This window comes from Metopolophium dirhodum, chromosome 1 (assembly GCF_019925205.1).
Source record: "Metopolophium dirhodum isolate CAU chromosome 1, ASM1992520v1, whole genome shotgun sequence".
NCBI classification, from domain to species: domain Eukaryota; kingdom Metazoa; phylum Arthropoda; class Insecta; order Hemiptera; family Aphididae; genus Metopolophium; species Metopolophium dirhodum.
Window position 1 is genome coordinate 99641352 of NC_083560.1, and position 72089 is coordinate 99713440.

The following is a 72089-nucleotide window of genomic DNA, read 5'->3' on the forward strand; positions in this document are numbered from 1 at the left end:
ACTTTTTGAGATAATGAGTGTCTTACGCTTAATGAATCACCCTGTATATCCTCAAACAGTTTTTGCTATTATGTTGTAATTCAAAAATTATTAATCATAGAAAATTGAAACATTTCATTTATTCTTATTATATTATTACCCTAGCGCTACATTACGCCACAACCATATACCTAAAATTATTGATTACGCAGTCACGCAACCGGTGGTACACACAAATTGGTATTTTTAAAAGCAACTTTTTTATTTTGGAACACTGAGTAACAAACGAACTGATTTTACAGTTATGTATGTTTTTTGTGTCATCAAACTATTTTTAAAGTAAAAAATATGAAACGATTTTCAACCACAGCATTTTTTTAGATGGTATATTGCGGGGTCGAAAGTAAAAATTCCTATAGTGACATTCAATATCGTCGGGAAATATAAAAATTTATTAAGGAAAACCTCAATGTCAAAAAATCAGTTTTTGACCAATTCTTATTAGTTTTTTTGGTGCAACTCAAAAACGAATAACTGTAGATACCTGCCATTTTTGGCAAATTTATTTTACCATTTTCTAAATATGATACAATTTTCAAAATATGTTTATAGGCATGAGAAATATTCGATATTTTTTCAATTATTGTCGATATGAATAATTTTTTGAAAATCTTGAAAATGTAATACAGCGGTCCTAAACCTAGAAATAAGTTGTTATTTGTGTTATTGGAAAAAAAATGTCGAGCGGAAATTCATAATAATTTTTATGAGCATCTGAAGATAGAATTTTGACAAAATCTCGAAAATCTTTGTACCTAGTTAGAAATTCATAAAAAATGTTCATTTTATATCTAAGATTGTAAAATCTCTTACAAAATTCTATGCCGTGATTTTCTATCTTTGTCTAACACACGCGCGTCATAGGGCTTTAGAAGTGTTATTTGCCAAACGTAAACCATTACATTTTTGATATTTTGTTTTAATAATTCAAAAACAAATTCTTTTAGATAATTTAAATTACTATTATTTATTTCTTTTATTATGTTATCATTTTCTATTTACGGTATAATTTTCAAAATATTTTTGAGCTAAATTTTACAGACATTTGACATTTTATTTTTTTAATTTAAAATATTATCTGAAAATGTAATACAAAGTTAGTTTTTCTTATAGCCATTAAAAAATATTAAAGAAACATAACTTGCAAGAATTTTTTTACAAGATTTGGTTGAAGATCAAATTTTGATAAAATTTGCCTAAATCACGAAACTGGCAAAACTAACCATAATATACAGTTAGTAAATTATAAATACAAGTTTTAAGTTTTATTTATTTATTATTTTTACATTAATATTTTTTTTGATTGTATACTACAAATACCTACCTATATAATAAAATACATATACTTACGTATTATTGATGTTTAAGAAATATATTTGTTATTATATTCAATGCATTTATTATATCCGTTAATTAAATCCATATAAATGCAATTATCTCTAAAGTGGAAAGTTATAAGAGTAAGAAATGTAATATATCATTATAAAATTACTTATTTGAATCAATAAAAATAAAAATATATTAATTATGAATGAATTAAGTCTTGAAAGTCTCAAAATGGTTTAAGTCAGTAGAATTATGACTGATTTCAATGTCACTAAAATAAAAAAAAAAAACATTTTTTTGACGGTTTATATTTTATATTAAACAACAGTATAGTCTAATGTAATATTCTACACCCATAAATCATAAAAAATCATAATTATATTAAAATCGCAATTAACAATGAATTTAAAATCTTTGGATAATCGTACTTAAAACGTTGATTTTTGACTTTACCCCTTTTGACCGCACGCACGGAAGATATACATTATATTGTATTATGGTGTATCCATTTGGAAAAAAACTCTGTACACCGTAGTTTTTTTTCCAAATATTTATAATTGAAATGATGACAAAAAAAAAACTATGCCACGAGTGGATTTTTTTTTCTAACTTAAAATATAAATATTTTTAGAATTTTGAAAGAAAAATTTTCAGTACCGAAATGATCTTGAACCGGAAACAAAACTATTTGGAACCGGAACTGTTATTTTATTTTTGGAGAACCGGTACCGTAACCGATAGTGATAAATTCAAAAGGTTCCAGTCCCTGAATTTATTAAACTGATTATTATAATCACAAATAGGATTTTAAAGAATTAGATAGTTATTTTGTATTATAATAAATATAATTTAAAGGATCTATGAATATACATATAATATTATATTATAACAGTTTATTTAACAAACCCAATATTATTTTCTAAACATAATCAAATTTGTTTTTTAAAAATCTTGAATATTCATAAAAACTATTTCGTTACCTACATAAATTATATTCTAACTGATGATGATAACAAACACAAATATATTTCAATTTACTACACACATAGGCTTTTACTGCTTATAGTACCTAGTATATTATAATATTATTAAAGTTACCTCACTAACTCACTTACAGGGTAATTGGTATATAAAAGTGTGGGGGGGTTTGTGTGTTACAACCCCCGCAGGTTTGTTTTTGCTATAGAAAACTGTCAAAGCCTAAAAGTAACAGTTAAATTAAGTGTGGGGTGTGCCCCCTGAAATCAGATGTATTTTAGGCCCTGCATGTAGGTATATATATATATTATATAGTGTGTGTTTATAATGTGATTTGGTATAGAAGTTGACATGTAGGTATGGGCTAGACTGCTAGAGCCTATTAGCTATAGGGTAAGCACGGGGTTACGAAACGAAAGGACGGAAATTTTGCATTTTGCTAGATATTATCTAGCGCTGACCCTGGCTATTGATATTATAAAACTAGTAAAAGGTTTCTTATACTTCTGGGGGACAACTACAAGGCTTTTTTTGTTGTGTTTAAAAAGGCCAATGTCAAATTTAACGTTGTACTTTCTTCAAAGCTTCAGTTAAATCATTAAAATATATAACAGTCACTGTCATAATACTATAAATACAATAATAATTGTAATAATAAGTAACATATTTAATTAATAAATGTAATTAAAAATATAGTTAGTTATAGACTACAGTTCATGTAATCCAAATAAAAAACCAATAAAATAAACAAAATTCACTTAAAATATTAAATAATATATTTTTATTATACCTACGCCATCGGGTCTGTTAGCGATTTATTTACGCTGCATTGGATGGTCTCGTTGATTTCACAGTTCGAATTATTCGTTCGTTTAACGAAATAGTATCCTTGAGCGTTTATAAACGTTCAATTATAATATTATAATTCGAAGTATTATAACTAGGACTGGATTTCTATATAGTTTTTTTTAATTATATAAATGTTAAGCGTAATTTTGAATCGTGGCCTACGACTATATTATGACAAACATTGCTTATACGACATACGTGGATATGGTGAAATAATGTTTTATTTTAAATTGCATTTAATTCGTATGTTTGCGTTTATATTGCATAGGTAAATAAATATGTTTCGAATAAAATACTATACGTATTCTAATGTATAATAAGACTTTATTTTATAGTCTTTAGGGCATTGCATTCTAGTTCATGTACCTATATACTTATAATAATATCGTAAAGTCAAAGGTGAGCGAGTTAATAAAAAAATATTTACTCGAGTTGTAAGGTTAAACTGTAACACGGGGGACCTAGAATCAAAATTTCATAGTCAAGAAAAAATATGTTTTACAATAATTAATATGTCCAATCAGCCATATTATTGTATACAATTTTTTTAGTATTCATTTTTTACAACAGCTGGTACTGGAAATATCTATTATAATGCCAATGTGCCATATTGTGTCAGTACGGTTTAATAATATTATAGTTATATACGTTTATGTATTATGCTGCCATTTGGCCAATATAGAAATCCGTATGCCGTTTGGCTGCTGTAGGTCACGATTTGAAAAAAGGAAGAGTGTTGCCTTAGAACACATTAACTGCGAGGGTATTGTAACCGCGAGGCCACAAGAAGGAACTAGGAAAAACACGACGGCCGGCCGAGTAAAAAATAGTGTCAGCGAGTAATAGGTAAACGGTAGTGGCGATTTGACAGTTGCTCATTTGACTCGTTGTTTAAATCGCTAAATCCTCTTGGGCTCTAGGTTTAGTTAATTAGGTGCACTCTGTATCAATTGAATATCTACTAAACTCGTATCGGGCGTACAACGTATTACGTAATAAGTATAATAACCGACCACAGCTGGGTAAAATATATTTTAATAGAGTAGACGTGACCGAGGCGGCGGCTCATGGATTCTGACCCGAGCGATGAATGCATAATATATAGTTCTGCAATGATGTGTATTTCATTACCTACCTACCTATTTTAGATTCTGAGCGGACCGATAAATGCATTGATTTTACAACGATATGGTGTGTGTGTGTGCGTGTGTTTATTTTGTCCAAGTGTACACGATATTTTGTAGTAGAAAAAATGAATCGATTTTCTTCTTTAGGGGCGCTTTCCGGTAGAAAATTATACCTAATTGATATTATCGAGTGGTCAAAAATGTCAAGTAATTTTTAATATAATCGATCAATACGAAAAAAAAATTAAGGAGAAACGGAAAAACTTTTACACAAAACATTTAATTTTCTCATTCTATAAATGTCGATAAACAAAGCTGGATAAAAAAGCTAGAAAATGTAATACCTAGGTACCAGGTACCTCATAAGTTGTTATTAAAGCTATTTAAAAATACATTGGCACGTTTTAGATTCTGAGTGGAGCGATGACGAAATGTATTGATTTTACAATGACGCGTGTTTTTTTATTTATGTGTCTGTCATCACTTTTTGGGACAGTAAAAATGCTTCGATTTTCTTCAACAGGATCGTTTCTGGTAGGACTGAGTCTAAACGATTATTTGTATTTTGTTACCCATCATTCAACAAATATTAACCGTAGAAACTTGAAAAATTCCACTATTACTAAATTATCACTTTCTATACACGAATAAATTTTAAAAATATTTTAATTAATTTTAAACTTTTTATATATTACGAACTTTTACCACCGTTTTACAACAGTACTAATTGACTTATAAGTTATAGTTAATATAACGGCTGTTAATATTACTTGAAATTTTAGTATTACTAAATAGTAACTACTCTATTTAATGTATGAGAGTTGTTTTTGATAAGAAAAAATTACTTCAACCCGTAAACCGACCATATTATTAGGTAATAGAAAAATAAATTACACTCAACATTAGGTATCCAATAAGGCAAGTGCACATATATCTACAACTAGTGATGCGAGTTTGTATAATAAAATGTATGTCGTATTATACATTTATTTTTTTTATTTATTATTAATTAAAACGGGTAGAACCCAATTACAATTTTTTATAATTTAATAACAATTTTGTAGACTTAAATCTATTAAGAAATACAGTAAATAGTATATGTATAATAAAAATATAATATTAAAAACAATAAAAACAATATAAAAATATAATATTGTATTAATATAATATTGATAACATGTTATCATATACGCTATATAGAATTATTTAATACAATAGTGTAAAATGTGTGTAAAAAAATTAATTTTAAAGACACTTTAATTTTAAAAAAAATTTAAAAAATCAGGTAAGTGGATGTCGCTCTGCTGTACAGTAGGTTAAAAGTGGGTCAATGTTTAATGGATTGTATTTAACTTGAATTCAATGATATAATATCATTGTATAAGAAAAACGATTCTGAGCGGGATTATTAATTATTATAGCCTGTTAGTTGAATTAATATTATAATATTATTATTATTTTTTATTCGTTGCTCTGGCGATAAACAAAGCGTTAAAAATTAAAATCACATTTTTAGCCGGTTTTCGTAATTTGTCGGTAGTTTTTCCTGTGGCATTAAATAACTATTGTGAAAATCGAAAAATGACCTCTCTAAAGTACCATCTTGATCCAATTTGCTAAATGATAAGGTACTATATGTTGAAATCGAAGCACTCCTTCTGCTAGAAATTTTGTATACACGATAAAAATAATAAACACCATTGTAAAACCACTAGCTTCCTCGTTCCGCTCAGAATCTAAAATTATAAAAAATTATAATTATTATAACATTATTTTTAAAATTCTTACTAATTAGGTACATACTCAATTACTAATTGCTCATTGACTATTACTTTTTATTTTATTTTTTTAATTCCTCCAATTCTGTATTATCATTAAATTTTCAGACTGGAAATCAAGTCTAAATGTTGTATACGTAATTTAAAATGTGCGTTTCTTATAATAAAGGAATTTTACTATGAAATTGATATGTGTATATAATACAAAAATATATTAGGTATACCATATTAAATGTACACATTATTTTACGAAGTTTAACAAACATATTATAATACAAAATTCCGTATTTTGACAACACTATCCACAGCTAAGCATCAGAGCGACTTCTCCGGTAATTGCATTTTAATTTCTATACTTACACATTGTATACAGTAAACATGTAAGTACAATCTTTGACGGCAAAACGTTGGTGTAGAGATAATGCACGTTGCTGTAACAATAACGCCAGTTCGATTGTTAGCCAACAGGACCAGTTATACGTACGCATATAGAGCCCAATTTATCGCGAACAAACAATAATAACACACACAACAGTGTGCGTAACAACTGTGTGTAATAACCTGATTTTGGTTGTACGACGATAATATGATATTATTTCGATAAGATTTTGCCCTGGAGGCACACGTCTCGGACGCCGGGGTCACGCAATCCTGGTACAATATTATGCCGATCTATATACGTACTTGGCCCCACCCATCCAACACCCCTCGACCATGGCCGGCGAGCACCACGCTAGACGCACTACTGGTATACCAGTAGGTATATAAACCCGACTGCCAGCCGTTAAAACTTTACATTCAGTCAAAACGTACAGTGACTTCAACGCACTCAACGACCAAAAAAAAACCTTATTTATTCGCCATGGCATTCCAAGTGAGTACAAACATTATTGTTATTTAAAAAAAATATATTTTAGATTCTGAGTGGAGCGATGCATGTATTGATTTTACAATTTTGTGATTTTTAAATTTTTTTTTTTTGAGTCTGTCATTACCTTTTTAAAATCATGTTTTCTTGTAGGAAAATGAATCTAGTTGGTTCTTTGCGGGGGTCAAAAGAGTTCAAAAGCGTTTTAAAATATTTTTCAAAAACAAACAAAAAATTAAGGAAAAACTAAAATTTTGTTTTTTATTGTAACTCTAAAAAAATAACCGAATAATAGATGAAATTTTCATTGAAAGTTTATATTGAAAATTATTTTCATCATAACATTTTCGAAATATTGCGACTATTTTTGAGAAATTTATAGTTTTATTGGTATTTTTTAAATTATTATCGATACAAATTAGTTCATATTGTAACCAAAAAATTTAAAAAATATATAAACATGAGTTATTTTTTACAGACATTTTAATGTGGATTAAATAACATATTAAAACCAAGAATAACGATTTTAGTTATTTTATCGTAATTTAAAAATATTATTCGTGGGTACTTGAGACTTTTTGAATATACATTATTATTTATTATATTGTATACAGTACTGACTATACTATAATATACTATAATATACTCAATACCATTTTCAAATGCAATTTTTTTTGGCAAATATTAATTTAACTTACTGTAGTACTAATGCCTAATAGTAAAATAAATTACTTTAATCACAATAATATCATACAATTCACGACGGGTTTAAACCACATTATAATATAGTTTTGATCTATTGGTTCCATTCATAGTAATAATATATATGCTATCGCCCCATCGTCCGCCTGCAGGCATGGTTTTTATTAATGACAAATCCACAAGGATGGTTTCTCACAATCCGTTTTGTACTTCTGAGATGTTAACGTACACTGGAGGGTTACGATCGTACAAATATATAAATCATTTATTATTGCCCACCTTAAAAAATGACAGCTATCTAAATAACCTACTTCGATTGTAGTCGCGTCGGCCATATCGGGCGTTCGGCTGCACTTTATAATAGTTACGACCCGATCAGCGACACGTGTAGGCTCCGAGAAAGTAAATAATTTTATATGAAATTCGTATAATTACGGAGTAGGTCGGAAGTCATCGGATTGATTAATCGTAACGTATAGAAACCAATTATACAGGGTGGACCACCCTATTTTTCTCACTTACCTAACCAGTAACCAATACAAGAAAATCTCGATGGGCCCCAAGTAAATTCATATAAATTATGAACACAGACTAATTTGTTTCATCATTGGTACTATCTATACTAGCATTTAAAATATAATATTAATCTCTAAGGGACTCGTGTTTGATTATTGTAGTTTATAAATTATATATTTATATTAAAACATAATTATTATATTGTCCAATTTTGCATTTCAGACCGTCGCCGTCTTCGCCTGCGTGCTCGCCGCCGCACTCGCCGCCCCCGCATACCCGGCACCTGCTGCTTACCCAGCACCCGCCGCCGCCTACCCAGCACCCGCTGCATACCCAGCACCCGCTTACTCCGCACCCAAGTCCTACGCCCCGGAACCTGCATACGCCCCAGCCCCGTACAACTTCGAATACAGCGTGCACGACGATGCCACATACGACATCAAGAGCCAGTCCGAATACAGCGACGGTAACGGTTACGTCAAAGGATCCTACAGCCTGGTCGAGCCCGATGGTACCAAGAGAATCGTCGAATACACCGCTGACGACTACAACGGTTTCGTCGCCGAAGTGAAGAAAGAAGGCACACCGTCTTACAGCTCCGCACCGGCCTACAAGCCAGCGTACAAGGCCCCAGCTTACCCAGCGGCCCCAGCCTACCCATCGGCCCCAGCCTACCCATCGGCCCCGGCTTACCCATCAGCCGCCCCAGCCTACAAGCCAGCATACTCTGCCCCAGCTTACTCCGCACCGGCTTACTCCGCACCAGCTTACTCTGCACCAGCCCCAGCTTACTCCGCACCAGCTTACTCTGCACCAGCCCCAGCTTACTCCGCACCAGCTTACTCTGCACCAGCACCAGCTTACGGATACTCCACCCCCGCCCCGGCTTACGGACACGCCGCCCCAGCCTACAAGCAATCGTACGCTGCCCCAGCATACAAACAATACTAATTTATAATGAATTCTAGGAACAAATAATTTATTGTATTTTTATGTAAATAAAATTTCAAATTGTCAACTATCAAAATATGTTTAAAAACTGTTTTTACTAAATCCCCCTGATCATACCGCACTGTCCGATGTCTTAGACACCTATAAAATATACCTTTATTTGGACCCAGCGAAACCAAAATTGCACTCGCCGAGAAGCGTTGGCCGTATACAGATCGCTGACACGGCGTTGATTATGGTTGGTATATCGCATTAAGATTGGGGACGTTTATTTTATTAGGTACCTTTATCTTCTGCTATTTAACAGATTAACGCGGGTGCCCATATACCGAGAAGCAGAACGGAAGGTCTTCAGGTATCAATCAATGAAAATTTAAGAATGAAATCCAAAATCAAATGCATCGCCCTTTAAACCACCCCTTATATTTTCATAATAAATGTCTGTGTACATATAGGTGTATATTTACACCTTGTGTAGAGATATAGAATTGATACGATAGGAATGCGTAAAAGAAATGCGTAGTTGTAGGTACTTGAAAGTTTAAATAAAACAACTCTACATTCATCGATTGCATTAATTGATTGTATAAGTACCATACAGTATGCCTAGAGGCTATTTGTTCGCCTTTGACTCACCGCGAGTTTTTAGACTATACACTAGTACGCTCTACAGCCAGACAGCCTCGGACTGTGGTTTGATACATTATTATTTATTATATAATATAATACAAGTACAGGTAGGTATATCATATATAGGAGTGTCATATATAATATTAAAAATATATATTGTTTCACAAAGTAGTGAGTATATCTCTATAGTATATATTCACGTGTTCTATTTTTTAAATCTAATAGCAATTATTTACGATGATACTAGACAAAATTAAAATTCAACGGCTATCGCACATCACTAAACAATTATATGTTTAATACCTATTATTAAAGTGACATTGACATACATAGGTATTGTAAATATTTCACCATAGTGAACAGTATTTTAATATTGACTATCATGGCCTGCGTCCCACTAAGTTGTCAATAAATACTTCCCAGTTAAAACAATAAAATGTATTTAAAAGACTTTGAGTAAGTATATAGCCCATAGATAACCGTAGGATTATATAGGTATATATTAAGACTATTCATATAGCTACAAAATGCAACGTTTTATTATTTGCTTGGATAGATATAGAAACAAGTATTTTTGATCTGTATGTTATTAATTATTACACCCTTAATGTTGAACTAAAAGCTTAATTATAATTTGTGGTACAAAAATAATGATGAAATTGCAGTTTAGGTACACGCGGCCTTGCCACTTAACATGTCTATTGTCTATTACCTACTTCGGACGCACATATACAATTATTGTGGATTCACATTCAACTTTTTTTTAATTTTCACTAACTATAACTTATGAGAAACGTTGTATTATATTTAAAATGTTGAAATTTTTGAGTGAAAGTAACATTTTTTATCGACAATAATTTTAAAAAACTAAAGTTGAAAATTGCTTATGCTTATAAATTGGTCAAAAAGAGTCAACATAATTTTAAAATTGTATGGTATATATGTATAGAAAAAGTAAATATCAACATTTAGTAAAAATGTCATGTATCGATGGTTATTGTTTTTTGACTTACACACAAATTACTGACAAATTAGGCACGTACCTATTATTATTAACGATGGTAAATACACATGGGACTGTCGGACTTTTTTAATGAACTGAATCATAAAAACATTGTGATTATGCAATTATATTTGATTTATAAAATTATTGATTAACTATACCTATTATTTGTTATAGATATTACATTATACAATAATATTATATAGCTTGTTGTATTTTAAATTCTGAGCGGAGCGAGGAAGCTAGTGGTTTTACAATGGTATTTATTTTTTTTATCGTGTATATAAAATTTCTAGCAGAAGGAGTGCTTCGATTTCAACATATAGTATCTTATCTTTTATCAAATTGGTCTAAGATGGTACCTTGAGGTCATTTTCCAATTTTCTCAATAGTTATTTAATGTCACGGGAAAAACCACCAACAAATTACGGAAAACCGCTAAAAACAAGATTAATATTTTACAAAATTAAATATAATTGTAATTTTTTGAAATAATGATTTGATGTCATTTTAATATAGGTAAGTGAATCTATTAATACAATAATATAGCCAAAAATGTATGTTTTATTTTCGTTTCATAATTTTTGCTTTTTCTGATATTAATGTATTATGTTTAATACTCTTATATGAATTAGTTTGTATTTTTATATTCAAGGCATAAGAAAACAAAAATATATTAGGATGCGCTTAAGTTAATTTTAAGTTAAGTTTTAAATGAAACGATTCACAGCTCTTAGTTGATTGTCCCGATGATATTGATTACGAAACCCGTACTTATTTTCTGATTAAATTTAAATCAAATTAGGTTTTAGTAAAAGTGTAGCCTACGGGTTAAATTTCCATCCGGGAAATTTTTTTTTTATCTGTTTCTATATTATAGGTATATATTTACTTCAGATCGTTACCATTATTATTATTATTAATATTTATTAGATCACCTTGTTTTATTAAAAACTACCTTCTTATTCTCCAAAATTTTCCGAAATCTCTAAAAAAAAATCTCTGAGATTTTAATTAATATCATTTGTTTAGTTTTTGAGTACCTATATAAGCTACAAACATACATTTGGTTTTAAGATATAGTTTTTCTAATTGAGGCCACGTAAAGGAAAACTTAAGTGCATCGTGTATGCTTGTACTGATGCACTTGATTAGCTCAAGTAACCAAAAGCAAACATTTTTATTCAAATAAAAATAAATACTAATTTCTACTATTAAACTAATATAATCTGCAACCAATGGAAACCATTTATAAACAAATAAAATTTTTAATTTCTACCGTGAACATAAAGATAAATTGTTACCTATCTATCAGATAACAATAATCTATAATCTATCAGAAAAGATGCTGATCTCAAAAATCGAAGCATGCTTACTATCCATAACATCGCTGAAAGAAAAAAAAACACACATCATTGGAAAACCAATACATTCTTTCGCTCCACTCAGAATCTAAAATATGAATTTAAATTACATTTTTATATAGGAGTATTCGGATGAAATGGGTTATTAATTATTTTGTTATTGGTGGAATAACTACAGGTGACACCATACAAATTTACAAACCTGCAGTAACCAATATGGTTGATGGAGACTTTGTCAAGATGAAGAGTAGGAATTTTTGGTAGAGTTGTGGTCGATACTCGATAGGCCTTTCATTTATAACTAATCCAGCAACATAATATTGACTTAACCCTTTTACTGATCATTTTTTGCTGTTTTTTTTTGTTTTTTTAATATTTGGTTTGACATTAAACCATATTGTGAAGTTAAAACAAAAAAAATTTTATCGACTTGATTTTTAGGTTTTAAACATATACGACTAGGGTTTCTAACATGGCACCTAAGCGTAAGAACCGTGTACTGTAATAATTATTGTAATAACTAATAAGCTAATTTAAAAATTATTTTTTTTATCTTTTATTAAATATGAACAATAACAACCAAAATTGTCCTTCTAAAGAACTGTATGCTATATTACTGAAATCGCTTAAAATAAGTCAATATATTTTCAAAATGTTATGTTGTATGTATAGAAATTGAAAATATAAACATTCAGTGAAATTTTCATGTATCTACAGTTATTTATTTTTGAATTACAACAAACTAACAAAATCGCTATATGAGAAATCGAGTAAATATCCAATGTTGTAAAAATATGAACTTCAAACGCTCATAAAAATGTAATCTGACTTTCTTGCAGACATTTTTTTTTAAAATAAAGTTCGACAAACTATCCTAACAATCCTTAGCCATAAAAGTTAAACATTTTATACATTTTTAACTACAAAATAATTAATAAATTATAAATGTAATAACTATTGCCAAAATGCGATTTTCTCAAATTCTCGTTTTTCCTTAATTTTTCTTTTGTTTTTCACGGCGCTTTTGAAAATTACTAGGAAATTTTTACTTTTGATATATTCAAAAATATTTTTCTATTTATATTTAAGTTTTGAAGATGTAATACAAGATTCCCCTTAAGTATTCCTACATTTAAGATAAAAAAAAAACTTTAATGATAAATGTTGTCAAATTTTGAACTTTAAATGCTTATAAAAAATATTGTGCCTATATGTATTTTTAATATTTTTCAACTGCTATTGTAACAATATATCAGAAGCCTTGCATTACATTTTCACCCTTTTTTACACAACAAATAAAATTTTATTTTTAGAAAAAAAAACTAAAAAAAATTGAAAACTGACAATGTCCGTAAACAGCTCAAAAAGAGTCAAAATATTTTCAAAATTTTACGGTGTATAGAAAATGCTTATATAAATATTCAGTGAAATTTCCAAGTATCTACAGTCATTCGTTTTTTAATTACAATAAAATAAGAAAATTGTTACATGAGAAATCGAGTAAATATCAAATGTTGTAAAAATATAAATTTCAGACGCTCATAAAAATTTAATTTAAGTTTCTTCTAGACATTTTTTTTTTGATAAAGGTAGACAAACTTATGAGTAATCTTATATTACATTTTCAAATCTTAGATTTAAAAACAAAATGTTTTATGAATTCTCAACTCAAATTAATTTGCTAATTTTCGGGATTTTTCCGTATTTTGTCAAAATTTAAACTTTAAATGCTTATAAATAAAAACTGTGACTAAGGATTTTTAATTTTTTTCATCTGTCTTTGAAACGATAACCTAGGAGCCTTCTATTAAATTTTCAAGCTTTTTTACTCAACAGATAAAATTGTATTAATATTTATAGAAAAATAAACTAAAAAAAATGGAAATTGACAATGTCCGTAAACAGCTCAAAATAAGTCAAAATATTTGGAAAATGGTATGGTGTATAGGAAATGCAATTATAAACATTCAGTCAAAATTTTTTTTAAATGTACACGAAGTTCAGAAAATGAACAGCCAGTGGCTAAATATCTAATAAGAAAATAATTAAAATGTCAACATTTTAACTTTAAAATCGTATAAAAAATTCTTGCATATGTATTTTTTATATCTTTAAGCTAATATTGTAACAATGTATGTGAGGAGCATTAAATTTTTAAGCATTTTGACTCAACGAATACAAATTTATCGACATGTATAGGGAAAAGACTAAAAACATTAAAATTTTAAAATGCTCGTAAACAGTTCAAAACGAGTCAAAATATTTTGAAAATTTTTGAATTATAAGAAATGATAAAATAAACATTTGATAAGAATTTTATGAATCTATACGGTCATTAGTTTTAGAGTTACCTACACCAAAAACCAAAATCGATTTTCTCGAAAACAGATTTTGCGTAAAAATTCCTGTTTTTCCTTAATTTTTCTTTTGTTTTTCACGTCGCGTTTGAAAACTACTGGGAGATTTATACTTTTGATCCCTCAAAGTACCAACTAGATTCACTTTCCTATCAGAAAAGTTACTGTTGAAGAAAATCCAAGCACTTTTACTGTCCTAAAAAGTGATGACAGACACAAAAATAAAAAAAAAAATAAAAAAAAATACACATTATTGTAAAATCAATACATTCATAGCATCGCTCAGAATCTAAAATAAAATAAATAAAAAACATCATTGTAAATTTATTACAATAATATATATAAATCGTTCCTCTTATAATCTAAAATATAACTGTAAATTGGTTTATAATAAACTATTTAAAATGAAAATAACATAGTTTCTACTAGCATACATTTGTATAGGAAATGTATTCGTTTTTGGTGCATAACCGCAAATTTGTTTTTTAAGAACATTATTTTTGAGATTTTTTGGTACATTATATAAATCCGAGACTAACTTATAAGTAATAACCATTAACGTTCTTAATAGACGTAAAATCAATATCAATCGATAATATTTTTGTATATTTTAGTAAGGAACAACCTTATTCTTAATTAGGTATCTACATTTTTAGGGAACATTTTGACTTCATATTTATATATATTATTTGTTCGGGCTTTTGTCTTTTTTTTAATAATCTTTGTTGTATCATGCTTTTTATAAATTTATATTTAGTAAAGTTTACTTTAATAATTTTTATAAGTAAACTATATTTACGTATTTTTTTGTTCGTCACTTACGACACCAGTGAACTAGATATACATGTATATCACGACCATTACTATAATTTTATTATTATTTTTATTTTAATAAATCATCAAAAATTACAAAAAAAATACCAAATTTATTTACATGGTCATCTATCTATTTTAAGCTTATGTTAAAGATACAGAGTAATGCATTAATAGTTAATAACTATTTCTTAATAACATTTTAAAAGACATGTTATATTATTTAGATTATATTATACTTATCAAAAATTCAAATTAGATAGTTTATTGCTAATTAGTGTGCCCACACACCGTTGCAACTGAAAATGTTAGTTATTCCACAAAATTAGATCATTTTCCTACCAACTTTATTCATACTTAGGATTAACAACATTTATTGTTGTTAAAATTAGTGTTCTTTTTATACTTGATGAAGACGTATACAGTTAATAATTTTAAATTAAAAATAGAATCAATATATTTAGGTAGTCACTGGGGTATAGGTAATTATAAACTTTTAAACAATGTATATTTAAAAATAATAATAAATGATCAATAAAAATGTTAAAAAAACAAAAGATAATATCATATCGGAATTATTCAAAATATTTTTATCATATTAATTTATCGGTTCTATATATATCCCATGTATAGGAAATTACCATTTCCCAATTTCCTAAAGGTATAATTTATGTAACTTTTCAGTTAACTTAATTTCAAACTCTGTTGCAGTGGCTACCACCCAGTTTACCACAATACAAAACTAGTTTTGACGGGTAAACCGATATCTGTATATAGGTATAGCCGCGTAGGTAGGTATACAACATACCCACCTGCGACTATCGCGATCAAGTCAAGTAAAAGTAAGTACCTACCTACCTATATAGTGTTTCGCAATGTGTTATACATCCGTCATTCTTTATTCTGAATGTCATCAGTTTTATTTGCAATGCCAAAGAATAATAATTGTTATAACGTATTAGGTACCTACCTACCAGCTACCTATTAATTAATAATAACATATACGACGTTAGCTGTCCAAACCGAACATGTCCATTAGACATTTTTACCAAAATTACCAAGTAAAAAACTAAATTAGAGTTGTGCGAACTGTTTTAATCGTTTTTCCAATAGAGCACAACACATTTTGTATATAGATACTATAAACGCAGTTCCCACACAATATTTTAATTTTTAGGCACTTTTAAGAACGTGCAAAGGAGCTTCTTCCAGTTGTAGGGAATATGACTGAATGATCTCATTCAGCATAGATGAACAGCAGATTATTTTAAATAACTCTTAAGACTTTTTTTATAACATCTTGTCGTAGACTAAATTATTTGATAGAACAATATTGTTATTAACCAACATTATGTAATTATTTCAATGTCAAACTCCAATCACATCCAAATAATGTTCTAGTTTCGTCTATATACATTCTATCCGATAAACCAGTTTCCCGTCTAAAACGGTTATTGCGTAAATACTTCAACCAACACACACTAATAATAATCAAATTACTTAATAAATCACTGAATCTAAAAAAGACGAAAACATTTTGCAAAAAATTGTCATTGACAAAATCATAGCGAAGTTAATTTATTACCTATTTATTAGGTACAGTTATTAGAATATTATAATGTTTTCAAACAAAGATTTTGTTCTTTCAAAAAACCATGATAAAAACTATAATACAAAACACTATAAAAACGTTCTCAAATTCAGAAGAATATCCTATAATGTTTTACATAAAAAATAAAAATTATTCAAATGTTCAAAAATACAGGACAAAAATTAATTGAATAAACCTACAACAGTGTTGTAAAAAACAAGAAAAAGCATAAGAATGCAGATACTGCCACTAGATACGTATACCATAAACGTTCTGGTACAATTATACCTAATATACATTTAAAATTACAGAGTACAGACATTTTTTTAGAAATTATTTTTTGGGATTTTTTTGTGGTGGGGGGGGGGGGGAATGTTAAAATACTAATGGAAAACTTTAAACACTAAACAGTGTTAGATATTTACAGTACACTCATTTTCGAGTGGATAGATTTTGATTATTTTGGTGTAAATCATAAGACAGAAAGTATAATAATAATAATTATATAACCCCCGTGACTCGACATTTTGATACACCATCTAAATATAACATATTTCATAATATAACACCAATAATACGACTACTTGTTCAATATACCTATTCTAAAGCTGATTATTTTTTTAGGTATATTCAGATTAGTAGGTATACCTATCATATTTAAATTTCTGGCCATATTACAAGGTACATTTTATTAAACTTCAACTGCATCAAAACCATTTTAAAACGACTTTTAATTATATTTTTAAGAAATCCTAACGTTTAAATTACGATGAAGTTTATATCGAATTACGACGATATTATTTTTGGAATTAATTGGATATATCGCTATGCATATTACGATGATCAGGTAATAAGTTCAATTTTATTTTAAGTACGGTTCGTTAGTTTTGTGAATTCGAATGCAAGGTTGCGATACCGAGAATACGCCCCGCTATGCCATACTATATCGTTGTGAATGGCCGCGGTACCACCGAACACCGAACACTGAGTCACCAGCCGGAGGCTGTGAACTACGCTCGGATAACCGTATATATAAAGGTAATCGTCGTCGATAAACTTCACACTCAGTCAACGTTTAGTGAATCAAACACACTCAACAACCAAAAAAATTTATTTATTTACCATGGCAATCCAAGTAAGTGTTTCAACGCTTTTGTATATTATTCTTAGCTATATAATATGTTATGTTATTTTTTTTAAATTATTTTACCTTAGTACGTTTCTTTAAGTCGCTTGATCATCCAAACTGACAAAATAAAGTCTAACATCATTGTAGGTACTTTAAATTGTACCTACGTCTATTTTATTTAATTTTTTTTATATCTTTCAAACATTTATGCACATTAAAACTATATTTAAAGCGAATCATACATAAAATAATGCTGTTGGAGACAAAGAACGTTGGTCTTTCGTAGGTACCTACCAAAGGGTATATCATATTCATCGGATACCTATTATATACGTTTTATAATAATAATGATTAGCCTATTCTTGAAGAACCGTATATAAGTTAATATAACGAAACATGAAAAAAAACTGAAACCTAAGTTCGATTACGTTTGTTCAGTAATTATCGTAGTCGCACTACCCCATAATATAATTTGGCCCTTCAGCTTGATTTATAATTACCGGGCAGCGGCCGACCGCGAGAAAGTGATTCAATTAATTTACGTTATAGTCATATAACATATACCTACTTAATATTTTGAACGTCATCTAACCTTGTACCCTAAAATGTACAACTATAAATTATAATCTATACCATATCAATTGTATATAACTCCGATATAGATAATAAAAATAACAGTAGTCAGTAAAAATATCGCGCAATACTACATTAAATAATTTTAGTATTTACCATAACGGACAGGATAATGATTAATATATATTATACCGCGGTAGATACACTACAAAATATAGCCTATTGCCGGTTCAAAAAAATTATTAATATCACCGTCCGTTAAATTAAGAAGCCAACAAATAAATATGTATGTTTGCATTATAATAGAATAAGATAACGATAATCATATATTACATATTATATCATGTGCAAAATACTAAATTATATCATATTAACTTGTGCCATTCTCCTGTTGCAGACCGTCGCCGTCTTCGCCTGCGTGCTCGCCGCCGCACTCGCCGCCCCCGCCTACCCGGCACCCGCTGCTTACCCAGCACCCGCCGCCGCCTACCCAGCACCCGCTGCATACCCAGCACCCGCTTACTCCGCACCCAAGTCCTACGCCCCGGAACCTGCCTACGCCCCAGCCCCGTACAACTTCGAATACAGCGTGCACGACGATGCCACATACGACATCAAGAGCCAGTCCGAATACAGCGACGGTAACGGTTACGTCAAAGGATCCTACAGCCTGGTCGAGCCCGATGGCACCAAGAGAATCGTCGAATACACCGCTGACGACTACAACGGTTTCGTCGCCGAAGTGAAGAAAGAAGGCACACCGTCTTACAGCTCCGCACCGGCCTACAAGCCAGCGTACAAGGCCCCAGCTTACCCAGCGGCCCCAGCCTACCCATCGGCCCCGGCTTACCCATCAGCCGCCCCAGCCTACAAGCCAGCATACTCTGCCCCAGCTTACTCCGCACCGGCTTACTCCGCACCAGCTTACTCTGCACCAGCCCCAGCTTACTCCGCACCAGCTTACTCTGCACCAGCACCAGCTTACGGATACTCCACCCCCGCCCCGGCTTACGGACACGCCGCCCCAACCTACAAGCAATCGTACGCCGCCCCAGCATACAAACAATACTAATTTATAATGAATTCAAAAAACAAATAATTTATTGTATGTTTTTGTAAATAAAATTTCAAATTGCCAATACAAAGTTTTATTTTTTTTTTTTTTTATTAGTCTTGCCCACACAATCTCGTCTGAAATCTGAGTTGTTGGTCTATGAGGTATGGTGTGAATTGTAAACTTCTTTTTTTAGATTTTCACGGACTATATATAGAGTTAAAGGGTTTTTGATAATAATTAAGAATAGATGTGACAATTGTCGTATCAATAATTCCACATTAAAGCACTATATGGAATTAGATTGGAGAATGGAGGGAAAACGGATCTCTTTTGTGGCGCTCAATCAAAATTTTTGAGACGGCCAATGAAAAAATTCGATGGGCGGTCTCCCAGGCCTCTGCTTTATAATATTATATATAAGAAAAAAAAGGTGTATTTACGAAGAATTTTGTATTTATATTTTTAAGATAAAAACTTATATATTTTATTGATTAGTTTATTTATTAATCTATTAATATAAATAATTTAGTTTATGTATGAAGATATCAATCTTTACCCCCTTTGAGGACTTCCTGCGTTCTCGCTCGGACCTTATTCGCGTTCCCCGCTAAATTTACAGGCTGCGCGCGGTCGTACTTTGTTCCCGGCGGGCCCGCCGCGGCGGAGATAACGTGCAAACCGAGTGCCACCGTCGCGCGTGTTTATCGATAATTTTCTAGAAAAGTCGAGTTTTACCACTTTACGTCGCGTAGGTATTACTATATACAGGCATAAATACATGCGTCGGAAATGTTAAATTATTGTAGTCAGAACTATTAAAAACGATTTGGTCAAAGTAATATATATTATATATATATATGTATATGTTAGCGTTAATGTATGAAATTCCGTATTTCTATAAAATAACTAGTTATTTTTTTAGTTTTTTTTTTATAAATATCAATACAATTTTATTTGTTCGGTAAAAAAGCGTGAAAATTTAATGCAAAGCTCTTGATATATTGTTACAATAGCAGTTAAAAAATATTAAAAATACATTCGCACAATTTTTTTTATAAGCATTTAAAGTTCGAATTTTCAAATTTAAAATGTAATAATTATTTTGTAGTTAAAAATGTATAAAATGTTCAACTTTTATAGCTAAGGATTGAAAATTTAAAACAAGGTTCCGCGTAAATAGGTAAATATATAAATTACTTTATTCACAATAATATCATCGAATATACTTAGTAATATCATAGGCTGACTGACCGCTTTAGCCCAGAATCGTTTTTCTTATACAATGATATTATATCATTAAATTCAAATTTAACACCATCCATTACACTTATAACCTACTGTACAGCAGAGCAACATCCAGTTACCCACTTTTTTATTATTAAAATTAATAAAAATACTAAAAAGTGATATTTTCGTTAAACACGAACTTTTAGTAAATACTATAAACAACAATACGAGACACTAGCAAATAGAAACTGGCAAAACATTTCTTATCAAAATACCATTAGATTATCATTGCTTTCCGAGATTGTTAAAAAAGTTGCTTATATTTTTACTCCTTAAGATTAATATAGTAAAATATGGGCAAATTATATACAATCTCGGAGGGAAATAATAACAATTTATTCAGCACTATTTTAGTACAGGGTCCCGTATTATCGTTTAAAAAATTTGCTGTTGTAGTCACAACGGTGTGGGGATACTTCTGGCTTCTAGGTACTTTTATAAAATTTTAAATATTTCAACAAAACAACTAAATACTCAAAAAAATTGTGGTTTTACTAATCTCTTTAGTACATATAAACATATCACAAACTTTTTTCTCTATTTTCATAGTTGGTAGGTAGTTGATTGTTCATTTAATTATTAAATACACGTAGGTAAATTATTGTATTCTCATCATTATTCACGTATAATATAGATAAATACAGCAGGTCCTTTAAAATCTTGTAGTAATACATTACTTAACGATAACAAATTAAATATACCTACCATGTTTTCAGAAATTGTAGGGCCTAAAAACGGAAAAATTTAAAAATATTAACAGAACTATTCGAACTGAAAAAAATGCAGAACAACTTAACATATTATTACATATTTACATAGATTATTTGAAAACTTAAATAATAAAGCTGATTGTGAGAAACTGTAAAAATTGCCATCTTTAGTATCTGAAAAAGTAGGTTGAAATGGCGACAACATGCAAACTAGTTCAGTAGAAGAAAATAAAGTATTACATGCACCAGTGCCACAAATATGTTATAATGATACTATAATTTTTTAAACTCCATCTGTAATAAATAAAATTATGTCTTTAAATGATTATAATCAGACCACAGTTATTAAGAAGTCAAAAGTGTTACCATTACAAGAGTGTTTGGTATGGCTAGTAATGCGTGAACGAAAAATAAATCGACAAACTGAACGATTACCATTTGTCGTTTAATCACAAATGTTCCATAATATGCATGAGCATAAAGAAGATATAAAGAAAATTATAAATGAAGGAAAAGGAAAAGAGATAATAACTCATATAGCATCATTAAGTAAGAGAAATTTTTTCTTTGTGTTCGTCATCACCTTTTAGGACAGTAAAATTGCTTAGATTTTTTTCATCTAAATTTTGACGAAATTGTATATTAAATAACCAAGAATAACGATTTTAGTTATTTTGTTGTAATTTTATAATATTAATTCAACTTACCGGCTTCCGTATTAATAATAAGTTATAACAATAGGTGTAAACATAATATAAAATATCCAACTAATAGTTTATTAGGCTGGTACAGTGTTTTTATAAATATGTATGGTTAATGAATATGTTTTTAATAATTTTTATACTATTGTGTTTAAACAAATTTTTTTTTAATAACTAAAACAGGATTGCTTAATTTAACATTTTTATATAGGTATTTATGTAATTATGATTACGTGTTTACCTATTATGTTTATACTAGAGTATATGTTAAGTTTAAACATATTATTTGTATTAAACTATTAAAGACAGGAAATTATTTAATTTAAACTTTTTATTTATTTATATTTATGATTTATATTTAATATTAAGAATAGAAAAATTATTTTATCCTGCAAACTAATTATTTTTAAAGTAATAACTACCTAATTGATTATTTTATTTTAAAAATGAGTACTCACCAAGGTATAAGTTTTAAATATTTAAGAATATATCAAGTAGTGTTATTTGAAAAATTACATTTTTATATAAATACACTTATATTAATTTAATATAAGTAGTATATAGAAGAAAAGATTAAATACCTAAATGATTTAAGCTGCTAATAAGTAGGTGGTTATAAATTTGAATTTACAAAATTGTAAATAGGTGCTAATAGTGTTTGAAAATTTCATGAAATTTAAAAAAATAAAATATTTCAGTATTTTAATAAATTTTGTTTTATTTTTAAATAAGTTTTATGCTTACATATAATTGTCATAAATCACCTTCATAATTGTATGGGACCTATATGTAATATGTATACTCGACCTTTGGTATTATACATTTAAAAATAAAATGGTACCTATTCAATTTTTTAAAAATATTTTAATGTTTAAATGATACAGGTAGGTATACAATATTATATTAGATGAATATTGTATACCTACTGAATTCATACATTAGAATTTAGAACACTGAATATTATGTTAAAAAAATAAATAAATTGTGTTTTTATTTGTGTTAAAAAAATTTCAATGTTTCACGGTTTTGTGAAATATTTTATCATATAGTGAAATATTTCATACTTCAAACACTAGGTGCTAATATCTAACTATAATTACAAGTGTACTGTCAATAACTATATACCTAAACATTTTTTATTTTTCAATGGAATATGTTATAATTTTTCAAACATAGGTCTTTCTATGCGTATTATAGTTATTGATAAGTATCAATATTTTTAATCACTATACGTTTTGATAATAATGTTATATTCTGATTGGATGATTTAAACATTGATATTGTGTAACAATTTCCTTAGAGTGCCAATAACTGATTACATTTTGTCATAGTCATATTATATTTATGTCACCTCAGTACGTATCGCTCTTCTGGCCTTATTAACTATTGTGTCAATACCACCTGACCGTAGAACGGTGTAATAATAGGTTCGGGGCATGAATAGGCAATATCTTAAAGTAAATAATATTAGGCACTTTATTTAGAAAATACTATTACAAACATTTAGTGAAAATGTTAAGTATCTACTGTTATTGGTTTTGAAATTAGGTACAATAGAATATGAAAATCGATTTTGTCAAAAACTTGTTTTGCGTAAAAATTTTCGTTTTTTCCAATTTTTTTTTTTTTTGGTTGTCCCTATTATTAAAATAAAACATTGACACAAAAAAAAACACACATATCATTTTAAAATCAATATAATAATTTCCCACTCAAAATCTAATATGAAATAAAATGCCTACAGCAAAAATTCTTAAATAAAAAAAAGATTTAACATTTTCATGTGCGTTTTTTGCTAATTTATAATAGTTTATTTCTTGGTATTTAATTTTCTAAATTCGCTTATATATTATATTTTTTGTTTTAGACGATTGTAATTTTTCTTTAAATTATATTTCAAAAAACGCATATAATATGATATAGATACAGTTTGAATTGCAGTTATCTTTAATTTGCATAACGGATATTTTTATTTCTATTTAATGGCCCTAAAAACTTCAACATGTTTATATGTATTATACCGAATATTGTCGGTGACACCTCCTCAATCACCGGACATCCTCTTTAAGATAATTAACTAGCTATGCATTATTTTGATAGGATTTCAATATTCTTACAATAATATTAGGTATCGTATATTTGGATTAATTGTTTATTAGACAAATCAATAAATAAAATCGTCATAAATAGATGGTGTATTACTATATAAAAATATATTAACAGTTAATAATATTGCATCTTGAGTCACGAAATAAAATAACGCCTGTGAAATTTAAGCATAGGCCACACAACTGGTCGTTTCTACACGGTCATTACGAATCTTCGTTTTTAATGTATGATGTAGCCATTTAGATAACAATTTCAAGTTATATTTTCTCATCCAAACGGCCTTGTTGTAATAAACTATACAATTTAAATTTTTAAACTTTTGCAATGGTAAATAATATCACATAGATAATTATTAATTACTTAGAGTAAAATGTTTATATGTTTATATGTAAAACCCGGCGTTTTTACTCAAAATCAATTCTTTTATGTTTTTTTTATTGCATTTCAAAAATTATAATTTGATTAGATTTGAATTTTTCAAAAAATAGTCAAAGTAAAAACATTTAACCACCATTACCTACTTTTTACTTTTTATAGGTAATAGGTATTCATTGAAATATTATTTAGATTCATTTTGAGTTATTTATATACATTTTACATTTTCGAACTTTATTAGTTTTATTTTATGAAAGTTGATAAAAAGTTTACTCTCGATCAAAAAGCTTAATTAAATAAAATAAAATAAATATCAATTAATAAAAGATTATAATATACAAGTTTTTTTATAGCAATTTAAAAATATCTAAAATACTTAAACTTTTTTTGATAGATGTTGAAGTTCATATTTTTATGGATATTTAAAATATAAATAAAAATGTAAGTTATTTTTTTGTTGTAATTTAAAAATAATATTATCGTGGAGACTTGAAACTTTTTGCCATTAGATATTTTATTTTAATTAGGTATTATATACGCAATGACATTTTAAAAATATTTTAATCATTTAAGCTATTTACACCACTAACCTATTATTCGGACCGTTCTACAGTACTTCAGTATTGACTTAAAAGTTAATAACAATAATATTTTAAGATATTGATATAAAATATTATGATTATTAATTATTTAAAAATTACAATGTTTTTGGTAAAAATTGATTCAACCTATCGTATTTCTAATAAATGATGACAGAACGTTTCCACTTTCCACTTAGAATCGTTTTTTATACCTATGCAATTTTTTATCATTGAATCGATATTTAACACATCCATTACTACAGTACTACTCATGGCGAGGTACACTGACACCTAATATATGTATACAGCAGGTTGACTTCTCTCTTCTCTGGTTTTGCATTTAATTTTACAATATGTATAGATACACAGTATAGGTACCTACATTATTTTTTCTGGTCTATTTAGTTCCAATACACACATTATTAATAATATATAATATATTTTGGGTTTGTCTAATTATATATTATAATTTAGTGCGATTTGTAGTTTTGACAGTATTTAGCTTGAAATTTGAATACAAGGTTACTGGAACGGGAACGCCTTCGTTGAGAACGGCCGAGACACCACCACCTGCAGTCATGCATCATATTATACGTCATGTATAGACCGTAATATGTACTTACAACTCACCGCTTCGGCGGGAGTGGATCGACGCACAAAATCGTATATAAAGCGGACGATCGACAGTAGACTTTACACTCAGTCAACGTTCAGTCAACACACTCAACAACCAAAAATACTTATTTATTCACTATCATGGCATTCCAAGTAAGTACCTACGACCTACCTATAAATACGCGTTTTCTGTTTCTATACCTAAACATTGGATTTTTGTTTTGTCTAGTGGTTATAAAAACAGTTAGCTATGTAAGTTTCTATACTATTACTTACCTCATTCAATGGTGTTAAAGGATTGACTTTTTGGGAGGGGGCTATTTAAAAATATTTTTGGACATTTGTCAAAAATACTATTTGGTTGGCTGCAATAATTTGCCTCCACAGGCAAATGCCCGCTTTGCTACACATCAAAAAACACACCCATGCTCAAATTTCTTGCCGTAATAGATAGGTACGGATCGTTCCTAGTAAATTATGTTTTAAATTAATTTTGAAAAGTTCAAATTTAATGTGTTAGTACCTAACCTATATAGAGCGTAATCGTACCTTGTATACACATTCTAGTCGTACCTACATGTTTTGCAACTGTACCTATCTATATATAATAGGTATAATACTATTAATATATTTTCAAACCAATAAAATATTTAATGAATAATAATAATATGCTGTATAATACACCGATTCGATATTATAACATTGATATATAAAGCAATATCGTCGACGGTGGATTTTTTTGTTAATAATAATATCGATATCAAAATATATATGTAATTTATCTAAAAAAAAGTCGCCCTTAATAAGACGACATATTATTGTAATATACCTTCACATTTTTCTGTTGCAGACCGTCGCCGTGTTCGCTTGCGTGCTCGCCACCGCACTCGCCGTTCCCGCTTACCCAGCACCCGCAGCTTACCCAGCACCCGCCGCCGCCTACCCAGCACCCGCTGCATACCCAGCACCCGCTTACTCCGCACCCAAGTCCTACGCCCCGGAACCTGCCTACGCCCCAGCCCCGTACAACTTCGAATACAGCGTGCACGACGATGCCACATACGACATCAAGAGCCAGTCCGAATACAGCGACGGTAACGGTTACGTCAAAGGATCCTACAGCCTGGTCGAGCCCGATGGCACCAAGAGAATCGTCGAATACACCGCTGACGACTACAACGGTTTCGTCGCCGAAGTGAAGAAAGAAGGCACACCGTCTTACAGCTCCGCACCAGCCTACAAGCCAGCGTACAAGGCCCCAGCTTACCCAGCGGCCCCAGCCTACCCATCGGCCCCGGCTTACCCATCAGCCGCCCCAGCCTACAAGCCAGCATACTCTGCCCCAGCTTACTCCGCACCGGCTTACTCCGCACCAGCTTACTCTGCACCATCCCCAGCTTACTCCGCACCAGCTTACTCTGCACCAGCACCAGCTTACGGATACTCCACCCCCGCCCCGGCTTACGGACACGCCGCCCCAGCCTACAAGCAATCGTACGCCGCCCCAGCATACAAACAATACTAATTTATAATGAATTCAAAAAACAAATAATTTATTGTATGTTTTTGTAAATAAAATTTCAAATTGCCAATACAAAGTTTTATTTTTTTATTTTTTTTATTAGATGTCTGATGTCTGAAATCTGAGTTGTTGGTCTTTGAGGTATGGTGTGAATTGTAAACTTCTCTTTTTAGATTTTCACGGACTATAGGTATATAGAGAAAAAGGTTTTTTGATAATAATTAAGAATAGATGTGACAATATATTATTGTCATATCAATAATTCCACATTAAAGCACTATATGGAATTAGATTATCGCCAGTTTTGAGCCATAGCCAAAGAATGTTTATTTATTATTTATATTTATTATAAACGTCAACACCCGGTATACAATGACTTAATTATGCAACGTACATTTGTTTCTGTATATGTGTAAAACTCTTAGAGGTTAAATAATAATATATTAATATATACTTTTTACTAATTTAATGTTATAAGTTACTCATTCCTTCATACATTTGTATAAACTCCTCATTCCATGTATGTATAATTTGTAGGTAAGACAATGCACTGATAGTACGAATATTTTGATCTACTCTGTTACATTAATATATTATATATATATATATATTTGATGTATGTACCTATAAATATTAAGCTAAGAAAACACTTCAAAGTATTAATATAGTATAGTTTAACCACCAACCCAATTGCTTTAGTTAGGTATATGTTATTATTACTTATATAATTATACTGAGTATACCTACATCACATTTAAAAAAAAGTATATTTTGAATAAATAATTTTAAAATACTTTTTTTAGCAATGCATAATGGTTAATAATAATACAATATTTTATATTTTTGCACAGTAATTTATATAACATTTATAATAATAATATAAACTGATATAAATGTTTATATATACCTAGAGTTGCAAGTTTTTTCCCCTTTTTGCTTCCTATTTTGTCCCGGAAAATCCATTTGTAATTATCGGTTTTCGACAGATCTTTAATCAACTTAATTTCCCGTCCTTGGATACATTTTATTTTGGTTGGTAATGTAGGTACCAAAATTTTGTAATTTTGAGATCGAACCCAAAACCGTCTCTAACAAATCGAAAAAAGTTATATGTTATTTTATTGTAATGTTGACGCGTATAGAAAAACAAATTATTTATATTATATAGGTGGTATCGAAAGCTTGAATTTGTCATTTTACCTTATCGATGTTTATCTGCTTTAATTAGAGTATAATATACCTCTTAAAATGTCAATGGCTTCTTTTTTATTATTAATTTTTATTAATAATATAATTTATCTTTAATTTTAACTTTTTTTCAACCCGCATAACTTAAGTAATATTTAATCAATTCGTTTTTTCCAATTTGAAATTACCTAACTTATAAATATATGTAGTTTCCTTTTAATGGGTACATTGCTCAAATAGAGTTAAAATATTATGAAAATTTAATCATGTATAGTAAGTGCTTTTATAAACATTTGGTAAAATATTTATAACATATACGGAGATTTTAGTTTTTGGTTATACTAAAAAAAAAAAGAAAAACTAATTATGTTAATAATTGGTATTGCGTAAAAAATGTCATGTGTCTGTGCCCCCACCATTCACCGTATTTTATACTTTTTTAATTCTGAAAGTATTAACCTCTAGCTAGAGGTCTGACTAATTAAATGTTATGTTTCTAACAAACACATGTATTTTGGTTATCTCCATATATAAAACATGAAACCGAGGGCGCCCCTATGGCGACTTTTCGTTCCGTTATAGTGGCTATTGGAGGGAAAACGGATTTCTTTTGTGGCGCTCAATCAAAATTTTTGAGACGGCCAATGAAAAAATTCGATGGGCGGTCTCCCAGGCCTCTGCTTTGTAATATTATATATCAGAAAAAAAAGGTATATTTACAAAGAACTTAGAGATTATAAGTTTGTATAGAAAATATTATCAGAAAAAAAAAGGTGGGCAAGTGGATGTCGCTCTGCTGTACTGTAGGTTACAAGTGGGTCACTGTATAATGGATGGTATTAAATTTGAATTCAATGATATATCATTGTATAAGAAAAACGATTCTGAGTGGAGACGATATGTCAGTCTAGGTATAAGACATATTATACACTTATCTATGGTATTAAAAAAAAAATTGACCTATAATAAATTCCAAATTAATCATATCACAATATCCATTAGGTACATATAACGCGTTATACATCAACAACAAACCGTGATACTATCATCATAATATATCGATGAAAATATTACAAATTAGAAGTTTCAAGTGCCCAAGAATAATATTATACAATCACAACAAAATAACTAAAATAGTTATTCTAGGTTTTTATGTAATTTCGTCCAAATTAGAACTTAAAATGACTATACAAATAAACTGTGCTTGTGTATTTTTTAGATTTTTTGGTAACCGAATTATCTATTTACATGGAATCTTGTTTTAAATTTTCAATCCTTAGCTATAAAAACTGAACATTTTATAATTTATTAATTACAATGGTTGATAATTTTCGAGATTTTGATAAATTCTGTCCAAATTTGATCTTTAAATGCTTATAAAAAAAAACTGTGCCTATGTATTTTCAATATTTTTCAACTGCTATTGTAAAAATATATCAGGAGTCTTGTATTAAATTTTTACACTTTTTGGCCCAACAGATAAAACTTTATTGATATTTATAGAAAAAAAAACTAAAAAAATTGAAAACTGAAAATGCCCGTAAACAGCTCAAAAAGTGTCAAAATATTTTCAAAATTGTATGGTGTATAGGAAATGCTAATATAAACATTCAGTGAAATTTTCATGTATCTACAGTTATTCGTTTTTGAATTACAAGAAAATAAGGAAATCGGTACATGAGAAATCGAGTGAATATCTAATGTTGTAAAAATATGAATTTAAAACGCTCATAAAAATTTAATTTGACTTTCTTGTAGAAATTTTTTTTTTGATAAAGTTAGACAAACTTATGAGGAATCTTGTATTAGATTTTAAATTCTTAGATTTAAAAAGAAAATTTTTTATGAATTTCTAACTCAAAATAATTTGCAAATTTTCGTGATTTTTCCGTATTTTTTCAAGATTTGAACTTTAAACGTGTATAAAAAAAAACTGTGACTAAGGATTTTTAATTTTTTTCATCTGCCTTTGAAACAATAACCTAGGAGCCTTCTATTAAATTTTCAAGCTTTTTTACCCAACAGATAAAATTTTATTGATATTTATAGAAAAAAAATTTAAAAAAACTGAAAACTGACAATGTCCGTAAACAGTTCAAAAAAAGTCAAATTATTTTCAAAATTGTATTGTGTATAGAAAATGCAAATATAAACAACCAGTGAAAATTTCATGCATCTACGGTCATTTGTTTTAGAGTTACACCAATAACCAAAATCGATTTTGTTAAAAATCGATTTTGCGTAAAAATTCCCGTTTTTCCTTAATTTTTCTTTTGTTTTTCACATCGCTTTTGAAAACTACTGGGAAATTAAAATTTTGACCTCCCCAATGCACCAACGATATTCACTTTCCCATCGAACAAGATACTGAAGTCGAAAATCGAAGCATTATTTCGACTACTTATCGTGTACACAGACACAAAAATAAAAAAATAAAAAAAAAAATAAAAAAAAAAATAAAAAAAAAAAAAATAAAAAAAAAAACACACATCATTGTAAAATCAATACATTCATCGTTTCACTCAGAATCTAAAAGGTATATTTACGAAGAACTTTGTATTTATATTTAAAGATTAAAGATAAAAACTAATATTTTTTTTATCTATTAATATAAATAATTTAGTTTATGTATGAAGATATCAATATCTTCAGATTTTTCATCTTTACTCGCATTGAGGACTTCCAGCGTCTTCGCTCAGACCTTATTCGCGTTCTCCGCTAAATTTACAGGCCGCGCGCGGCCGTCCTTTGTTCCCGACGGGCCCGCCGCGGCGGAGATAACGTGCAAACCGAGTGCCGCCGTCGCGCGTGTTCATCGATAATTTTATAGAAAAGTCGAGTTTTACCACTTTACGTCGCGTAGGTATTACTATATACAGGCATAAATACATGCGTCGAAAATTTCGATTTTTTATTGATATATTTACATGTTTTTTTTTTGGATTTAATAAACTGCGTTATTATTATATTATTATATTTGACTCCCTTTTGTTCTTTTGCCTACTCGGTCTGTACCTACATGTATATATTATAATAAATAATAAATGTATAAATATTAATTATATAATAAAATATCCTAGCTCGAGTCGAGTCGACTATACTATAGGTATGTTTAATCATGAGCATAAAATCAAATTAATAACTAACTATCATGTATACTATATGACTTAATGAGGATCTATTTATTTATTAATATTTATTATATAGTAACTGTAGCAGTATTTGTATGTTACATTAAATTATTAATTACCAAAATAAGAAAGTGGCTATTTGATTACCTCAACCAGTTAACTCACCTGACAACTGTAATATTATATTGATATTTTTATTTGTTCATATATCATAGGTAGGTATATACAAAATGTTTTTTTAGGTTGTGTAGTATATCGTTTGCATTGTGTGTAGTTATATACTACGGCGAACGTCATTCCAGGTGACTGACCTGCTAGACACCCAAAAAAATTCGTTGGCTATATGATTTGCATGGACGTCCGAAATTTTTTTTGACGTAATTTATTACTTATGTTTGCTTTTTTGGTGACAGTAATAAACGTTGTCCGCGATCCGACGCAGTCGGATTGCATACCTGATTGACGTGACCCGGCCGTCGCAAATTGTCCGCTATCCGACGAAGTCGGATTGACTACCCGGATAACTGAGGTGACTGCTCTGCTATACACCCAAAAAATACGGTGGCTATATGATTTGCATGGACGCTCAATTTTTTTTAAATTTTTTTTCACGTAATGTCGCGTTTTCGGTAGCAGTAAAGAACGTTGTCCGCGATCCGACGCAGTCGGATTGCATACCTTATTATATTATGACGTGACCCGGCCGTCCCACATTGTCCGCTATCCGACGAAGTCGGATTGCCTACCCGGATAACTGAGGTGACTGACCTGCTAGACACCAAAAGAATCGTGGCGACTATATGATTTTCTTAGAATTTCGAATTTCCGGTGGCATAAGCCGGGCTACCACGTCGAACCTCGGCGGTCCTAACCTTATCACCAGAACTCCTTTTCACACACCAACCGGCTTGAGACCGACGACCAGACCAAAAGACCACTGCAGCTTCCGACATCGGTTAAAACTCTTCACTATATAGGTACATATGATAGGTACTATACATAACTATGAAACTATTACTATTAATTATTTAAAAATAAAAATAAAAGATACAATATAAAACACAAATTGTTCTAATGTTAAAATTACAAAAAAATTTATAATGTATACATATACTACAACTATTGACTATATTATATTAGTAAAATATTAAATAGCTTTATATTTTTGAAGCGCAAACCCTGCAGACAGCAAATGTTTGACTAAAAATATTATTATAATATTATCATATCAAAATGCTGTCTGGGAATTGATTTAGGACTTCTTTTGAATCTACTTTCTTATTTCTGTGAATATATTTTAATAAAGCTAGACAATTTAATCAATTTTCTGTTATAGCATTTCTCAAAAATGTTTTTTGCCCGTTTCGTTCAGAATTGAGAACGTTCCTCCGGGCGCTGCAGTTGAAACTGGTAATGTGGTAGTAGGTAGCTAACTTTTAATCAAAATAATATACATGGAAATAACCACGGATATTATTTATTTTCGATCAAGTGCATATTTTAGAAATAAAATATACATAATATTATGATCGTCTGGATGATAAATGTGACGTGGTAAAGCGTTATGTTTAGACGGAGACCGAACGTGCCGGAGCCTATAGTGTTTTTCGGGTATCCCGAGTCCCGACGACTGCAGTGCTCCGCGTCATCCGCAAGTGACCTGTTCCACTCACTTCTGCCAAGTCATCCGACATTTCACCGACGGTGGACTCGCCAAGCGTGAAGATACGGCAACCATTCCTCTTGCATCCCATTGACCGTCGACTCGACCGCCTCCTCCTTCTCCTCTTCGGGCGGCGGGTACCACAAGGACTTGGGCAGTTGCTGGCGTCGGCGGTGGTCTCTGCTTCGTCGGTGGTGTAATCATCGTCGCCGCCACTTATCTGATATTGACGGCGACGGCGTCGGCTGCCCTTTCGCCTCCTAGTTCTCCTCCGGGATGTCGCGTCGACCGTTGACGATTCGTCGTCGTCATCTTCGTCTTCCTCGGCGTCTGTGGTCAGGTCGTCTTCGTCTACGTCGATACCGCTACGTCTCCTTCCACGTCGGCGACCGGACCACGACCGACTACGCATATTGTGGCTCTTAGACCTACGCCTCCGTACGCGTCCGGAGAGAGCGTCTCAATGCTGCCACGCCGCTGATGCCACCAGTCGATGGACTGTCACCACCGGCGTCCACGGAGTAGGTTGGAACGCTTGGCATATTTTCGCGTTTTCTCAGCGTCCCGCATATCTCTGCTAACCTTTTCACCGCCTGGTCATAATAATGTGCAACGTTGATCCCGCGATTTAACAATTTGAAAAACGGCACTAGTAAAAACTAAAATATTTAATAATATAATGTGCTTTCTTCACACTACTGTCGGATAATAAACAACGTATCCATACGATAAGCTGTATAAACCTAACACAGTCGCATTTTCATTTTCAGCCAGCAACACTAAAATTAATGAAATTCGCTCGCCACAGGGCCGTATTTATGGGTTGATTCGGAAGTTGGGTTAAATGAGGGTGGCAAACTATTTTTAAATTTTGCTGTTTTACCATTTTTATAAAAAAAATAGATACATTAATGTAACAATTGTTATAGAAACCATGTAAATTATAATATTGTAATAAAAAAACAAATAGAAAAGTCATTCTGCTATTGCTATAATATATAGGTACTACAGAAAATGTCGATTGTTACCTTGTCAGTATTGGATGTAAAAAACTTAAATTTGAATTCAATGATAAATCATCGCATACCACAATCGATTTTGACCAGAGACGGTCTACCAGCCTATATTTCTAAGGATAATTTTTTAATTACCTATTATACATTTATATCACTAAGGCCCGTTATTACAATGTCCTGCTAAGGTGCACGCACGTAGCGGACACATTTAGCAGCTTTTTTTTAATATTCCATTATTACAATGTACCGTTACATAAAATGTTACCGTTAACTACGAGATAGCGGTCACTTTATTAGCGGCAAGCTTTACTGCCCGTTAAAGTAGCTAGCGGGAAGAATCCATAGAGTATAAGGACTGGATATTTATATTTTTGCAAATACTTTGCGAATTTGTTGTGATGTTTTTTTTTTATCAGTTATTTAATTAGTTTATTCTGCAACTCATTTGCTGCTGTGCTTTCTACAACTGTGTTGTGATGCTGTGTTCTTTTTATTTTTTTGACAGTAAAATATTTAACTTAAAATGAATAATTTAATTAAATCAATAATTTGATTGGGTTTATTGATGATGTTAATAATGTTGGCCGTAGAAGACCACAACAATATAAAGATAGGTCAAACTACTATAATATTTTAGGAGATGATGAATTCATATACAGATTTCGTCTCTCCAAAAACTGTGTAGATTACCTATTAATTTTACTCGCGGGAAAACTGGAAACAGCTACTAACAGGTAAATATTTTAATGAAAAATATCGATAATAAAATAATAGTATTAATAAATAATTGTGTTCTGAAATATTATTTGATCTTATAGAGTATACCTACCTACCTAATATCCTGGTTACCTAACACATGAATGTTTTTTAGGAATATGGCATTAGCTCCAATGAACCAGGTACTACTTACTCTACGCTTTTATGCTCTGAGAACTATGCTCATATCAGTGGCAGATATGTTTGGCGTAAGTGTATCTTCCGCAAGCCGAGCGATTAAAAAATATGTATCATATGCTATTGCAGGATTGAGTGGCTCATTTTTAAAAATCCCTACTAATGACTTCGTCGAAATAAAGATGAAAATGTTCAAGATTGCCCGATTTCCTTTAGTATTTGGTGCAATTGATTGCACACATGTGCGAATTCAATCTCCAGGCGGTGAATTTGCAGAATCATTTAGAAATTGAAAAGGGTATAAAAACATATCAATATACTTATAATTTACACATTACACTTAGGGCCGTTACACACGAACGATATTTCATCGTACGATTAATTTATCGCACGATATTTGAATTTACATGTTTATAAATAGGGATGTTCACACGATCATGATAAAATGTCGTACGATAAGATAATCGTACGTCGCCTCGAAAACTGTCGGATGCACTTTAATATTCCAGACGATAAAAATATCGTACGACTAAAATATCACAATCAAAATGTACAGAAATAAACTGATTAAAACACACGAACGATCATTATCGTTTAATAAACCGAAAAAACAAACTCAGTACCATGTCATCCTCCGATGAATGCAACCGCTCTGGCGGAGCGAATACGCCATCGCCGAAAATTTGTGAATTTTCAGACGAAAATTTAAATATAGATATAGATGTACTTATAAGTGAAGTCCAAGCAAGAGCCCTTCTTTGGAATAAAAGCCAGGATCATTATTCAGATAGAAATTTAAAAAGAGCGGCTTGGGAAGAAATATGTGTTTTATTTTATCCAGATTTCAATAAGATCTCTAGGCAGCAACAAAATCAAATTGGTAAGTAGTTGACATTTTATTTCTTATTTAAACGTTGTGTAATAATATATTCAATTTAATAATTTCTCATCATTTTATATTTATGTCATCAGCATTATATTATTATTATATTATAAGTATAGTTCTATTATATTATTTTAAGTCAATACTTAAACTATTTAAGCAAAATTATATTATGGCGAAAAAATCGATATTAATATGTAATATTTAAAATTAGAAAAATAATAATTATTATAACTTAATTATTTTCCATATTGCCATGGTATAGCTCCTATGGTATGAAAGTAATCTGCAAATGTATTTCTTATATCACTTGCGAATCTACTGCCACGGTTGATGTTATTAGGTCTTTCAATTTCGTTGAACCCATCAATAGTTACCGTGTCTTGAAAAACATATCCATTTTTTTCACGTACATAATTATGCAAATACAACAAGCTTTTGTAATATCAATCGCCAAATCTGTGTTAACGTTTAAAGGTCTATGAAAAATCCTCCATTTATTTGATAAAATTCCGAAAGCACATTCCACATATCTTCGTGCACGAGACAAACGGTAGTTAAAAAATTTTTTTTCCGATAAATTTCTTCCTGCGTAGGGTCGTAGTACGTTTTTTGATAGACCAAAAGCTTCATCGCCAACAAATACATATGGAACAGTTTCATTCGTATTCGGTAATTGAGATGGTCTGGGAATATGTAGTGATTCATTGGCCAATAAAGTTCCGAACGATGAATTTTTGAAAATAGTGGAGTCGGAGTCCTTACCAAATGGTCCCACATCAACATATATAAACCTATTGTCTGAATCCACAACTGCTAATAAAACAATTGAGAAATAATGTTTATAGTTATAATGCTGACTACCAGTTCCAGTGGGTTTAATTATACGAATGTGTTTTCCGTCCACCGCTCCTAAGCAATTAGGGAAATTCGCTCGTTGTTCAAAACCAGTAGAAATATTTTGCCAATATTGATCTGTAAAAGAAGGCATATAAACTTAAACTAGTTCATCCCATATTACAATACAAACTTCTCGAATAATCTGAGCAATTGTTGATGTTCCTAATTTGTAGAAATAATGCAAATCTGTGAATGTACACCCAGACCCAAGGTATCTGAAATACTAAATAAAAAGTTGTCTTCATTTGAAAATGTATAAAACATAATATATTTATATATGTGTTACGGGTAAAGTATAGATAGTGCAATTTTATATGTTTTTATAAAATTTTTGAACTCTGACATTTTTTAGATTATTTAAATAATATAATATAATATGTATCAGTAGCTGCATTTTAAAAACCACCACTGTTACAGTTAAATGCATTATATTATATCGTCGTATATATTAAATAGTTTATTGTTGTATGTAATTTGAGATTCGATATTCAAATTATTAATTAATTATAGGAAACAGCATAGAAAAGAAATGGAGGAATCTTAGAGATGCGTTCACTAGAAGCTTAAAAGAGGATAAACCCAAATCAGGAGATGGCGCAAAAAAAAATATAAAAACAATATTTATACCATGAACAAATGAGATTCCTGATAAACACAATTACTCCGAGAAAAACTTCAAGTTATATTAATTTAGATAACACCGAAGTTGATGTGCAGGAAACTGAAATTCAACCTACAGAAATTGAAGCTGAACCAAGTTCTACGACACAAAATATCCAATCAAATAAAACAAAACAAAATAAACAAAAAGAAACAAATCTTGCAAAGAAATTTATGCAATATTTAGATGCACAAATTCAGGAAGAAATTTTTGATGAAAAACCAGAAAATCAAAATTTTTTCATTCTTTGTTACCCATTATACGAAAATTTAATGACGACGAAACACTTATATTCAGAACAGAAGTACTTAGAATTGCACAAACAATAAAACAAAATCAAATTTAATCAGAAACACTCCAGCTACCACACACAGCGTCAGTACTTCCCACACATCATCCACAATATATATACCAAGCAAGCCATTCGTATAGAATGTACCCAAATAACAATCAATTTGTGTCTTCACATAGTCCAAGTATTCAACATCAAACTGTATTACAACATATGCATTTTCAACACAACACATCTGCACAGGGGTCGCCCAACTATCCAATCCGCTCAACTCATCAAAATTATGCATCTAGTCATCAACTAATTGTGTCCAATCAGAACGATACATCAACATATTTTAGTGCTATACAATCTATATTACACAACATTCGAGTGTTGTTTCCCCTTCGTCATCAAACTACACAAACATCGAATCTCCTGAAGATTCGCAGCCTCGTTCACGTTCTGAGTCACAGTCTCCCTTCATAAACAAGTTTCTTATATAGCTATTAATTCTCAGCATCCACGTATCGACTTAATTTAAGGAAAAGTTCATGAAATATTGAATTAAAAAAAGTTAAAATGTTGTTTTTGTTTATATAATTAATAAAATGTTTATTACATCATTTTCTAAGGTTCAATTGTATAATTATGATAATAATTACTGGATTCTGGTTTCCAACAATTTTATGAGCCATGTCCAGTTTAGGCGGAACCACCACAATCTCTTGAAAAGGCACTATTGGAGCTGTAGCAACTACATCGATTTTAGCGTACCTTATGAAAAAAAGGAAAAGTGATTAATATAAATATTTTGTTATGAGTAACACAATAAACACATATATTTGGATTTATGTAAGTCTATTATTTTTTTTCTATATTATTTTATAAATTTATAATCTTTACAATCTATAAGAAATATTTTCAAATAAGTAAAATTGATATTTATAAATTAGGTGATATGATTTACATGACGTATGAGAGATAATTTACCTAACAAAAATCTTAATTAAATTTAAATTATTAAATTTTAAATTTTACGTTTAGTTATTTAGCTTTTAAATATTAAGTTTTGATTAGAGTTTTTATTAATTTATACGTTTCACGAAGGTCGTCTAAATATTTTTGAAGATGTATTTCTCCTGTAGTGACAATTACATGCTTACCTGTTTCTTGCATCATTACCTATAATAAACAATGTAATGTTAATTCATTAATTAATTTGAATTTGAGATTTTGTAGCATGATTTAAATTATATAAGCAATATAAATTAAAATCAATAATAGTTTAAGCCAATAAGAAATTGCTCCTTAGAAAAACTTATAATACTCGTAAGTATAAAATTCTATAAATAGTAAATATCCAACACAAAATGTTTTTACTCTCAATAGATTTCTTTATAAGAAATTAAATAATAAAAATATCTGTTGGCTTGTAATTATAATACAATAAACATTTATTCTTCTGAATAAAATAAAACATTTAAATTGTAATTCAGTATACTATTTAAGTTGATAAAAGTATTTATGAGTGTGAATCATGATAGAAATAACTACATCAGAGCATGACAATATTGACAGAGATACCAAAATGTACTCAGACTTGTGTATTCCTCCAAATCAATATATCTCTATTCCTGTTCAAGTAACACTACCCAACAATAATACCTTGTCAACTAATTTTGCTTTATCCGATACAATTTTGGATGTAAAACGTTTCATTTTACCAGCCTTACATCCAAAAATAAAAAATATTCAACAAATTAAATGTGTTATGCATGATGGACATAAAGTATATGAAACAAACGACTATACAGTACTAAAACAAAAATGGAATAATTGTCCCATTCAAATATCAGTAAGTATCAAACATCATAAAGACATTGAAAAGATGTACGAGGAACCCAAAGCTTCAGCACAGCCTAAGATACATCCAGAGTATGGAAATGTACTCGACACTAATGCCACAATGCCAAAACATACAACAGGATACAGAAATAAGAATACGGGTAGGCTGTATAGAAATACAATAGTACAAACAGTATATGAAGATATTGATTTTAACAGTCAGTACAACGAGAACACAATTTCAATATCAATTCAAACTATTCAAACTAAAGACGGAAATACTGAATCTGTTGTTGAATGTGGTACTCAGACTGAATCAATGGATATTCTTCGATCGTTAAATGTTATAAGAGAAATAAGTAATCATTATAAGATAAGAAAATCGATGTATATTTAATCTTTGTCTTTTCTAACAATAGCTCCTTGTCCTGTTATACTTCCCGATGCAAACAGAATAAATAAACTTGATAAATATGCTCGTATAATACAAAAGTCTGTGCGATTGTGGATGACAAGGATGAAAATAAACCACATTTTGGAATACTATTACTACAAAAAGCAACTAACGTGTGATGAAGAGAAAAACTTAAAAAATATTATCAGGTTTGAGCAGTCGCAAAATAAATTAAATCTACAGTATCCCACTAAGACTAAGGATTTTGAAGCTCTTTATTCTGCAATTCATGATCATTATAAAAACATTAAAAGTAATGTAAAAAATAAATCACCAAAATGTGTAATTAGAGAAAATAAAGAACACTTAAAAAAAGAATTGGAATGCTTTAAAGAAATAACCAAACAAAGGAATGAAGTTAATGAAATAGCAAAAGATAAAAAAATATTTGGACAACTATATAAAATATCTAAGCCAATTATCATGACAAGAAGCAATGGTGAAACAATTTCCATCAAAACTCCAGAAACGTATCAAGCCAAACAACTGATGGAACTCTACATAGGCCTAAAAAGAAATGATCTGAATAAAGATGAAAGAACTAAATTGCTTTTAAAGTTGCAAGAAACTTTAGAGCCCTTAAAAGAAATAGATTTAACAAAACAGATTATTAATTTGTTGAAGAGAGAGTTGACTATGTTGAATGTTATTCAAATTGAAGACAAAAATTTAAAAATTTTGAGGAAACGTATTGAAATATCTTTTCAACGGATTCTTAAACAACCAGAAATAAATCCAGCAATCACATCAAAAATGTCAAAACCTATAAACTTCATTAAATGCTATAACTGTAGGAAGTTAAAAACTTTAAATAGATTTGTTATGAAATTAAATTTAACAAAAGCAGCAACATGTAAAGATTGTAATCATTTGTATAGAATTACAATAGACCAAATTGTTTTAACACCCCATGAAAACATATTGACAAATATTAAAACAACTGAGGCACAACTGTGCACAAAAACTTGTTTAGCATTTTTCTTAAATGCAGAAGATATATATTACCTTGTCACCATCATATGGAAAGGAAAATCAGCTATTAGCGACTGCAACGATATAATACAATTGAGGTTAGTGAGATGGAATAAAGAACTAGAATGGTCCCCTTCAAATACAATATTATTGAGTATCGAGGAGGCTTATTTTCATTCCAAGATTCGCAACATAAATAAAATGTATTCATCAACATTTATTGATAACATAAATTTTAAACACATAGTTGCAAAAAAATATTTCAAAGGTTTAATAGAAAAAGCAGAGGAATGTGATCGTAATATAAAGAGAAATAAGAGAAACAATTAAATAAAAATGCACATACATCTTTATATAATTCAATAACGATTTATACCCATATTGCATAATATTTTTATCTTATCTATATTTTTATCTATATTTTTACAATTTTCACATTACCTGAACATACGCATCTGTTTGATTAAGTAGTTTAAGACCCCTGACAAAGTCAGGCTAATCCATTGAATATTTTGGTTCCAAAGTTAACCTCATGATTGGTGTGGCCATAGCTTTAATTTCTGCAAGCTAGAGTCGTAGACAAAGTAGCACTCTATAAGATATGTATTATTCTAAATTACCAACACCTGATGTATATCAGAACAATAAAATTAATATTTTATGAATGAAAATATGATTTAAAAATATTTTTACCAAATATATTGCCAGCAGGAACTTCGTCTACTGGTTCTAAGTCTCTACCCATTAACATGTACAAATAATCAGTTATGCTAGTTTTCATAATATGTTGGTCAGAATTTAAAGTAGCCAAAGTGCATTTTTCGTCGACAAAAAAATCCTAAAAGCAATATTATGATATTTATATTTGTACATAAAAATTACTCATAAAAATACACACTATCTGTTATTTTTGATAGATTATGTTTAGGTCCTAAAAAATACATTTCTTGAACCGAGTTGTGACTATATTATGATATAGTGAACAGTGAATAATTATCGGACGTCGTGGTTTATCACAAGAACCGAAATACGTGACAAAACGAAGTAAAAACGCACAAGGTAATATTTTACCATGTAGTCGTCGTGTCGCGATGGTATTGTTCTATTAGTATTATTAATGTTGTACATGGTCCTGTTGACACAGTATTATTATTGTCTGTACAGTGAAGTGTTCCAGTGACACATTTTTCGTATTATTTGTTACTACTGTTTTGTTTTGATAAATACGTATATTCGTTTATAATTGTGGAGACGTCCACAATTTTCAATTTGTCACTCGTGTTCTATATTATAATGTAATTGTAAAAGGTAGAACGCATATATTTTGATTTGGTCACCTTTGCTCACCACCTATGCGAGTCACGGCAAACAACTGCCAAAATTGTAAGATTTGCCGTGGCGCAACATTTTTCTTTGCCAAAACTACTGGTGCGGCCCACGGTGAGGTACTTGGTTCTACAAGCCCCTGGGTTTCCATATCGAGCACCATGTTGTCGATAGCCGTTTGTTTCTGCTGAGGGTACGGGTATGGTTTTAACGCGGTTGGTGACGGTTTTTTTTAACAAAATTTCGTGGTTGATTAATTTGGTACACCCTACTTTGTCGGTGAACACTACCGCGTATTTGTTTAAGACGGCGGTAAGTTTTGCGCGCGTTTCGGGGTCGTTGCCAAATTCTAGTTGCGATAGGTCAGGACTAGTGGCGGGTGGTTGTGACTTACCTTTCCAACATGTCGACGTACGAATTTGTTTACCTATGTGTATTGTGCACGTGACTTAATCCCAAGAGACTTCATTATCGACAAGGAAGTCGTGTCCTAGTAACGCGTCGCAATACAAATTGTCTAGGATGGTTGCTTTGAATTTTATATCGAGTGCACCTATCCTAGCTTCGAATGTGGAGGTGCCACTGGTTGTCGCAGTGTGACCGTCCGTCATACGGACTGTGTTTGTTGGTCCATGGGGGGGAGTTTTACCGTATTTACGGGCTACTGTCGGGTTTACGTACGATTTTTGTGCTTGCGAATCTAATAGGGCTGTTACGAAATCTGACGGAAATTCAAGTTCGACCGCGGGGGTCGGAATTTTGTCCGGGCGTGTTCGTGTACCATTATTATAAAGTCCACGACATGAAAAGTGGCCGATTTGTACCGCGACCCGTTACGGCTTCCCTACCTGTTAGCCATTGGTTCTCAACCTATACCACCTCCTGCCCGGCGTGCGGCGGTCGTAGTACCACGCGTCTGCGCGCAATGTGTATTATATCTTTTTGTATGTTGTTTACTGTGCGCTCGTAAACAACTATTTTTTTACACTGTTTTTTCTCCTGCGTTACCGTGTAATCTATTTAAAAATGTCGTTTACTGATTCAGATACTCACAGTCTAAGTAAAAAAATTGTTTATAGTGTGTATTTATTTTTAAAACAATTATCAAATAAGTCAGATTTAACTGCTGATTTTTTTAAAAATGCGCATGTTATTACTGCCGAAGCTTGTGGTGTGGGTTATTGTACTGTAAGACGGATTTGTGCTGAAGGAAAGAATAGTATTAATCCAGAAACACCAGGTGCGGATCCTACGTTTGTTTCTCCACGTAAAGGGTATAAAGCGCAAAAACGGTTTTAGAGCTGGATGATTTCGATTCCGATGTTGTGAGGAGAACTGTCTACGAGTCTTACGACCGGGGTGAGTACCCAACGGCTCAATTAATATTAAATGTCGTAAAAAAAAAAAAAATTACACTGGGTGCGTTCGATCAATGCAGAGGCTCCTAAAAATTTAAAATTTACATACAAAAGATGTAACGATGGTCGTATGTTTTTAATGGAGAGGAATGATATCGTTGCACTTCGGTGTAAATATTTACGACAAATGTGTACGCTGCGAGAAAATAAAGATGATCGGCTAGTGGTTTATCTCGATGAAACGTGGGTAAACCAAAACCATTCACGCACCCTTTTTTGGCAAAATGAAAATAATTCAGGTGGTCTGAAGGTGCCGACGGGTAAAGGAGGCCGACTTATTGTATGCCATGCAGGATGTGCTCGCTACGGGTTTATAGAAGGGTCAAAATTGGTATTTCGAAGCAATAACGGAAATACCTCGGATTATCATCAGTAGCGGACTGGCCCAGTGTGCCACTATTCTATAGCACAGTGGGCCGGTACCAGCTTATACCACTATCAATAAGACAATATCTATATACAATTTGATATTTGTAATTTTTTTTTTATAATGTTATTTAATAATATATTGTGTAGTATAACTAGTATTCTCAATTATCATAAGCGGCCGTTGCCATTACAAACTACACTGACATAATCACATAGTACTATAGTACTATAGTAATTAGTAGGTACAAAATATAAAAATATTTGTATGGACAACAAAAACAAAACAATTAAGCGTCTGGTGGCTAGAGGGGACGGACACGTAACTTCGGTGGCGCGACACACACTCGGTGTCTGTGTGACTGTGTCTCGTGTGTACGCTTCTATTTATAGCAACGTTACAAGGGCGCCCACAAGGAGGGGCAGGGGAGGGACAACTCCCCCCTAGCTTTCCTGTTAGTTAAAATAATTACACCAAATTAAAAATATCCTAAAAATCTAAAAATCATTATTGGTACCAAGGTGTGGTGTGTTATTATTTATATTCTGTAGATATATTTCGTGATAATAGATTTCCGCTAATTTATTATCACGATATACTGTGAACAAAAGCCTATCAACTTTCGTGTGCAACTTCTACTATAGGGTTTATTGTGTGCTTAAAAATTATAGCTAAGTATTCGAAAATATTAGAGCCAATTGTAAACAAATTACAAGCTGTTGATATTAATTTGCATACAGTACATCAACATATACACTCAAATTTACTAGAAATATTAAAGAAGCATAGATCGATGTCAGAAGAAAATTTTAGTCTGATATTTAATGATGTAAGAAACTGTGCAATTCAATTTAACTTGGACATACAAATTCCACGAGTAGTGTCAAAACAAACTCATCGTCAAAATATTGTTACATCTACTCCTGATGAGTACTTTCGGATTTCTATATATATACCTTATATTGATTCTTTAATTCAATCCTTAGAAATTCGTTTTAGTCCAATAAATGAAATACCATTTAAATTAGGATTTTTACACCCATCGACTATGTTGAAAATGACAAAAATAAATTTTATTGACATTTTAAAAGAATTAGACAACCATTATAAAATAGAAAACTTAGTAGAAGAAGGTCAAACATGGTATGATTATTGGGAGATGATGAAAGAGTCTTCATCAATTAATGAAAAGGAAAATATTTCTTTTTTTTTAAAAGATTGTGAATTTTATCCAACTGTTAAGAAAAGTATTATAATTTATATGACTATTCCACCAACAACTTGTAGTACAGAAAGAACATTCAGCACATTACGTCGTGTTAAAACCTGGTTACGTTCAACAAAGTGTGAGAATCGTTTATCCAGATTATGTATGTTAAGTTTACATAGAAAAAAAATCGAAGACCTTCATTTAGCTGAAAAAGTTGTTGATGAATTTGGGAAAAATAAAATAAAACTGCAATTGGTGTTCAATTAGTTAATAAAAGTATTTAATTAGTATAAAAGTGTTTGATTATTAATAAAAATTAAGGCTGTCCCCCCCTTGAATTTTCACTTGCGGGCGCCCTTGCAACGTTATCTTAGTCGCGCGATTCTTTTCAGACACAAGTAGCCGGCCACAAAGTGTCTCGTCTGAAAGGTTATCAAAATGTTTTAATTCTACGAATTACTAAACGACAAACGTTATCGTCTTATCGGAGATTATAATTTATATGCTATGGATAGCAACGTATCTATAAATAAATAGTAAATACCCAACGCGCGCCGTGTAGCGTACTAGGGCGGTGGGGTGGCGGTGTTTACCTCGACGGCACTTCCGATGAATTACGAACAAAATAATACTCTGTTTTCTCTGTATTTTGTTATGTCGAGTAGCAAGACAAGTACAGTTCGTTAAATTTTTATAATAGTCACGTGCCAACGTATTAGTTTTTAATCGTCTTTAATTTTTTTGATATTTTAAATCGTAAATACAAATGGAAAAAAATAATACCAAGGGTGGTGCAGAAAAATCACGTATAAGACGTGCTGCACTATTAAAACAATCCGCAAATAATCCAAAACAAATGAAATTATTTCATTTTTCTTCGATTTCAACTGTAAGTTAAAATTATTGTACTTCAATTATAAGAATTTAAATATTTAAATTAATCGGTGAATATTTAGGTGAATAAAGCAGAGACAATTGTAAGTGACTCAAAGACCACATCTGAAAGTAAAGTAAGTAAAAATATTTACTATTTAATAGCAAAAAAATGTGCATCTAATTTGTTAATTATGTTAAATTTGTGTGGTTATACATTTTCTGTACTGTGATAAGTGAAAAATAGGAAAAAAAATACAGGTTCCTTCAACCGGGCCAACTTGGTTAACATTAATTATTTAAGTTTGATATTGGATGAACATTAAATTGTACAGGGTATTATGTCATGAAATTGCAACATAGAATAATTTGACATTACAAACTATTGTGTTATAGGTAGAAGATTCTATTTCACATTCAAATGTCAATACCAAAAGTATCAATGATAGTATTAAAGATGATCAGGCAGATATTATAAGGCAGATTTGATAAGGTATCCATTTAATTTACATAAGCTTATTTTTTTGTAGGAAAACAATGTTTATACTATAAAATTTGATTTAAAATTTCCAAATAATCCTAAAAATCTAACCTTAGTTCAAACATTGGAGTTTGTTAATACAATTCGCCCTTGTCAACCTAAGGTGTTAGAAAATGTAGCATGGAAAATAAGAATATAATATAATATAAAGTAGAATATATAATCGAACAGACCTAAAAGATAATTTAATACCTAGGAAATGGTTGACTGTACAATGTAAAGGCAATAATCATGTAAAAGCTGTTTATTGCACAATTTGTATGGTGTTCAGTTCTTTAGATAGCAACTTTTGTTCTGGATCTGCTAATGAACTTGGAATAGTGGGCTGGACCCTTCCCAGTCCGCCCCTGATTATCATAATCAGATGAATGGTGAAGTATTCAAAGAGTGGTTTATTCAACTGCTAAAAAACCTAGAAGAGCCATCAGTTATAGTTATGGATAATGCGCCTTACCATTCAATCCTCAGAGACAAATATCCTAAAAGTAATTAGAGAAAAGCCGAAGTACAACAATGGTTAAATGAAAAAAATATCGAGTTCCATCCATTGGAAACATTACCTGAACTTCGGCAAAAAGTTAAAAACTTATTGCCACGCGAAAAAAAATATGAGCTGGATGACATTGCAATTGAAATGGGTCATGAGGAAATCCGTCTTCCACCATACCACTGCAAGTATAACCCTATTGAGTTAATTTGAGCCCAAGTTAAGGGCCAAGTAGCGAAATTCAACAATACTTTTAAAATGGTTAATATTGAGCAATTAACACACGAGGCATTAGATGCAGTAACAATAGACGACTGGGAGAAATGCGTTCGTCATGCAGAAGAAATCCAGGACGAGGACAACAAAAAAGAAATAATGAGGGACACTATGATGGAATCAATAATTATGACAATATCACCAGATGACAGTGACTGGAGTGATGACGAAGAAGATATTGACGAAGAAAACCACGGATAAGATAATATGTGTCTTAAATAACATTAAATTGAAAATTTTTTAATTTTTTTTTTTTTTGTTACGTTTGGTTTGAATAAAAAAATTGATTATAAAATATTTTACAGTAATTTTAGTAAATTATATTTAACTCTTTCGGTCTTGATTTCTGTCTAAAAATTCATAATGGTGTAAAAAAAAGTAATTATAAATAGATAATAAATAACATAATGATAAAATAATAATAAAATATAATGGTTATGGTTTGTAACGTCTTTGTTAGCACTATTTAAAAATGAAATAAAAAATCATTTGTTTAGGAGTTACCGCGTTGATTACGCGTTGAAATGGTTAATTCAAAAAATCGCGGCAATTAATTTAATTACATTATGAACCACTAAGGCGAAACAGCCGCTAGAATCGCGACGGTCATCGGCCACTTTTCATGTCGCGGACTATAGTCGTATTGCAATCAGTCGAGCGGGAAAACTGGTTCTAAACCGTGACGGTGACTGTCTGGTCGTCAGTGTTAACCGCCATGACCATACTGTCAACATCGGTTGCCTCGTTGATCGACTGTTTCTTTACGTTCGCAGACTGATCTAATGCGGATCCAGACAATGCGGTGTGTGCACTTCTATCCCCGTCACCTGTGCAGGTGAACACCCGTGTCTCTGTTACCTTTGTCCCTACACCTGTGGCTGCCCCATGAGCCGGTTATTGTTGAACAATATATGAAAATGAAATTTTAATTATCTATTATAATACTATGAGAAGTTATTGCTAAATAGTAAGTTGTATTTTCCTATTGGTCTCTATTGAATAAGTATAAACAAAGATAGATAAATGTATAATTTGTATAATTTATTCTGTCTAATAATTAAATGTAATATTCAATATATTTAATATAGTCGACGATCACTAACACGAGCATTACGCAAGAGGAAGAATCGTTTGTGGGCTCTAATGAAACGTTATCAAACTTAACTGAGTCGGTAAAATTCATGAGCAATCAATTTGATATGTTTGGAAAACAATTATCGGAGGTTCTGAATTCTATCAAAGAATTAAAAGAAGAAAATAAAAGTCTAAAAGAAATTAATTTTAAATTAAATGTAGATATTGCTAGTCTGTCCAAAAAAATTAATGTGCTGGAACAAAATGCAATTATAAGCAATGAAGAGATAATCGGAGTGCCTGAACAAAAAAATGAAAATTGTGTGGAAGTTGTCGAAAACATTGCTACTAAACTGGGCGTTAAGTTATCAGTATTAAATGCTTTCCGGATGTATTCAAAAATTAGTAATAGACCGAATAAAATTATTGCAAAGCTAAACTCGCCAGAAACTAAGCAACAATTAATGGAGTTTGCCAAGAAAAGGAAACTAATCACTAAACACCTGAATGAAAACTGGGAAAATGGTAATATTTACATTAATAATGAGCTGACATCGTTCAATAGAGATTTATTTTATAAGACTAGAATGTTTGCAAAATCTAATAATTTCAAATTTGTATGGTTTAAGGATTTAAAAATATTTATAAAAAAAGATGAAAACTCTAAAGTTTATATAGTGCAGGACGACTTAGATCTGTCCAAACTATTATAAATTAAAATTTTAAAAATATTTGTTGAATCGTAATAATTTTCTTTATATCATGAATAATATTAATGTACTGAATAATTATCTAGGTTATAAAACCAATTATTTCGAATCTTTTACGGAATTCATTGATAGGTATGAGTTTATTAATAATAAGTTTATAAGTGTTTTTTGTTGTAATATTAGGAGCGTTAATGCTCATTTTGATGAATTTGTTCTGTATATAAATGGTGAAATAAACCTTTCTACTTTAGATGTTATAATATTTACCGAAACCTGGCATACTGTAGATAACTGTAATTATAAGATTCCTGGTTACAAATTGTACTTTTCGACGTATAAGAGAAATCAAAATGATGGTATAGTTGTATTTATAAAAGAAAATGTAATAGTAGAAATGTATGAATATAGATATTTAGTGCAAACTTTTTAAAACTAAAACTAACAATTAATGATACTCATTTTAATATTTTGTGTGTATACAGATCTCCGTCTAGTGACATAGCAGAGTTTTTAATCTCGATTGATAATATATTAAAAGCTGATTGTAAGTTAAATGGTTATTATATGATAATTGGTGACCTGAATATTAATATTGTAGGTAACATAATTAATAATGATTATCTCGATATTTTATCGGCACACGGTTTTAGCTCTTTTATTAATGTTTATACAAGGACTCCTCTGGGATGTTCACATTCATGTTTAGACCACATATTTATAAAATGTATTAATTATGTAGATAATAGAGTAGAGGCAGGTGTTATACAAACAAATATTTCTGATCATTATTCCACAGTAATTGCTTTGGATTTTAAGAACAAATCGCTATCATTTGGTAATAATGTATACAAAACAATTGATTTTACGAAGTTAAATGAATTGTTAAAAATAGAAAACTGGTCAGAGTTATTTAACACTAATGTTAATGATTGTTATAATATTTTTATAGACAAAATTGTTCATGCGATAAATTCGGTGACAATATTTAAAAAATCGAATGCGAAAAATAATCATATAAAGGAATGGATGACTTTTGGTCTGTTACGCTCATTACGCCGAAAAAATGCGTTATCTTTAAAAGTAAAAAAGCACCCGAACAATGATAATTTGCGTTCATATTATATAAAATACAGAAATATTTTCACTAGAGTTTTAAGAACTTCCAAGAATAATTTTTATAAAAAAAAAATTTAGTGATGTATCATATAGTCCCAAATTAACGTGGAAATTAATAAAACAGTTCACATTGTCTAAAAATATAAAAGGTGATGCAATTAAAACGTTAATCCATAATAATGAACACATAATTCCTTCAGAGGATTCGGTGAGAATTTCAAATATGTTTAACGAATTTTTTATTAATATTGGTAGTAACCTAGCAAGTAAAATAAAAAAATCAAATTTTATTTATGAAGAACCTAGCACAAATGCCTCATTTGACATGATTTTTAAAGAGAAAATTAACACGCATGAAATTATAAAAATAATAAATAATTTGAATGATGATACTGCTGCAGGTTTTGATGGAGTATCTGTGAAAACATTAAAGTCTATTGCTACAAATATTATTGAACCTCTAACATATATTTATAATCTAAGTATTTCTGAATGTACATTTCCTGACAAACTTAAACTAGCAATTATCAAACCATTATATAAAAGCGGTGACTCAACGAACATTAATAATTATAGACCAATATCAATGATAAGCAATTTCGCTAAAATATTAGAAAAAATTATAAAGTATAGATTAATAGAGTTTTTGGAAAAGAATAATTTACTGTCTAAAAACCAGTTTGGTTTTAGACCCGGGTTGGGCACAGAAAATGCACTGTACAGTGCTAGCAAATTCATTTATGGTGCGCTTGACAACAACAATAAAGCAATGGCAATATTTTTAGATCTAGCTAAAGCCTTTGATACGGTCAATCATATTGAACTTTGTAACATTTTACCAAGTTTTGGTTTAAATAATAGTAGTTTAAAATGGTTTATAAGTTATTTAAATAACAGGAAACAAATTGTGCAAATTATGAACTCCTCTGGTGAAGAATTGAGTATTAACTGTGGAGTACCACAAGGTAGTGTCCTGGGCCCGCTATTGTTCATACTATACATTAATTCAATATGTGATATAAAAATTGATGGTCGAATTATAACTTATGCTGATGACACATGTCTATTGTTTTCCGATAAATCGTGGGAAGATGTTCGTTTAAAAGCAGCGAAAGAATTTAAAAAAGTGATTAATTACCTAAATCATAGGAAACTCTCAATAAATTATAAAAAAACTAATTTTATAAATTTTTCAATCAACTTAGATGAGAACAATCATGATGATTTAAAACTCTGTTTTTGTGGGAAAGTAGATAATTGTAATGACAGCATGTGTCATAAAATATGCATGGTTGCAAGTATAAGATATCTGGGCTTAATTTTTGACAAGAATATGAGATGGCATTTGCATGTCAAGAGTATTGTAATGCGCATGCGTACAATATCGTTTAGTTTTTTTAAATTAAGGAATTTCCTTCCTGTGAATGTTATGCGCATAATTTATTTATCATTATTCCAGGCAATATTTCAGTATGGTTTGTTGGTATGGGGAGGTTTGAATGAAAACGCGGTTAGACCACTAATTTTATTTCAAAGAAAAATTGTCAGAATCTGTTTAGGTAAAAATAATTTAGTAGGTTCAACTGGTGAAAATTTTAAGCTGTTAAATGTGTTACCAGTTGAGAGTATATATAAAAAGATATCTATTATATATATTATAAAAAATTATGAAAATTTTTTTGTTGTGGAAAAGATAAGAAAAAAAAGAGAAATGATAGCTTTTGATGTCAGGGTATTGTATTGCAAAAAAGCTTTTGGTCAAAAATTCGTTGATTATTTAGGTCCTAAATATTACAATTCAATGCCTTTACATATAAAAAAACTCATTTACTATTCGATTGGGAATCTTAGTATTACGTGCATTAAAACACAACTTAACTCGTGGTTATTTTCACTAATTTAATAATTTAATAATTAAAATTGGAATACGTTTTGAAATATTTTTAATATTGCTTATGAAATTTATTATGTTACTCTATCTTTTTATTTGTGTTAATTTGGAATTACGTTCATTTGTATTTAATTTTGATTATTAATATGTAATGTAACAATCGTAGTTATTTTCGCTAATAGCCTAAAACAATAATAAATAAATACATTTTTCAATTGTATAATAATTAAAATATGGAATATGTTTTAAAATATTTTAAAAGTTACTTATCAAATGTATTATGTTATTCTATCTTTTTATTTGTGTTAATTTGAAATTAGGTCTATTTGTATGTAATTTTGTTCATTATATTATGTAATGTAACTCACTACCACCATCACAAGCATTACGCTTAAAGGAGGTAGTTACTTTATTGTAAACATTTAATAATATGTAAATCATATTATGTGTACCTATTTTTACAATAAATAATAAAAAAAATAAAAATAAAAATATCTGATAATACAACAGTGCCTACGTCTATACGTCCGTCAACACATAAGCATGTATATCGATTCTCACGTATAACCGTCCAGTCGAGGAGAGGCCTGGACTGTTGAACCCAATATCTCCGAGAAAACGACCTTTCCAGATCGTTCACGTCGATCACCTGAGGCCGTTTGAGACCACCACTTTCAACAAGTATCTGTTGATGCTGGCGGACAACCTCACGAACTTCGTTCACCTGTACCCGTGCCAAACCACCGACGCAACCGGCGTCATACGAATACTTATGAAGTTCTGCGACGAACGGGGCATTCCGGCTAGGATTATATCCGACAGAGGTATATATTTTACGTCGCGATCGTTTCATGAGTTTTGCTGCAACCGAGAAATTGCCCATACTCTTAACTCCACGCGTCACCCACAGGCGAACTGTCAGGTCGACCAGCCCAATCGTACCTTTTACCGTTACTCAGCATGTCGACCGTGGACCAACGCTTGGGACACGCACATTAAGGATGTCGAGCGTATGTTGAAAACCGCCGTCAACAAGACAACCTACAAAACTCCCTACGAGGTCCGTCATGGCTATTTGCCTAGATATCGGTCCAGTGCGTTGTCCACGCTGAGCCGCACGAGAAACGAGTGTGCCACCCGCGGAAGTACAGAAAGAAGTACTCGACAATATATTGCGCGGACAGACCAAGATGAAGATTCAGTACGACCGCAGGTACTTCGATGGCGTTCGGTACGAAGTCGGCGAAGTTGTAGTTATATTGAAACAGCCCACGGCGGGTTAGCTGTTTGAGTTACAGGCCAAGTACCGCGAGAAATCACTACAGGTGATGAAGGTTCTCCCAAGCGTCGCGGAGCTGGGCACTGACGGGCACGAGACGTATGCGACCACCGCTCAATGCTCATGTTTTGCAACTAAAGTCCTAGCGGATTCTCCGCGAAGACGACGACGACGAGGTCCAATCCGACACTGCAGCCACGATGCAACACCTCGACGATTACGAGTTAGGTCGGTCGTAGACCCGCGAACTTTATTTTATATTCGTTCGGGTAGTTTTTTGTATATATAATTCGTATTTGATTCACCTGAATCACTACTCAATACTATTTGTGGCATTCGTGTAGCAGGTGATCTACTACCTCTTTTTAGGTGTATCAGGTGATCTACCTTACTATACAAGGTGTAATTGGTGATCTACAATTATTATATTATATTATATTATACTATTATTAAACGCACATTATCGCAAACCACAGTGGGACAGTATTGCGATAACGATTAATGACATTTGCAATATGAATACGAGTCATTAACAATGTTGCTGAATAGGTTAGTTTCAAATTGTTCGTTGGTCGGAGTTTGTCCATAATGCGTGCATCTGAATTTTATAAAATAATTGTTGATGAAAAATCAACTGTACATTTTTTACAACATCACAATTTACTTCCAAATGACAGTGAAACGCCAAATTGTAAAAAATGTGATTCCGAAACAAAAATTGTGATCAGAAAAAAACGACTGGCTTCTGGTGAACAACGTGAGTACCAAAGTTTAACGCTATGTCCTAACTGAATCCGTGCGTTGCGTGTATTGCGGGCGATGCGTGCACGCAAATAAAACAAACTGCAACAAAGTACAGACATGTCCTAATTGGTTGTAACATGCGTGCGATGCGTTTTAACGCACCGCACAAAAAAGAACATGTTCTATTTTCCAACGCAACGTTGTGCGGTTAAGACTATATAAATTGTACACATTCGTTTATTTGAATTTTTATATTTGTATTAATTAATTACATTAATTTTATTAATTACAAAATGGAGCTTCTTATTTCTGAAGTACAAAAACGGCCGGAACTTTGGGATAAAAGGAAACCTAAATACAAAGATCGCGTAGTAACAAACAGGCAGTGGGATTCTGTAGCCAAAGAACTAGGAATATCAAGTAATTTAAACTAAACTAAATTTAAATTAAATTTAAGTTATAATATAAAATACTGGATACAAGCTAAAGAAATAGAACATAATATTATAGAATAATTAAGTTGTAATATAATATAGTCAATAGTAAAATATTTACAATTTATTATTTGAAAAAAAATTACTTAGGTTACCGTAAAAGCGGGATACTTTGCTCCAAATTTATTACTTTTTAAGTTTAAACCTATATTATAGCTTCAATAACAAAGATAAAAATTACCAGTTCGTGTTGTTTTATATGTATACATGTTGAAGGGTAAGAACAATTAAAAAAAAATCCGATTTTTGTACTAGTGACTTACTTATTTTTTCCCAAAATTTTGGAGCAAAGTTAAAATGTTGCAAGTTGCAGGTGGCATTGCACCATGATTACAATTACCTTACTTTAATGTATATAATTTCTTTTGGTGCAATGTTTAGTACCTGTGTTTTAACTTATTTGAACCTATACATAATATAATAATAAAAACTATTTTTTTTTTCAGTTTATTGAAAGACTTTTTTCAATATATATATTTAAACAAAATTACAATAGTAAACAGAACAATATTACTTTTTAACAAAATTATAACTTAACAGTCTCTTTATAATAGGTAATAATAACATAACATTAACAATACAAAAATAACTTTTTTAACAATAAAAACTATTTTTATTTCTTTTCTTAGTTTATTGAAAGACTTTTTTCAATATATTTTAAACAAAAAAACAATAGCAAACTTTAAGACATTTATAAGTTAGCAGTCTCTTATAATTACCATAATAGGTAATGATAATATTGAAAATATAAATAACTTTTTAAACAATATAAATAACATTATCAGACTTATGGATTTTATATTATTATCACATAATTAAGTGGTATATTCATCCAACTCTACAACTTTAAAGTATCCTCGTCTCACAAACACTGGTGGTTTTATTTTCATTAAAATATCACTCCACTTGTAGAACATTGTATCTTCCTTAATTGGCCATTTATAAAATGCCTTAGTTTTTTCCATATTAGAAGCTAAGCGAACACTTAAGGTTTTGTGACGTTCAATGAAATTATCTGTCCATGTACGACCAAGTAGATTGTTTTTAAAAAAATTAACATGCCTACCATTTCTGTCCAAATATGACTTAATAATAAATTTAAGATCAGTCTTATCAATAGGAAAGCCATATTCACTCATAACATGAATGTTTCCAACAAAATTGTTCTCCTCTTGTTCAGTAAATACATTAGGACGTCCCACAGGTTGTACATGATGGGCTTTTAATTTGTTAATGATTGTTCGCCGAGGAATTTTGAAGGCTTTTTCAGCTTCTCGTTGAGTCATTTGTTTGGTCTTCACAGCAAGTAAACAACGTTTCAATGTGTGTTCTGAATAGTTTTTATAGGGCCTTGAACCCACTGTTCGTTTGTACTTGTTAGGCATGCTAAAATAAAATAAAATAGTAAATAAAAAAAAATGTTTGGAGCAAAGTTACATGAAATTTTATGATTTTTGGTTTATTTATCAAAATACAGATAAATATTTAAAAATAACAATAAAATTGTAATAAACTTTATATGTTTTTGAAGTTCAGAAGGTATGTTACTAATTAAAATACGTTTTACCTGGATATTAAATTTCAATCTTGTAGATTTTGTACAACTTTTCCGTTGCGATTTTTTTTGTTTTTGATAACAACTCTTATCACGACATACACCTTGGAGGCAAACTGACAGGTTGATGTTTGAAACGTTTCAAAACATTTGTCATGAAAATAACAACAAGATAAAAAAAACTACAATCGCTTATCACAAAATCGTAATGTGCGACGATTGATATCAATATATATTTTTTTTGGAGCAATGTTTAACCTCTGGAGCAAAGTATCCCGCTTTTACGGTATTTTTTACATTTTCTGCTGCTCTGGATGTTTTGTTATTTCTCTTGCTTACGGTTAAATCGCCGGATAAATTATTTATTTGGCTTGATATATCTGAGTGTATATTATAATTTTCTGTAACTCTTATTTTTTCCAAATCGATACATACATTGTGCAGCATACATATTGCTTTTACAATGTGGTCAGCATTTTCCACTTTTGTCTCTATTGACTTCTGCAAAATTCTAAATTTTGCTGCTGCTATACCGAAAGCACATTCTATTGTCATTCGTGCTCTGGAAAGTCTATAGTTGAAGTAACTTTTATTTTCATCGTTCAATAACCTCCTTGGGTATGGTCGCATCATATATGTTCGCAAAGGAAATGCTTCATCAGCAATGAAAGTATATGGACCAGTTACATTTGAATTTGGTAGTTTTTTAGGATAGGGTAGTTTCAAAGTTTTATTTTCAAGTCGTTTTAAAATATTGGAATTAGATAATATGCCTCCATCGCTATCTTTCCCATAAGCTCTGACATCAATCATAATGAATTTATAATTTACGTCTGCCTCAGCCATTAAAACAATAGAAAAAAATTGTTTATAATTGAAAAACATACTACCGGAGTTTTTCGGACATTTTATCCAAATATGTTTGCCGTCAATACTACCAATACAATTTGGAAAATTCCAATTTTCATAAAACTCTTGTGCAATATTTTCAAAATCAGCAATCGATGGTGTGGGCATATGCTTTTCTTTCATTATCTTCCAAATTGCTTTACAAACTTCAATAACAATTGAAGAAACTGCTGTTTTTGAAATCCTGAATGTTAAAGCAATTTGTCTAAAAGCTAAACCAGTAGCAAGATATCTGTGTTGAAAAAAAGTAAAAAATTTTAAATGTATACAACGTAAATATTGTTTTAATGTTGTGAAGTGTTGTTATTTAATGTTATTTATTTTTTTTATATATTTTAATTTATTGACTATTGTTACAATATAATATATAACATTTTTATTTTTATTTTTAATACTAAAAATTCAAAAATTCAAAATAAGAAATTTGTTAATCTGGTTTTTAGAAAGATTAAAAGTAAAGTGGTTCATTTTTATGATTTTTACAGTTTTTCCAAGGCTCATTAATTTGAAAAATAATAAACCTTTTTTATTTTAATTAATAGTAAACGATAAACAAAATAAAAAATAAGTATACGATAAACGATTCTGAGCGAAAACAAGAAAAATGCAGTCTGGTAATTGAAATTGGCAAAAATAAATAAAAAACCTACCTACCTACCTATAGTAATATTATAGTCTGACATAGGTACCGTATTTGCTCAGAATCGTTTTTCGTATACCTAATACAATGTTATTACATCATTGAATTCAAATTTAACACCATCCATTATTGTGACCCACTTATAATCTACAGAGTGACATCCAATTGCCCTACTTTTAATTATTTAAAATATATGTACAATATCTTAAAGATTTTTAATAATTCTTTTAATATTAAATATTAAAAACTGTCGAAACTAATTTTAACATAAAAAAAAATATATAATATTATATTAAATACCTATTAAACGTATTTAGATTATAATTATTATTATTATTAAATTGAATTGAATAATTTTAATTACAATAATTGGCTTACATATTTTGTACAATATTGACATTTTATGTCTTTTGCTTTGGCACATTAAAATAAAAAACCGTATAACGAAAAAGAGTTACCGTTGCCATGACAACCAAACAATAACAAATATGAAATTAATGTTATAAAATTCATCACGTGCCATAAAGACATAAAATGTGGTACTTCATTGCAGACTCGTATGCAATATGGTTATATTTTTTTAAATTTAATTTTCATAGAAGACGACGCTAAAAAAAAGTGGAGGAGTCTTCGCGATCAATTTTTAAAAGAAATAAAAAAAATTCCTACTAGTCGTTCTGGTAGTAGTCAGGAATATGCTGCGCTATATAAAGGCAAATGGGGCTATTTCAACGCAATGCTGTTTTTAGAAGATACTGCCGTTCAAAGGAAAAGCGACGGAAATGTTTCTGATGTAAATGTTGATATTGATGAAGACAGCGAGGAACCAGGTGAAATGGATGACATTGATCAGGCATCTACATCAAGTTACAACATTTCATCACCTCCATCGACTTCATTTACAACACAAAAAAATATTAAAAGAACAAAAAAACAAGACACAAGCCGTAATTTCGAACAACAGTTGATCGATCTCGAAACCAGAAAACTAGCTGCATTAACCGAACCACCTGAAACTCCAGATGATGAAGACATGCATTTTTTTAAATCTATTCTTCCTCATTTTAAAAATATGAGCCCCATTCAAAAATTACGTGTAAGGAACGACATTCAAAATATTTTGATACGTGAAAGTTTACCTCCACGAAATACTTAGGCTCAACAAACTCTCATAACCAAAATTGAGGGGCCTCAATGCAAAACGTACTTTTTCCATTTTTAAGAAAATTGAGTTATACATCGATTCTTATGATAAATTATATGGGGATTCGAATGGTCACATTATTATAAGCCAAAACGGACTTTTTCCTTTAGTAAACGATGATAGAAAAACTGCGTTATCTGCAAAACGTTCCTTTTCAAAGATATCCTTCAATACAAAACAATCTTTTTCCATTTTACTTCAAAATATACCTTTTCCAATGTTAATAGTGTACTATACATAGAATTTCACTGCACAACTGACTATTTCCTTCATATTTTGTCAAAAAGGTCTATTTCCATAATGAAACAAAACGTTCCTTTTCCTACGCATTTGTATTGAGTCATTAAATGTTTTTTTCCCAAAACGGTTTTTTGATTTTTAATTATAATTTTAAGAAAATTAATTTTAATTTAAGTTAATTTAATTTAATTGCTAATAATTATATTTATGCCATGCGTTTATTTCAAATTCTGTGTATTTCAAATTTTCATAAAATATATCAATCACGTTACTAACTTCATTACAATGTGAGATATGTTACCATTTCCCTCCAAAATTGTATTACTGATTAGAAATTTTATCGACTTGTGTCATTCCTCATTAATATTATTTCAGGCATTTGAACCTAAGCGTTTAACATATGGTGGTAACATGGAAAATTCAAATACTATGTCTATAGCAAATAATGATTATCTGCAAGTAATAATATTGTTCATATTATATTTTAATATTTATAGGCATGTTATAATATGATATGATATTATGTATAATATTGTTATAATGTGTTATAAAATCAGGATAAAGTACAAACTTGGCTTGAAACTATTAATAATTGTATTACTGTGGACAATACCTTAGAAAATATGGAACAATTAGACTGTCAGATTTATGTAAGTTGATGTTAATCATTTAAACTAATTATTGTAATAGAACCTATGTACTTTTGAAATTTTAATTTCAACATATCATTAAAATACCAAAACAATATATTAGGTACCACAGATAGTAGGTACTTAATAAATAAACATGTAAGATGAAAAATTTAAAAATAACCTACAGAATACCTACTTAATAATACCTAGTTGTAATTATTATAACTAATAATGCACCTACTTTTAAATGAATAATCTAGATTAATTTAGGAAAACAAGGTAATTTGTTTTCTTTTTTTTTAATAAGATATAATGGTATGTTTCTCTATTTGAAGCATTTTTTGGTAGGTACTAGTAGTTTTTTTCTCATCATATAATATTATTTTATAGTTTTTTTGTTTACATAATATTATAAATAAAACAACTTTTTTATATAAATTTGTATTTTTAGAATGATTCAGATAACTATTTGGATCCCAATACTATTGAATTCTTGATTGATGATGATAACATCAATGATTCAAATGCAATTTTAAATACAGAGATTCCATCTGAGATAGTTAATCATACAGAATCAAACATAATTCAACCACCAATAATAATTGTTGTTCCACAACTTGAAGTTGCTAATGCATCAACAGATAACATGGAAGAATTAATTTTAGATCCTGAATATTCAGAAAATATTGAAGTTGTAAATGGGGGAAGAAAAAGGCAAAAAATAAACAAAAGAAAAATTGATCAATATAACAGAAATATAATTAAACCTGGGTTAATGATTAATTGTATTCATAAAGATAAACCATTTTGTAAAGTATCTGAGATTGATCCTCAATGTTTAAACATTTTTAAAGAAAACCTACGGTCTTTAAAATCTAAAATAGATCAGGATAAATTCATAATAGCAATGATGACTGTACAAAAACCTTTAAGAACAGATAGAAGAAAAATAAATGAAACCAAAAATAATTTAACAGACCGAAACACAATAAAATATTTTATTCCAACCAAAGAAGGGAAAATTCCTGTGTGTGCTGCAGTATTCAGTTCAATAACCTCTATATCCCGTAAACGTTTGAATATAATTGCTAAAAATTTCCAACTTGACTTATGTAGGCCAAAAGAGAAACGTGGAGGTAAACATGAGAATCCAATAGATCAAAAAGTAACAGAGTCTATAATTGAACATATTACACTATTCAAAGCTAAGAAAAGCCATTATTCAAGGGCAGATACAGGTCGTTCATATCTTCCACCTGGACTATCAGTAAGTAAAATGTTTTCACTTTGGAAAAATAAAATTATAATGAATAATGCACCAGTTTCTTCTTTTAGCAAGTCTTATTCAATTTTTATTAATAACTTCAATTTGGGATTTGGTCACCCCCGTCAAGACGTTTATAGCTTATGTACTGAGGAAGAAATAAAAATAAAAAATGCAATTGATGAAAAAACTAAACTTGAATTGATTGAAAATTTAAGTTTCCATAAACAGCGTAGCAAGGTTTTTCATAAACTCATGAAACTAACAGACAATAAATCAATTATTAATATCAGCTTTGACATGATGCAAAATCAGCCCCTGCCAAAACTAAGTGTTACTGATACGTTTTATTCTAGGCAAGTAGGTATGGCTCTACAATCTTAAATTTGTTTTAAACTCAGAAAAACAAAACCCTGATAGTTGTTATATGTACACATGGCTTGAAACTCAAAGTGGAAGAGGTCCAAATGAAGTTGCATCTGCGCTCATTGATTTTTTAGAAATGATTGATACTAAGTTACAAAGTCAAAACAATCCTCCTAATATTATCAATTTGTTTTCTGATTCCTGTTCGGCACAAAACAAAAACCAGTATGCAATGATTATATTATTACATTTTGTTAACTTTAAGGCCAAAATTATTAAAGAAATCAAACATTATTTCCCAGTTCGTGGACATAGCAATATGCCACCGGACCAAGTATTCGGTCGAATAGAGAAAGACCTTAGACAAATGGAAAATATAATTTCTCCTGAAGAATATTATAATGTTTTTAAGAAATATACTACTATCAAAATTTTTGATAAGGACTACTCTATTATGGATTATAAAGAAGCAACTAAAAAAATTATTAAAAAAACAGAATTCAAAAGTACTGAACAAAAATGTTTTTCCTATATCCAAGGAAAAAAGACTGTTGGTATTTCTCAGACATATGAAGGAGAACCAATTAGAGTTCCTGTATTAAAAAAAAAATGGAAATTTGGAAAATATAGGATTAGTTGAAAAACTACCTAAAACTAGTCATGTAAAACCACAGAAAAGGGATGATGTAAAAATACTGTTAAAGTATTTCAATATACCACCCGATGCTAAAGATTTTTATAGTGATATTTTAAATGATGAAGTCACTGAAACATCAGCTGAAGAAGATTGCCATGAATATGAAGAAGATACACTTTAATAAATTACTACCTATGTTTAAATAACTAATTTCTAGTTGATAATTTATTATTTTATATTTTGATACTCAAAAATATAACTAAAATGTATTGTTATACTACATATTATATATTCTGTTATAATATGTTATTTATTATTATTATTATGTTGTTTGATATTTAACCAAGGTAGGTAAATAAATTATTATATAATAACTCATTTCTAGTCTATAAAAGTTATTTTATTTGACACTCTAAAATGTTAATAAAATGTATTGTTATACTATAATATTTTGTAGTTATAATATGTTATTTATTATTATTATTCTAATTTAGTTGTTTGATATTTTACCAAGGTAGGTAAATAAATGATTATATAAATAAAATTTTTGATACTAAAAAATGTTACTAAATATTAATGTATTAATGTATCATTATACTACTTCTTATATTTTATGTATTGTTATAAAATGTTATTATTTGTTATTATTTTATTATATGATATTTTTACCAAAGGTCGGTAAATAAAATAAAAGGGTAAATGAAGTTAAAAAATGTTGTAATATATTATTACCAACTCTTTAATATTATTTATAATTTAATTCTTTAATTTTTTTCAAATAAAAAATCAATTAAAATTTATTCCAAAATGTACTTTTTCCGGTAAAAGTTCATTTTATCAAAAATAATTAGTTTTTTTTGCAAAATGGACTAAATTAATAGATTTTTTTACAAAATGTTCGTTTTCCGGAAATAGTACGTTTTGTTTAAAATTGTTTACATTTTTTCCAATACGTACTTTTTCCATAATTAATGCAAAACATACTTATTCCGGAAAAGGTCCATTTTGGAGAAAATGATATTTTTATATATTAAGAAAAGGCAATAAATAAATTAAACAGACAAGAAATGAATTTATAAACAAAATAAGAATATTTTTTAGAAGTTTTTAAAATACTCCGGGATGGTCTACGACAATTAAAAATACTCTAAACAGAAAACCTGCTCTACTGAAAAATTATAAAAATGGAAAAAGTACGTTTTGCATTGAGGCCCCTCAATTATATTCCTCCATCAGCAGCCAACACCCAGACAATAGAATGCGTTTGGTCACATCTGAAAATGAAAATACTTCGAAAAATGCATGGCACTACATCGGAACTTTTACCTCGTCATCTGATTGAAGCATGATGGAGATCAGTGTTAATCCTGAAAATACTTTCTTAAAATTTTTAAGATACTAAAAACATTTACTGTAATTGAAATTATTGTTAAATTTAGCTAATTATTTTTTATTTTTATATTTGAGGAATATTAACATGATATGACGTACTCGTAATAAAAAATATAATGTGTTTTTATACTATTAAAACGTAGATCACTCGTCCTGAATTCGCAGATTACCCCTCCGCGGTAGATCACCTGCTACACGAATGCCCTATTTGTTTTTATTAATTAATTTTGAGTCTTGCCGTCGATTTCGACGCAGACTAACCAATTGCTTCGTGATGTGAATTATATTGCTGTAATTATTTAAAATGTATAATTATTTTTATTGTATAGTTTCGATTTTGTAAACGGCCCGGGGACGGTCCGTATGTTAGGAAGGCCGATTGTTAGCTATGTTTTTGTCATCACAGTGACACTGTCGCCCAGCCTACCGGACCGGCCTCGGCCGCCGTAATCGTTCTGTTTCGCCGTTACCGTTGAGCACGACGTGTTAATCGTATATTATTATATATTACTAGATGATCCCGTGCACTTTGTTGCCCTTTAAATGTATCAACTCTATATGACTCAAACTTTGTTCAATTCGTTATTGAATATTCGGTGTATGGTGTTCAAAATTTATCTTAACTTTTCCGTTGCCCGGAATAAAAATTCTGATTCGCGGCAGTACATTATCAGGTAGGCAATCGCGGTAGATCGCGGACCCCGTGCCGTTTGTACGTAAGTATTCTTCTTCTGGCCTATTAAAACGGACCATTAAGGATAAAACACTTTTACCTAAAATTGTTTTTTTTATAATTTTTGAATTATCTTAGAGTAAAATCAACAAAGTATTACTAAAATTATAGACGATAATATGTTTAAAGGTATGAAAAATTGATTTTATAGTTTTTTTTTATAGTTTGACTTTTGAGACAATATTTAGACAAACCGATATGTCATACCTTCAAAAATATTATTCTCTTTCGTTCGTGTAATGGGTGATTTTACTCTAACATTACTGAAAAACATAAAAAAAAATGATTCTGCGAAATCGGGTTTTGTTTATGTTGAATGTGGGCCAGAGAGAGAAAACAAATAGTGCGCTGACATCCTTTTAAATTTTACCAACTGTGTTTTTAAAATTTAATTGATATTAACTCTAATTATAATATGTACAATACCTGAACACCAGCATAAGTTTTTATTATATGTTTAGGGAGAAAATGTTTTCACAAATAAACTTAATTTTGGTATCACATCCATTAATTGTTTTAATAATATTTGGTCCAAGAAGAAAACGATGCCTTAGGAATACTAAAAAAGCTGCATTCCCCATCAAAACTTTTGCAAATAATTATACAACACTTTCTGGACATTTTTGAAAATGAATAAGTACCTTATACTTAAGAGGCAAATGTTATACTAATAAGAACAAAATATGAGTTTAATTTGAGTTTAAACTTGACAAGGTTTAATGGAGTTTTTAACAAGTTATTTGCAATATTCTACATGTTCAGTTATGTTTTTTGAAACTCATTTCATATTTTTGTTTTATTATTGATTTGTCCGACAGATGTCGCTTCAGCTTCACAATTTCTCCACAAAAAGTTCGTATCAAAACCTGACCGCATATTTTACCGTCGTTTCCAGTCCATGGTTCATGGCATTAACACATTTAATTTGGTATTGAGTCCGTGAACATTCTGGTAATAAAAATTTAATTTTTTGTGAAGTGGCCCGTTTGTTAGTTTTTTGAAATGGTTGGTACACTTTTGACAAACTTCATCACTAAGTTGGATTTGCCGGCTGCTTTACGTTTCTCGAGTTTTCCTATGATATCACAAAGTCGATTTTGTTGCACAATAATACGATCTGGTGGTATACGAATGGAACCGTATGTAGAAGACGTGCTCAATTTGTGTTTATTTTTAAGTACAATAAAAATATCGGATGGCTCATGTAAAGTAACTTTTAGTGGCCCAGGTTTAGGTATTTGTTTTTTGGCTTAGTATAGAGACGAATGCTGGAGCAATATTATAATAATTATATTATTTTAATAATAGCAATATTGAGTTATAACATGTAAGACAGATTTTATAAGCGATATTTCATCTTTATTATTTCGATCAGATTCTGCAGCATTAAAAACAATTAAATTTCGTGATCTTGCCTGTCGATCAATAACTTCGGATATTACGGTCTCGTCCACTGTAGAGTTTGAATATTTAGTACTAGACAATTCATTTTCTAGTTGGGTGACTTTATTTTCGAGCATTGAAGTACGAGCCCCCAATTCCCGCAGTTTAACAGAAACATTGTGCAGCTTCTTATTGAGTGACAAAAACGGGGATTCATATTTAGAAACCGATTGTTTAATATCATTTACTGCCGAAAGTATGTTATTAATTTTAGATATGTAATCAGTATCTAAATTTAGGCGTAGGGAAAGTGGCGCGCCCATCGCCCAGTGCACAACATTGTGCACTGCAGTAGCCCCACACTGACTTTAACTAGTTGGTGTGGCCCGGTCCTCCTGGTAGGGGGTTTAGCGTAGGGCTAACAACCCTACCTAGTAAAAAACAACTTGTTCAGGAACAAACAAATTTGCCTCGGGACAGAGTTTTTGGAAAATCGACTGGAAAACGGAAAAAGGACTTCTTTTTTGGAACTTGGAACGTGCGTACACTATATAAATCTGGAGCGGTTCACAACATAGTGAATGAAGTTGAAAAATATAAGGTTAAATTAACAGCATTGCAAGAAATTAGATGGACCAATACAGGGACGATAAATATTAATGAAACAACTATCATCTACGGTGGCTGTACTGAGCAACGTCAATTAGGAACGGGTTTTGCGGTACACAAAGATTTAGTCCCTGCAGTTAAAGAATTCAAAGACATCAACCCTAGAATGAGTGTCTTAACAATAGAAGCACAATGGTTTGATATAAGCTTCGTAAATGTACATGCCCCAACGGAGGACAAATCTCAAGATGAGAAAGAAGCGTTTTATGAACAATTGGAAAATGCACTGAACTTGATTCCTAGAAATAGGATACAAATAGTTCTAGGAGATCTAAATGCCAAAGTTGGGAAAGAAGAAATGTTTAGACAAGTGACAGGAGGACACAGTTTACACGATGAGACAAACGAAAACGGAACTAAACTAATTGACTTTTCAATCGGGAATGGTTTAGTAATAAGGAGTACAATGTTCCCACATAAAAATATACATAAGGGAACTTGGAGGTCACCTGATGGAAGATATACTAACCAAATAGACCATATCCTGGTCAATTCAAGATTTAAAAACTGTATCCAAGATGTCAGATCGATTAGAGGGGCAGACTCGGACTCAGATCACTATCTCATAAGAGGTAAAATGAAAATAAAGCTCAAAAACGCCCTCATACACGTATGGAACAACTTACTAGGTATGACGTAGCAAAACTAGATGACCCAAACTGTATAAATACCTTCAGACAAAAAATATGTCAAGAATTTATTAACTACGATTTTAAGAGCATGGTTACGGTAGATGAGAAGTGGAATAAAGCTAAGGATATATTAAACAAAATATCTGATGATGTACTAGGAAAACAAAAAAAAAAACAAAAAAACCATGGTTTAACTACACATGTATGAAAGCCCTAAAACGGAAAAAAAGAAAGTAGAAAACAGTGGCTTAACGACATAGACAACGTAGAAAAAGAAAACAACTACATAATATGCAAAAAAGAAGTAAACAATATAATCAGATACGAAAAACGAAGATATACTAAGAACATGCTAGAAGAAACAGAAGAATACCAAAAAATGAATAGGTCACGTCTGCTATTCCAAAATATCAATGCACTTAGAAAAGGATTCAAGAAACAGGAAAAGTTCCTAAAAAATTGCGATGGTATGTTAATTACGGACCCAATTGATATCTTAGATAAATGGAAAGACTACTTTGAGAACCTCCTTAATTGCGACGAACCCATAGACACATTTAATTGGACTGACGTAGAACCAAACGAAAGCGAATATCTTCCACCATCCAGAATTGAGATAGCAGAACAAATTAAGAGGTTAAAAAATCATAAGACTCCAGGTAAAGATGGAATCCAGGCTGAGATTCTAAAAAATTTAGATGAAGAAGCCATATCCAACATACATAACCTAGTAGAATTAGTCTGGAAAGAAGAAAAAATCCCGGAAGATTGGAGAACCGCTCTAGTATGTCCTATATACAAAAAAAAACGATCCACTCGAGTGTAATAATTATAGGGGCATCGCTCTACTTAATAGAACATACAAAGTCTTGTCGTATTGCATCCTTGATAGGATTAAACCAATCTCCGAAGGAATACTGGGAGACTACCAAGGAGGTTTTAGACCAAATAGATCCACCACAGACCAAATATTTACTATTAGACAGATATTTCAGAAAATGTGGGAATTTGATAAGGAGGTATATACTTTGTTTGTAGACTTTGAGAAAGCATACGATTCTATACATAGACCAACACTATTTAAGATATTAAAAGAGTTCAATATGCCAAAAAAGTTAATTAACCTGATTAAAGCGACAATGGAAAATTCTGAAATAAAAATAAAAATAGCGAACTCTACATCTAAACCGTTCAAAGTAACTTCTGGTTTAAGGCAAGGGGATGCATTATCTCCAATCCTTTTTAACCTAGTTCTGGAAAAGGTTGTCAGAGATATGAACATATCAGAAGGTGTAACTTTAGGACAGTCAAAGATAGGCCTGCTAGCATATTCCGACGATATTGCCATCTTAGGAGACAATATCGAAATAGTAAAAATACATTGTACAAAACTGATGGATGCGGCGAATAAAGTTGGTCTCAGAATAAATGATAAAAAGACAGAATATATGAAACTAAACAGAAAAGACAGGACGTATCGCCACGGGGAGAGTATGAATGTAGATGGACATATATTCCAAAGAGTTCCACAATTTAAATACTTAGGTGTCCTCTTAACTCAGGACAATGAGTTAAAAGTAGAGATTTCCAAAAGAATGCAAATGGCCAATAACTGCTATTTTGGTGTGGGAACCCTGCTAAAATCGAGATCAATATCTTTGAACTTAAAAATAAAAATATACATGACATTAATACGTCCTGTCGTCAGAAACATGGGCACCAAGAAAAATAGAGGAAATAAAACTAGACACATTTGAAAGAAAAATTTTTAAGACGTATATACGGACCCTGTTTCGACTCAAGAACCCAAGAGTGGAGAATTCGAACCAATGAAGAACTACAGAACTTATTTCAGAGACCATGTATTTCAAACGAAATCAAAAAAAGAAGACTGTTGTGGGCAGGCCACGCCTGGAGGAAAAAAGACGCTATGATTAACACAGTAATCAGGGAAGAACCGAAAGGAAAGAGACCACTAGGTAGACCACGCCTAAGATGGGAAGATTGTGTGAGGAAAGATGTTAAAGATGTTAAAGATGTTAAAGAGGTTGATCCAGGAGCAAACTGGAGAGAAATAGCAGAAAATAGAATAAATTGGAGGGAAATTTGTTTTGCGAGATGGTCTTAAAGGCCGAAACCCCCCCCCCCCCAAAAAAAAAAAAATCAGTATCTAAAACTGGTTGCGTAACCGGATATTTTCTAACTTTAAGTCTTGCACACTCACAAACGGTTTACAGCCACGAAGTACAACTAAGTTCTACAACTAGTTCTAAGATTATTGCCGGTTAAACTAGAGATAGATGAACAAGCAATATGGAATGGCTTAGAGCAAAATGAACATTTAACACAGTCGGAATCAGCCAACACACAATTGCAATTTGAACAATTCATGCTATAATGTATAGATAACGGAGCGGACAAAAACTGTAAACGACTAGTCCGAATGAATGTCTGATTACAACTGAATATATTTGGTGATGCATTGGTTCTTGCTCCAATAAAATAATTAGTAAATATTTATTTTAAATATTTACATTGCTCAACAATAAATAATAATTTAGTATTCATTATTATTACGTATAGGATTTTCTATCGTAGATAAATATCCCACAGGATCTGCTATTCCTAGTAATAGTTCTGGATTGTAGTCAGCATCTAGTATTGGCGCCAATGGCTCTTGATTTCTCAAATTATGTATAAGTAGGTACATGCAGTGATGTAAAAATACTATATTTTATTTTTCAATTGTATAATACGTGTATAATACATGTATAGGGTTTTAAAATTTCATGAAATTTATTTTCTTGAAATATTTCATTTCCATGAAAAATAAAAATAAAATGTTTATTATATCTAAAAGTTTATAGTCGTCAAATTCCAAGTGAACATTTTTAAAAGTTTGTTTGTTGTATGAAACAAACAAAATATGTAACATATTTACATATAATTTATAAGTTGTTTAACAAATCTGTAATATAACAAATTTAAACATTGTCTTTTAACTCTTAAGTTACAAACTCATAAACCAAATCAACATCATAACATATTGATGAGAGCCATGGCTTTACGAATGCATACTATACTATATTATAATTATATTATATTATATTCACAATGTATACAGATGTAAACCACTCTTATAACAGTCGTGAATCATGACCTTTTACAATATACAAAATATGATCTATGTATTAAATAAAAGAGTCCAGAACACCTTCACATAATCACATCACTCAGTCACATACAAACACATATACGACTTTTGTACCTACACCTAATAATTACTGAAAACATACACTATTATTTCATTTACTGGTTGAAATTGACTTAAACTTTATTTCAAACCATTATCATTTGGATCATATAAATGAATATTTTTCAGCACTACAAATATGTTTCTCTTTATTTATAAATGTGTAATCAATATATTATTTACCTAATTATTTATAACCAAACACGTTTAAAAGAAGAGAAAATATTCTTCATAATTTCATTGAAATATTTCAAGAAGAGTGAAATTTTCAATTTTGAAATATTTCAAATTCAGAACCCTAATGTATTATACGTGTTTTACAAAACTCTAGTCTAATAGCAATATCCAATCATTATTGTGGTCGCTTGCGTTATCATTAGGTATTTAACTTGTTTGTGCTAGACGTCTGTTTATCTGAATAATCAATTTTATTGTATTCACAATGAACGAATTCACTAAATATTTAAAAAATAATAACTTCACTGTGGTTCTATCAAATGAAATAGGTATCAAATACAAATGAAAAGACATCAATTCTTGAGCATATATTAATGATGTAAATGAAGTTGAAAAACTAATTAACAAAAACTCATTGGATTCGTGTAAGTCAGTGTAATCCATCAAGGTAAGTAAAAATAGTTCTTATTAATTGATTAATTACTATTTGAGAAATCTTTTTTTTTTGTTTTTTAGAAATATATAGAGTAATATTGAGTATGCTAGCACAGTTAAGTAAATAAAGTAAAATCTAATGAAACATAAGAAACACATTCTGTGATATCAAAAATAACATACTAATAAAAAAAAAACAACCTTAACACCAGAAAAAATCATGTTTTTGTTAAAAGAGCCTCCACTTTGTGCTAAAATAAGAAAGTCATAATCATTCTGTCAATATAAGTGGTTCATAGACATTTTTACGGATTACACCTGAGGTAATTAACTAGTTTTATTTTAATAAATTGTTTAATAATGTGCTTTTTACATCAAATATAAATACATAAAGATGTTGACATGTTGTAATGCTGTTAAGGTTTATTAATTGGTTATACTAATATATAATATAACAAAACCAATATAAAGCATTATAGTAATAACTTATTAACTATTGTTAAAGAATTTTAAATTTAAAAATGTGCTTTATTTTAAATACAGGTACCCTAGGTACACACATATTTGAAAGAATAATTATTTTTTTTTTTTAAATATTATTTTTAATATTATATAAATAATTCAAAATAAATGTTAAATTAAATAGTTTTGCTTATTATTTAAAGGTGGAACAAGTGTTTAATATGTATTTTGGGAATCGCTGCTGAAGTGATAGGCCTATATGAAAGCA

General features: G+C 30.3%; 4 protein-coding genes across 4 annotated transcripts; all 4 read left to right on the forward strand.

Annotated features, from left to right (window-relative positions):
- The first annotated feature begins 6810 nt into the window (after positions 1–6810).
- On the forward strand, positions 6811–9210 carry LOC132936178 (cuticle protein 18.6-like). The gene is made up of 2 exons (XM_061003199.1): positions 6811–6971; positions 8406–9210. The coding sequence occupies exons 1-2, from the start codon at positions 6960–6962 to the stop codon at positions 9132–9134; spliced, it is 741 nt and encodes a 246-aa protein (XP_060859182.1). The 5' UTR covers positions 6811–6959; the 3' UTR covers positions 9135–9210.
- Positions 9211–17868: 8658 nt separating this feature from the next.
- On the forward strand, positions 17869–27627 carry LOC132948303 (DNA-directed RNA polymerase II subunit RPB1-like). The gene is made up of 4 exons (XM_061018722.1): positions 17869–18027; positions 18992–19661; positions 26118–26182; positions 26880–27627. Exons 1-4 carry the CDS (start codon positions 18016–18018, stop codon positions 27552–27554), a joined length of 1422 nt encoding a protein of 473 aa, XP_060874705.1. The 5' UTR covers positions 17869–18015; the 3' UTR covers positions 27555–27627.
- An 8440-nt stretch (positions 27628–36067) lies between these two features.
- LOC132934435 (uncharacterized) lies at positions 36068–37858 on the forward strand. The gene is made up of 2 exons (XM_061000735.1): positions 36068–36323; positions 37737–37858. Exons 1-2 carry the CDS (start codon positions 36068–36070, stop codon positions 37856–37858), a joined length of 378 nt encoding a protein of 125 aa, XP_060856718.1.
- Positions 37859–39698: 1840 nt separating this feature from the next.
- Positions 39699–41762, forward strand: LOC132933484 (IQ and ubiquitin-like domain-containing protein). The gene is made up of 2 exons (XM_060999754.1): positions 39699–40365; positions 40426–41762. The coding sequence occupies exons 1-2, from the start codon at positions 39699–39701 to the stop codon at positions 41760–41762; spliced, it is 2004 nt and encodes a 667-aa protein (XP_060855737.1).
- The last annotated feature ends 30327 nt before the right edge of the window (positions 41763–72089 follow it).

Excerpts from the sequence above, each read along its gene's own strand:
- LOC132934435 (XM_061000735.1), top strand. The coding sequence starts at position 36,068 with ATGTCATCCTCCGATGAATGCAACCGCTCTGGCGGAGCGAATACGCCA. Across the intron at positions 36,324-37,736 it reads GCAGCAACAAAATCAAATTG|GAAACAGCATAGAAAAGAAA; the intron begins GTAAGTAGTTGA and ends AATTAATTATAG.
- LOC132948303 (XM_061018722.1), top strand. Across the intron at positions 19,662-26,117 it reads CGCCCCAGCATACAAACAAT|TCAACGTTCAGTCAACACAC; the intron begins ACTAATTTATAA and ends CTTTACACTCAG. Across the intron at positions 26,183-26,879 it reads TCACTATCATGGCATTCCAA|ACCGTCGCCGTGTTCGCTTG; the intron begins GTAAGTACCTAC and ends TTTCTGTTGCAG.
- LOC132933484 (XM_060999754.1), top strand. The coding sequence starts at position 39,699 with ATGATAGAAATAACTACATCAGAGCATGACAATATTGACAGAGATACC. Across the intron at positions 40,366-40,425 it reads AAATGTTATAAGAGAAATAA|CTCCTTGTCCTGTTATACTT; the intron begins GTAATCATTATA and ends TTCTAACAATAG.